Here is a 65,574-nt window from a genome sequence, read left to right as displayed (position 1 = left end):
TTCATGGCAAACCGCACACCAGCCAGAATGGCCATCATCAAAAAGTCTGTAAACAATAAATGCTGGAGAGGCTGTGGAGAGAAGGAGCCCTCCTACACTGTTGGTGGGGATGTAAACTGGTGCAGCCACTATGGAGAACAGTGTGGAGGTTCCTCAAAAACTGAAAATAGAGCTGCCATGCTGCTGCTGCTGCTGCTAAGTCGCTTCAGTCGTGTCCGACTCTGTGCGACCCCATAGACGGCAGCCCACCAGGCTCCCCCGTCCCTGGGAGTCTCCAGGCAAGAACACTGGAGTGGGTTGCCATTGCCTTCCCCAATGCATGAAAGTGAAAAGTGAAAGCGAAGTCACTCAGTCGTGTCTGACCCTTCGTGACCCCATGGACTCCGGCTCCTGGGCAGATACACACCAAACATGGCAACTCTAATTCAAGAAGATTCATGCACCCCAGTGTCCACAGGCGGCGCTAGTGGGAAAGCATCTGCCTGCAAATGCAGGAGACGCAAGAGACGAGGGTTCCGTTCCTGGGTCAGGAAGATGCCCTGGAGAAGGAAAAGGCAACTCGCGGCAGTGTTCCTGCCCGGAGAATCCCAGGGACAGAGGAGCCTGGCGGGCCACAGTCCACGGGGTCGACCTGACGGAGCACACACACCGCGTCCATAGCAGCACCATATGCGATAGCCCGAATGTGGAAGCAACCCAAGCGTCCGTCAGCAGAGCGCTGGCTTAAGAAGATGCGGCGGACGCATGCAATGGAGCATCACTCAGCCATAAAGAAGAGGGGAAAAATGCCAACGTGGGCGGACCTAGAAATATCTCACTAAGCGAACTCATACAGAGGAAGAGAAGTCATATACGCCATCACAGTGTGGACTCTGAAAATTACTGATAATACAGATGAGTCCATATACAAAACAGTGGCAGACTCGCAGACATTGAAAACAGGCTGTGGTTACTAAAGGGGAAAGGGAGCAGCAGGGAAGGGTAAATTAGGAGTGTGGGATTGACAGATACCAGCTACTACACATAAGAGAGACATCTATGTATCTACTGTATAGCAGAGAGAACCATATTCATCTTATAATGACCTATATATATACACATATATAAAGACGCTTCTCCTTGGAAGAAAAGTTATGACCAACCTAGATAGCATATTGAAAAGCAGAGACATTACTTTGCCAACAAAAGTCCATCTAGTCAAGGCTATGGTTTTTCCTGTGGTTACGTATGGATGTGAGAGTTGAACTGTGAAGAAGGCTGAGTGCCGAAGAATTGATGCTTTTGAACTGTGGTGTTGCAGAAGACTCTTGAGAGTCCCTTGGACTGCAAGGAGGTCCAACCAGTCCATTCTGAAGGAGATCAGCCCTGGGATTTCTTTGGAAGGAAGGATGCTAAAGCTGAAACTCCAGTACCCTGGCCACCTGATGCGAAGAGTTGATTCATTGGAAAAGACTCTGATGCTGGCAGGGATTGGGGGCAGGAGGAGAAGGGACGACAGAGGCTGAGATGGCTGGATGGCATCACGGACTCGATGGACGTGAGTCTGAGGGAACTCCAGGGGTTGGTGATGGACAGGGAGGCCTGGCGTGTCGGACACAACTCAGCGACTGAACTGAACTGAACTGAACTGAATGTTGTTATTTAGCTTCTAAGTTGCGCCCTGCTCTTTTGCGACCTCATGGACTGTAGCCTGCCAGGCTCCTCTGTCCATGGAAGTTTCCGGGCAAGAATATTGCGGCGGGTTGTCAGTTCCTTCTCCAGGGGATCTTTCCGATCCAGGGATCAAACCCAGGTCTCCTGCATTGCAAGCGGGTTTTTGTTTTTTTTTTTCCCCACTGAGCCACCAGGAACGCCGGTATTTTCTGCACACTCGAAACCAACACAATACTGTAAATCAATGAAAACCCTCCAAGTTTTAAAATTGACATATAAAAAGAGAGAGAGAGAGAAAGAAAGAAAAAGAGAAAGGAAGAAAGAAAGAAAGACATTTTGTCTGCAGGAGGGCAGAGGAGAGCAAAGTTAACCGGGTACCCGGCGAGGAAGCAGACTCGCGTCGCCGGGAAAGCGTGCGTGCTGCAGCTGCGGTTGACCCTGGCCTGGCCGAGGCGGGATGTGCAGCTTGTCCGCCTCCGCCCGGGAGCCTCGCATCCCTCCCGCGCATCCTTTCCCACCAGGCGCCGGCGTTTTTCACCCCGATGGGCATGATCGCTTCTGACCAGTGCGTTATCTGCAGAGATGACCAGCCTGACTAACCTTCCTCCAGGCCTGGCCCGTGTCTCCCGGGTCCTGCGTGGGATGCCCCCACGGGTCTGGGGAGGCCCGCAGCAGACCCGGACACGAGGGAGAAGGGACTTAGACGGTGACAGACTCCGTGGTGGGCGTCTGCCTGTCGCGGTTCCACCCCAGGCCACCCGCGCCACACCTGTCCCTCACACTCGCTGGCTCCTGTCCTGCCCTGGCCCTGCTGGCCCCTGTTCTCCACCAGGGCACCTCCGGGGCCCTCGCCCCCTTGGGCAGGCCCCTGGGGTGTTCTGACTGCCTGGCGGCGCCCGCAGCTTCACACCTACTTCTGGTGTGTGTGTGTGTGTGTGCACGTGCGTGCCAGCCGCTCAGCTTTACCTCACCTTACCTGGTGGCTCAGTCGGTAAAGAATCCACCTGCAATGCAGACCGGGGTTCCATCCTTGGATCCAGGAAGATCCCCTGGAGGAGGGCATGGCAGCCCCATTCTGTATTCTTGCCTGGACCATCCCACGGACAAAGGAGCCTGCCGGGCTACAGTCCATGGGCTTGCAAAGAGTCGGACACGACTGAGTGACTAACACCTCAACCTCACACCCCCAAAATTCAGAGGACCAGCCTTCTTCCACCGCGCTGCATCCCCGACCGGGGGAGGCTCTGGGATGTCTTAGAATACAGGCTGCCGCACAGGCTACCGCTGCGTGTCTGATGCTTCTGTGTGTTTATTAGACACACCGCCGGCTTGTGCGCTGGTTGCTCAGTTGTGTCCAACTCTTTGCAACCCCCTGGGCTGCTCTGTCCACAGGATTCTCAAGGCAAGAGTACTGGAGTAGGTTGCCATTTCCTTGTCCAACCACCAGCTTGCAGGATCTTAATCCCCAGACCAGGGATGGAACCTGAGCCCCCTGCTGTGGAAGCACAGAGTCTTAACCCGTGGATCCCCAGGGAAGTCTCGTGAAGCTACTCTTTAGGACACGTGTGCATTTATTGTCCATGGGCTTTCCCCTCTGGGGCCTCAAACTGTGGAAATAGAGGAAATCCCCCCTGCTGTGTTTTGAACAGCTTTACTGAGATATAAGTGATATACAGACAGCGCATATTTAATCTGTGCCATTTGCTGACTTTGGAAAAAAACAAACCCTGTAAAAGCATTACCCCCATCAAGGTAATGTACATTTCTGACACCTCCCAGGCTCTTCTGGTTCCCTCTTGTAACACCCTTTTATGCTCTCCTTTGAGAATGCTTTCTCTTTTATTTTTTTGGCCTCATGCAGGACCTTAGTTCCCTGACCAGGGTTTCACCCTTGGCAGTGAAAGTTCGCAGTCCCAACCACCGGACCACCAGAGAATTCCCTACACTGTCATTTTGAAGTGACTTTAGATTTACAGAAGAGCTGTAAAGGTGGTACATAGACCTTTTGCTTAAGCTTCCTGATGTTAACATCTTACATAACCACAGTTTTCTTGCTTAATCGCTAAGTTGTGTCCGACTCTTTTGTGACCCCATGGACTGCAGCCCTCCAGGCTCCCCTGTCCATGGGATTTCCCAGGCAAGAATACTCGAGTTGGCTGCCATTTCCTTCTCCAGGGGATCTTCCCAACCCAGGATCAAAGCCCAGTCTCTGGATTGCAGGTGGGTTCTTTACCACTGAGCCGGCAGGGAAGCCGTCGGGTGCAACAAGAAACCTGCTTTGTTTGGTATGCTGGGGAGGCATTTTGGAGGAAGAGATAGAAGATGGTCCCTGAAGGGTGAGAAGACGCTGTGGGGAGAGAGTCTCAGGCAGAAATAACAGCCCGTGCAAAGGTCCTGAGGCAGAGACAAGCTTAGATTTGGAGGAGCACACAGAACCAATACGTGTGTGCGTGTGTGTGTGGGGTGGCTGGTGGGAGCAAGGGAAGGGGTGTTCTGGAGGACGAGGTTGGAGAGAGGCAGGCCAGCTCTCCCAGGGTCTGAAGTCTGAGAGGCATCTTAGAGCTTAGCTCCAGGCAACAGAGCCACGAGTAGGGGTGGGGTTTAAGCAAACCTGGGTGTGGCTTTGTGGCTACGAATGGAGTTTGACGGGAAATGGTATGTGTGTCCAGATGCTAGAGATGTGTTTAGATCTAGCCGGTGCGGACAAAGTCAAGCCAGCTTGTTGACTGCATGAAAGCCACACAGCTAGGAAGACAGCATAACCTCGAGGCTCCCGGGATGCCCTCTGAGCGGGTATGTCTCACTTGGACAGGCAGGGATTTTCACTTTGCTTTTTCCTCTTTCCTCTTTTTTCTTTCTTTGTGTCTGTGTGTGTGCTTAGTTGCTCAATCACTTCTGACACTTTGCGAACTCTGTCCGTAGGGACTCGATATTCTCCGTAGGCAAGAATATTGGAGTGGGTAGCTGTTCCCTTCTCCAGGGGATCTTCCCAACCCGAGCATCGAACCCAGGTCTTCTGCATCGCAGGTGGATTCGTTACCATCTGAGCCTCCAGGGAAGTCCATGAATACTGGAGCGGGTAGCCTATCCCTTCTCCAGGGGACCTTCCTAACCCAGGAATCAAACTGGGTTTCCTGCACTGCAGGTGGATTCTATCCCAGCTGAGCTACTAGGGAAGCCCTAGTTCTTGGTATTTACACTCACTCTCTTTTGGGGGGATGGAGGGCAGGGAGTGCAACTCAATTCATGCTTAACAGGAAATCCTGCGCAGAACACAAAGCAGAGAGAAGAGAAACCAGAACCGATGTGGGGGAGGAATGGATGGGAACTCTGAGCCCACAACGTGGTCCTTGTCTTTGGCCTGAAGGATAATCTCTCAAAGGAAGCACTGTGGTGCTTTGGGATTGGAAAGAAAACTGACCTTCTTCAGTCCTGTGGTAACTGCAGAGTTTCCCAAAACTTGCTGGCATACTGAGTGCAGCACTTTAACAGCTTGGATTTGGAATAGCTCAACTGGAACTCCATCACTTCCACTAGCTTTTTTCGTAGAAATGCTTCCTAAAGCCCACTTGACTCCACACTCCAGGGTGTCTTCAGTTTAGAGTCACCCTTGTCACTTTCCACCTCAGTTTGGGTTGATTGCAGTGACTCTGTGACTGTTGCCTCCAGCCCTTGCCTCTCTGAACTAACCCCTGCGCTTCCCTCTCCCCAGCAGCCACACTGGGCTCCCTGCTGGTCTTTGAATGGGCTGCTGCACAGGCCCACCTCCCGCCTTTGCTCTCACTGTGCTCTCCTGGATGAACAGTGACCAACTTCATCTCTCATTCTAACCCTTGCTCAAATGCATATCCTCAGCTCCTCCTCCTCAGACCACCTTATAAACATCTCGGCCTGCCCCCCAACCCCCAGGCATTGTAGCTCTCCCAGACCTTCCCTGCAGGTTCTTGCTTTTCCAAATCACTTTTCCTCTTCGAGAAGGGATGAATTTACTCATTGAGAAGACTCTTGAGAGTCCCTTGGACTGCAAGATGATCAAGCCAGTCAATCCTAAAGGAAATCAACCTCTGAATATTCATTGGAAGGACTGAAGCTGAAGCTCCAATCTGTTGGCCACCTGACATAAAGAGCCAGGTCGTTGAAAAGACCCCGATGCTGGGAAAGATAGAGGGCAGGAGGAGAAGGGGGCGACAGAGCATGAGAAGGTTTCATGGCATCACCAACTCACTGGACACTTGTTTGAGCGAGCTCTGGGAGTTGGTGATGGACAGGGAGGCCTGGCGGGCTGCAGTCCCCGGGGTCATAAAGAGACTCACAAAGAGACTGCACAGCACTCCCTCCACAAAAAGAAAAGACCCTCGAGGGCAGCGGGTTCTGTTTTGGTTTCTGATGGACCTCAAGAGCCTTGAAGAGTGTCATACACAGAGGATCAACAAATCCTTATTGAATGGAGACATGAATTTGTCAGATTAAAAAAGGATTTGTTTCCCCTTCCCTCCCCGCATGGAGGGAACTTCCTCTCTGTGGTCGCAAGAGGGAGCCCAAGATACAAGTTAATTCTCTGCAGCCCCAGACACCTAGCGGAGGAGAAGGCAATGGCATCCTACTCCAGTCCTCTAGCCTGGAAAACCCCACGGACGGAGGAGCCTGGCGGGCTGCCGTCTATGGGGTCGCACAGAGTCGGACACGACTGAGCGACTTCACTTTCACTTTTTTCTTTCATGCATTGGAGAAGGACATGGCACCCCACTCCAGGGTTCTTGCCTGGAGACTCCCGGGGCCGGGGGCGCCTGGGGGCCTGCCGTCTGTGGGGTTGCACATCCCAGGGGGGCCTGGGGGGCTGCCGTCTGTGGGGTCGCACAGAGTCGGACATGACTGAAGCCACTTAGCAGCAGTAGCAGGGCTTGGAGAAGGCAATGGCAACCCACCCCAGTGTTCTTGCCTGGAGAATCCCGGGGACGGGGGAGCCTGTGAGGCCGCCGTCTGTGGGGTCGCACAGAGTCGGACGCGACTGAAGCGACTTAGCAGCCGCGGCAGCCAGACAATACGGCTTCCCGCATGGCTCAGCAGGTAAAGAACCTGCAATTCGGGAAACGCGAGTTTGATTCCTGGGTCAGGAAGATCTCCTGGGGGAGGAAGTGGCAACACACGCCAGGAATCTTGCCTGAAAAACCCAGGGGCAGAGGAGCCGCAGTCCCTGGGGTCACAGACGGCGAGACAGGACCGAGTGGCTGAACAGTCCGCTGCAGACACTCGTCGCCTCCTTATCATGTGCATATCGTGAGTAACGCTGCAGAGAGCACGGGGGTGCTCATCACTCTTCAAGATCAAGCTCTCCTTTCCTTTGGAAAAACACGCAGGGGTGCGATCGCTGGATCACAGGATAGTTCTCTCTCTCTCTCTCTCTCTCTCTTTTTTTTTTTTTAGGAAGAAGTGATTCTGGTTTTCATGCAAACGCAGATGTGTATGGAAAGGATACCAACCAGCTCAGCTGAGCCGCCTTCAGCCCTCTGGGGACATCCCTGTGTGGACACCTGGGCGTCACCCTCCCACCTGCATCCTGAGGGCTGGCAGTTGGGAACTGGTGGCAGAAGCTGCAGCCCTTCCCGCTCATATAGGAGCCCGACCTGGGTCTCACGGGACAGCCTCCTCCTGGGTCTGGGGACCGGAGGCGTCCTTCCTGTTCGGCTCCAGCCTTGCCAGGTGGGACCGCTCTGGGGGCCGGGGGTCAGCAGGCAGTGCCTCTCCCCATGAGAGCGCTCCTGTTCCTCTTCTCAGGAGATGCCTCTACCCAAAACCAGAGTCCTATTTTATCCCATAATTTCCCAGGAATAATAAAACATTCCATAGTAATCAGCTCTTGACTAGCTTTTCTTTTTTCTTTTATTATTATTTTTTGAGACATACACATTGCTCTTTAGTTCTTATTTATTTTATTTATTTTTGGCTGCGCTGCATCTTTGCAGCCGGCGTGTGGGCTTTCTCTAGCTGCAGGGAGTGGGGGCCACTCTCTCCTTGCGGAGCACCGGCTCTAGGGCACAGGGGCTTCAGTAGTTTGTGGCCCGCGGGCCCTAGGGCATGCAGGCGTCTGCGGTCCTGGCTCCCCGGCTCCAGGTGTGGGCTTAGTGGTTGTGGCACGCGGGCTTAGCTGCTCCATGGCAGGTGGAATCTTCCCAGATCAGGGATCGAACCTGTGTCCCCCGCATTGGCAGGCAGGCTCTCATCCACTGTGCCAGCAGGGGGGTCCTTGGCAAGATTTTCTCGGTGGGCCCTTCATCATTTTTTAAATAGGATCCACCTTTTTCTTGTAACAGAGTTTTCCTCGAAAGGCAGTGAGCTCCCAGAATGACAGCCATAACGTTGGCAAGTCGTTTTCTCGCATGTCGATCGGCCCAAGCTCCAGACACGAGCTGGGCTGGCATTCTCAGTGCCTTGGCAGCCAGGATTGCGCCCGTCTTCCGCTATCTGCGGGGCTTAGCCCCGATTCTGGGGGGGTTGTTATGTTTAACAGGGTGACGCTGCTGCTCGGTTGAGGTTAGATCAAAGGTGAGGAGGTTAAAAACGAGTAGCGGGGAGAAAGACAAGCAGCATAGGACATCGCTCATATGTGAAGCTTAAAATATGACACCAATCAACAGATCTACAGACGCAGACAGACTGACGGACACAGCAAAGGGACTGTGGTTGCAGCGGGGTGGGGCTGGGGGAGAGACGGGCTGGGGGTTTGGGGTCAGTGGAGGCAAACTGTTCCCTATAGACTGGATAAACAGCAAGGTCCTGCTGTAGGGCACAGGGACTTATGCTCAATCTCATGGGACAAACCATGATGGAAAAGAAGGTAAAAAAGATTGTAAAAAACCCACAATGAAGCAAAAAATTAGCAGAGAGGATAGATGTTTGCCTCCGGCAGGAAGAGGGGCTAGAGACCAGTCCTCCTCATCATTTAAAACTGGGGTTTCTATCCTTCTGAGCCTTGCTAACGCCCAGTCCACCTTCATCCCAGGATGCGGCCCTTGGTGGACGTTCATGGGGTCCTCTCTCCACGATGGAGCCTTCTGCTTGCTACCCCGCCTTTAAAGTCCTGTTCAGTGAGATGGCCGAAACCCCCATCCCGCTTCCGCTCTCCTCTCCGTGCTTCTGCTGTCTAGATGCCGCAGGCCGCCGATGCAGCACTGTGCGCCCGTGACAAATCCCGCTGGCGTGGTTTCCTTCTCTTTTTCGCAATTTGGAACCAAAAATTCTCTCCTGCCTTGGAAACGCTCCAGGGCCGGCAACCAGATGTTCCTTATGCTTTGTCCCTGCTCTTTTGTTTCGTTTTTTCTTTTGCAAGTGGGAAGTTTAACCCAAAACAACCTAGTCAGTCATTTTTGGAAACCAAACTTCTATCAGCATTTCTTTTGAGCTTACTTCCCAGTCTCAAATCCCTGTGTGTGTGTGTGTGAGTGAGAGCGTGTGTGTGGGTGAGAGTGTGTGTGTGTGACTGTGTGAGTGTGTGTGAGTGTCTGAGAGTGTGCGCATGTGTGTGTGAGTGTCTGAGAGTGTGTGTGAGTGTGTGTGTGTGAGTGTCTGTGTGTGTGTCCTCAGTAGCTCAGTTGTGTCCGACACTTTGTGACCCCACGGACTGTAGCCCGCCAGGCTCCTCTGTCCATGGGATTTCCCAGGCAAGAATACTGGAGTGGGTTGCCATTTCCTTCTCCAGGGGATCTTCCTAACACAGGGATCGAACCTGGGTCTCCTGCACTGGCACGTGGATTGTTTATCCTAGAGCCACCTGGGAATCCCTGGCATTTTAGCAGTCACCATCCTGCCCCAAGCAACTCATCTCTTTCCTGGAGGACAAGAGCTTCTTAAGTAGTCAGTCTACCCATCCAAGTTTTGTTTTCTTTAATAAACACAAAATGTACGTTGATATTATATATCATTGCTAAACAGAGAAGCTCAACAATAGGTGACCACAAAGGATCTTCCCGGGTTGAAAGCCAGCCCCACCCCTCCCTGATTCTCATCACTGAAACCAGAGCACACGCGATGCCTGCCACTCAGTGTTTGTATTTTCCTTCTTCCAGAAATGGATGTGTCATTTTCACTCTCTCATTCTCCTTCGCCCCTCTGGTAGCAGAAGGTCTTAGTGGATGCTGAAGCCCCCAGATTTGGAAGAATCATGGGAGAACAGGTCACCCCGTGGGAGGGACCCTGACTGCAGACCTGGAGACACCCCTAAGGAAGGGTCACATGAGTGAGAAAGAGACATCTTGTTGAGACACATTACTGAGGTTTTGAGGTCGATGTGTGAAAAAAAAGAAAAAAAAAATCGAGTGTTCCTAGCGATTGTTCAGCACCCCTGAGATCACGTGACTACCGGAGAGCTGTGATGTGTGTCTCCTTGACTAGGCTGGGAGCTCGAGTAATTTGCATGTTTCAAAAGATTCGGGTCTTTAAGAGACACCTGATTGGTTGAGCAACAAGCAATGAAAGAGAGGCACCAGGTACGCCTCCCTAGGGAGGTAACTCACCTAAGGTGCCATATTCTACGAGTTGTTGCTCTTGTTCACTTGCTCAGTCGTGTCTGACTCTTTACAACCCCATGGACTGCAGCCCGCCAGGCTCCTCTGTCCATGGGATTTCCTAGGCAAGAATTCTGGAGTGGGTTGCCTCGCCCTCCTCCAGGGGATCTTCCAGGGATGGAACCCGTGTCTCCTGCATTGGCAGGTGGGTTCTTTGCCATCTGAGCCACCAAGGAAGCCCGGTGCCTCGGTTGGAGGGGTCATAACACGCTCCTTTGCCACTTAGCCTCCCGTGTGTTTCTTCTTTAGTTTACTTGCCACACGAGGCAGAGCTCATCTGGCCGTTCCCAGGAAAGCATTCCCCCTTTCACAGTGGTGTGGTCTCTCTGGGAGGTGGCTACTCACAAGGGAAGAATCTGCTGTCCGGTCTCAGGTGCATTCACCTGTGACCATAGTAAGTATTTACAGCCAAGAAATTTGGGCAGAAATAACATGTATCCTTTCCAGGCCAGCCATTTTACAGGTGGCTGCACCCTCTCTGCTTTATCTTTCTCTTGCTTTTGGTTGGAGGCAGAGGGCACCACTGCCCATGAAGATGGTCAGGCCACAGATGGAAGCGACTGTAGTTCCTGAAAACTCCTAGGGAGGAAATTAGAACTTCACCCAGGAAAACCCACGTTGGTTATTTGCATAAGTGAGAAACAAACTTCCGTTGCGTTAAGACACTGGTGTCTCAGGGTTGACCTGCAGTTACAGTGGTGAGCGCTACTCTCCGTTTATTTGTTTGATATCACAGCACCATTAAACAATTGATGGTTAATTCTTTGAGTCTGTCCCCGGTTGGATGGGAGCTCTGGGCACAGGGACCCTATCTGCTTCATTTGCTCCTGTGTGCCAGATGCCGAGCATGTGGCAGGCAGTGTGTAAATAGTGGTCAGCTGGCTTCTGAAGAAAGGGAACTGATGAGCTCACATTTATGAAAGTTCATGGGGGAAGCGACATGGCCAAGGTCACGGTGGAGACAGAATCGGAGGAAAATCTTATTCCGTCTGACTTCTCAGCCCACACTCTGCACGTCTTTCAATATTTCAAGGAACAAGTTTCCAATACACACCTACTCAGGGTGGCCAAAGTCCAAAACGCCGAGGAAGCCAAGTGCTGGGGAGAAATGTGGAGTGGGAGAAGCTCTCATCCTTCACTGGTGGGAAATGCAAAATGGGACAGCCGCTTCGATGAAAGACTGGCAGTTTCTTACAAAACTAACCCTGCTTCCCATGTGATCCAGCAATTGTGCTCCTTGGTATTCACCTAAATGGACTGAAAACTTATGTCTGCACAAAAAAGCTGAACACAGACGCGTACTGTCGTTCAGTCGCTCAGTCGAGTCCGACTCTTTGCGACCCCATGGACCGCAGCACACCAGGCCTCCCTGCCCATCACCCACTCCCGGAGCTTGCTCAAACTCACGTCCACCGAGTTGGTGATGCCCTCCAGCCACCTCATCGTCTGTCTTCCCCTTCTCCTCAGGCCCTCAATCTTTCCCAGCATCAGGGTCTTTTCCAATGAGTCGGCTCTTTGCATCAGGTGGCCAAAGAATGGGAGCTTCAACTTCCAATGTGTAGAGCAGCTGCTCTTTTCATAACTGCCCAAAGTTGGAAGCAACCAAGATGCTGATCAGTTGGAGAACAGATGAATAAACAGAGGTCCATGCACAGTATAGTACTCTGTGCTAAAAAGAGGAGCTAGCAAGCTCGTGAAAAAAGAGGGAGGAACTATATTAAAAAAAACACTTTTAATTTTATTTTCATTTTGTATTGGGGTATAGCCAGACAACTATGTGGTGATAGTTTCAGGTGAATGGCAAAGGGGCTCGCTATCCTTATACGGGTGTCCATTCTCCCCCCGGCTTCCCTCCCCTCCAGGCTCCCACCTAACGCTGAGCAGAGTTCCCTGGGCTCCACAGTAGGTCCCTGTTGGTCATCCATTGCTAAGATAGCAGAGTGTGCATGTAGACACTGAGAAACTTTAAGTGCTTGTTACCCAGTGGAAGCAGTCACTCTGAATAGGCTAGACAGCGTACGATTTCAACTCCACGACATTCTGGAGAAGGGAAAACTATCGATACGGTAAAAGGATCCGGGTTAGGGAGGGGGAGGGGATGAACATAGGGAGCAGAGGCATTTTCGGAGAGTGAAGCTACCGTATACGGGTCTGTAGTGTGGATTCATGGTGTTACGCGTTTGTCCAGACCCATAAAAGCCCTGATGCCCTGATGTAAACCACGGGCTTCGGGGGGTTCTGATGTCAGTGTGAATTCATCAGCTGTAACACATGCACCACCCTGGTGTCAGCCTGCTGGTAATGGGGGACGCTGTGCCTGTTGGGGGTGGGGCAGGAGGTGTATGGAAACCTTGGCATCTTCTGATCATCCACCCCCTTTTTTCCATACTGTGCAGCTTGTGGGGTCTTAGTTCTACAACAAGGGATCGAACCCAGGCCCCTCGGCAGTGAGAGTGCAGGGTCCTAACCACTGGACCTCCAGGGAATCCCTCTTCTGCTCGGTTTCGCTGTGAGCCTAAAACCAGTCTAGGAAATAAAATTTACTTACGAAAAAACCCAAGTTACCCACAGGTGGTGGATGGTGTTTCAGAGAACGTTGTTGCTTAGTTGCTAAGTCGTATCCTAGACTCTCTGTGAGCCCAGGAACTGTCAGGTTCCTCTGTGCATGGGAATTCCCAGGCAAGAATACTGGAGTGGGTTGCCATTTCCTTCGCCAGGGGCTCTACCCAACCCAGGGACTGAACCCACGTCTCCTGCATTGGCAGGTGGATTCTTCACCGCTGAGCCACCAGGGAAGTCCTCTCAGCTAAGTGAGCAGCAGTTTACTTGCAAAGCAGCTGAAACATCTGCTACGAAATGGTCCCTCCCCGTGGACAGGGCTGGCAGCGAGGAGAAACGAAACCTCAAGGAAAGGAGTTACTTCCCTTCTTGAGAGAAAACTGTTGCCGGCCAAAAGCTTGGCCTTCTCGGCCCAGCGAAGCCAAATGAACAAAGGTGGAGACAGTTTGGAGGAAACAGAAAGGTGGTTTTTATTCTCAGCTGGCAGAGAGGGGAATGCAGTAGGCTTGTGCCTCAAGAACTGTGCCCCCCCCCCTACCCCCACGAGGCGTCTAGGGGCTTATATAAGACAAGGGCTTGCAGGGGTCGGTGATGAGGAGCGAAGATGATAGGGTCTTGATCTCTTCCTCTTGCATTGCTTCAAAGACAGTCATCGACGGGTGTCAGGAACCCAGTAATGGAGTCTGGCAGCTTGGAGGCTCTGCCGTCTTCTTTCTGATATGCAACTACAAGGGGCAGGGTGTTGCAAGGGTAAGCACCAGCTAGGGGATGTATTTAGCACAGAGTCCAAGGAAAGCAGCTGTGAAGTGTAGCTCCTGCAGAATTAGGGGGCAGAGATGCCAACTTAGTCACAGACACTCAGAGTTAGGAGCAAAGTCAAAAAAAAACCCAAAAACCCAACACAACTAGGAATGTTCAGGCCTGCTGCTCACTGTTCTCTTTATCTTTGTTCTCAGGAAAGGGAAAAGAGAAAAAAAAAATCACTTCTCTTCCTTTTCACTGCAACAGAACCAACAGGGAAACTGAAACAGACTTGGGTTAAGCTTCTGGGCATCACACCCTACGTGTCTGTCTGTGGAGTCGGGTTCCGCTGCCTGTACAGCTGGTGTCCAGTTGGGTTGTGTCGGCTCCTCCTTTCGCCCGGGCCCAGAAGGGACGCGCGTGCCTGGCCTGGTTCCCTGCCCCCACCCCTCCTCCTCCAAGAGCCCCACCGTGGGGACAAGCATGCGTCCTGGGCTGGTTTCTCCCTGGGCTCTGGGAAGCCGCCCCGGCAAGGACTTCCAGGTGCTCCTGACTGATGGCGAGCAATCAGGGATGGGCTCGACTGACCCCTGGGGCTTGTGATCACATGGAAATGTGCCCGGCTGATGTTCCCAGGGCTTGTGGTCAAGTGTGAGCATGTCCGGCTGGCCCTGGTCCTCTCTGGGGCTTAGATGGGCGGTTTTAAGCATTTTTTCAAAATTAATGAATTTATTTAGTTTTGGCTGTGATAGGCTTTCACCGTTGCCATGGGCTTTCTCTAGTTGTGGCAAGCAAGGGCTTCTCTCACTGCAGAGCACAGGCTCCAGACACACAGGCTTCAGTAATTGTGGCTTAGTAGCTTCTGCAGCGTGTGGAATCTTCTCGGACCAGGGATCAAACCCGGGTCCCCTGCATTGGCAGGTGGGTTCTTAACCACTAGGGAAGTCCACAGGCTCTAGGCACACAAGCTTCAGTAGTTGTGGGACACAGGCTTAGCTGCCCTGCAGCATGTGGAATCTTCCCCGGACCAGGGATCAGACTCGCATCTCCTGCACTGGCTGGCGGATTCTTAACCACTGGACCACCCCAGAAGTCCTGTTTTAAGCTTTTTAATCCAGGGAGTGACTTATATGGGAGGTGCCCCTGGGGTTCTTGGGGACATAGTGACACACAGAGGCCCTCCAGACTCATTGATGGAGACAGAGAGTGCCGGGGTCCAGCCCCGGTGGATCCAGGGTGATTCGAAGGTGGGGGGATGGAGTCAGCGTCTTTGGAAAAATACATATTTAATCACAGATATAGAGAGATTAGTAGGAAGATTAGTGGAGAAAAGGAGGCTGAATAACTTGGATTACGTGGAATAGCATCCATGCTCCAGATGGGAATTCAGCCAGAAAAACGGGAGCAAGAAAGAAGCGACATGGGGGAATCAGTCTTTCCGGAAACTGATCCGATTTCTTTATTTTGGGTTTGCTTATATACCTTTTGTTACACATAGGGATGAATATAGAGTCGTGCGGGGGTCAGCAGTCCTGACCTTTGTCAAAATCAGGTGCTTCACATAAATGTATAAAAAAAAAGGTCTTAGGAATATTACATCATCTTCTGGCCATGAGTGAGACCTGCTGACATTTTATGATCCTTTCTTTCTGATAACCAAAAACCTTATTTCTTCCAAGGGTGTTTTTTCTTAAACCAGGCACCACCCTCCAAATAAAGTTACATTCCTATAGGGTGAGGGTGTAGTGAGTTACAATCAAGAAAGGAATTTATTTAACCCAAGGTTAACATGATTAATCTTAAAGGTTAATACTTATTTCTCCTATATGTTAGTTATATTCATTATAAGGGTAGGGAACATGGAGATTTAGCAGCAAACATCAGCGCAACAAATGAAAATCCTTTCACCAATGCTCCCCTTAAGATCTATTTAGTCTTAAGATATGATAAAGTTACATTTTTACATAGCAAGGACACAGTGATTTATAACAAAGTACAGTGATCTATTACAAAAGAGAAAATCCATTAACTCAAAAAGTCTAGTATTGCTAACATCAAAAACTGCTATATTTCCTTTTCTGTATTCCAAATACATTGATTAATATATTCCCAGGTGCCTAAGGATATGGAGGCCTGGCGGCAATCATTGACTCAACAACAAGAAAAAGTCCTATGCTAATTAAGACTCTCAAAATACTCCAAAACTCTCTGCGCTGTTTACAGTTGAGAGGTAGTAAACAATCACATGCCTAGTGGCAGCAGTATGGATAATCCTGTCACACAAGCTAGTCTGTCAGCAGAGAGGTTTGACCTGAGACATCCTTGTCCCACCCAGAGCAGGGAATTAGCAGCAATTATTGACACAACAAATGAAGAAACCCTTCACCAATATAATTCCTAACCAACTATACTAATAATTTCTAACTCCCCAAAATAATTTGCCTTTAGTAAGTCTAAAACATCTCGTGCCTCTCAGGTTGGGAGGCTGTAAGCAATCACATGTGGCCGGACAAACCTATACAGGTGGGCTAGATAACCTTCAGAGGAGTCCGTAAGCTGAAACACTCTTGTCACGCCCAAGAATTTTTATTGCCTTGGAGCTGCACGTTTACTCCTTCTCCGAGAGAAATGGTTATGGGGGAGAGCCCCCCGTAAAGTCAGAGGTGTAGGTGAGAGCATAAAACAGACTCTGGTTTTGGGGTTAGATGCTCAGGAACAGGGGGTTTCCTGAGGCTTGATCACGCCTTTGCGTATGCCAAGCCTCGTTCCTCATGACCTTTGCCATGGGCGGAATTCCTCACGCTGGCCCCCGGCAAGAGAGAAAAAAAAGGAGACAGAGAATTTGCATGAAGTCAGACTAAGCGAAGCAGAAGAGATGAAGAGGCACAGACAGGGACAGACGTGCTGAGTGAAGGAGACCCCAGCTTACCTCGGATACCGAGGGTGGGCTTACAGATGCTCCTCCTGGAGTGGTGGCTGCTACTCACAGGAGGCTGTTGATCAACTGACATGAAGCCAGTCTCGACTGGGAAGTGCACATGTGTGTGTGCACGCTCAGTCGCGTCCGACTCTTTGCGACCCCATGGGCTGTAGCCCGCCAGACTCCTCTCTCCATGGATTTTCCAGGCAAGAATACTGGAGTGGGTTCCCATGCCCTCCTCCAGGGGATCTTCCCGACCCAAGGATCAAACCCATGTCCCCCGCAGCTCCTGCATTTGCAGGCGGGTTCTTTAACACTGAGCCACCTGGGAAGCCCAATCAGGATGCGCTTCGGCGATAAAATACTCCCTGGACTTTGAATACATAATATGAGAAAGAGTGTGAGCTATCTTGTTGGTCATTTCTTATGCTGAAAAGACACCATTTTAAAATAGACTGGGTTATGTTGGTGTTTGACAGAGAAGGACAAAATTCTGTAAAGCAATAATCCTTCAATTAAAAAATAGATTGGGTTAAATGAAACATAAGTATAATTAATTTCTGTCAGTTTCTTTCTTTTTTTTTTTTAGTGTAGATGTGTAAAAGTGCCTCAGTGGCTACTATTTGTGGTTTATGCTGTGTCTTTGCTGGACCGTGCTGATTTAGAAAGCTGACTGGCCACTTTAACAACCCACAGTCTTTGCAAAGGAGATTCAGAAGAAAACGGGCATTCCCCCTTAAGCAGACTCTGATAGAATCTCCAGAGAGCATGTGGCCAAGCGGCATTACTCAGAGACCTGGTGTGACCTATTCTTTCCGTCCCCAGAGAGATGAGCTAACTTTCCAAGTCTTGCTTAGCAGACGGTGGCTTTTCTGACTTCCCTTGAAATTTGTGATTTCAGTCACTGAAGACATTTTTCAGACAAGATGGTTTTTCTGACCATGACCTCTCACGTTATTGGATCCTAATGATTTCTGGACTCTGACTTTATGGTCATGGGGGGCTGGAACAGTGCAGAAGACAAAAACAATAAGCTGGACAAAAGGTGAAATATACCCAAATTGAAGTCCGCAGAAGAGAAAAATGGAACACCCTTGGGGGAAAGTCTCAGAGACTTGTGGGACACAGAAAGAAGCTTCTATGTGGATTAATTGGCAGTCTGAAGGTGAAGAAGAGAGAGAACCAAGGAAGAGCAATATTTGAGGAAATCGTGACCTAGAAATTGTCCAATCTTGTCTAATTTAAATTTTTTGTGTGACTTCATCTTTTTTTAAAATTTATTTTTAAAATTTATTTATTTTTAGTTGAAGGATAATTGCTTTGCAGTATTGTGCTGCCATACATCGACATGAAACAGCCACAGGTATACATGTGTCCCCTCCCTCTTGGACCTCCCTCCCACCTCCCGCCCCATCCCACTGCTCTAGGTTGTCACAGAGCCCTGGTCTGTGCCCCCTTTGTCATACTCCAATTTGAATTGTATCTGGCTTCTAAGTATCCAATGTGATCCATATTTGTTTTGCAAGTTGGATCAGCCTTCAACTCACTGCTTCCAGAAGCTCAGAGAAACCCAAGATAAGTACAAATAAAAGTGTTCAGTACTTCAGAGTGAATTCATCCAAACTACAAAGGAAAAATAACATCAATCTTATGAAAAACACATTGCTGAGGAAAAAGAGAGACTATAACTTATATCCTATGTATTTATTTGTCTATTTATTTATCAAGTCAAGTGTTAGTTGCCCAGTTGTGTCCGACTCTTTGCAACCCCATGGACCATAGCCCATCAGGCTCCTCTGTCCATGGGATTCTCCAGGCAAGAATACTGGAGTGGGTTGCTATTTCCTTCTCCAGGGGATCTTTCCAACCCGGGGGTTGAATCTGGGTCTCCTGCATCTCCTGCATTGGCAGGCGGATTCTTTACTACCGCCCCACCTGCGAAGCCCCAGCAGATAGAAACTGCTCTATAAACAGCAACACAACAGCAACAAAACAGAGAGGTTTTTTGTTGTTGTTAGACATACTGAGGGCCAAAATTATTTAATGATACCTTGAAATAGAAAGACAAAGCTGGAAGACACACACTCCTAGGTGTCAAGCCTCACTATGGGGCTAGTGTCTGGTCCATGTGTTACTGGGCACAGATACACACACTAATCATTAGAGCAGAGCACTCTCCTGCGATACAACACGGGATATCCCACAACTCAGTTGAGGAAAGGATGGTCCTTCCAATAAACTGTGCTGTATTAATCAGATTTCCATATGAAAAATGCATGTGAATTATGAGCACACATCCCCCACCCACCCACCCACACACAGAGCATTATGTCCCAAGGACTGAAGATATAAATCCAAAAAGTACATCCCTAGCTCTGGGAGGAACATACAGAAAACTTCTTCACCCTTTGCAGCAGCAATAAACATAAAATAAAATTGGATAAATGGGCTCTAATAAGATTCAGAAATAATCTTTTTCAAAATGCAGCAACAAGACAGTGACCCTCAGCTAGACGAGGAACAAATATTCAAAAGGAACGCATCTGACAAAGGACTCGAGCATAATAAGAAAAAGAGAAAGCTTCCTACTGTTTAGTTAAAAAAAAAAAAAAACAACAGTCAACTCAACTTTCTAAATGAGGAAATGAGAAAAATGACTCAGACAGACATTTCACAAAATTGGATGAATATTCAAATGACCAAAAGCCATAGGAAAATGTTTCCAAATGCATTAGTTACCTGAGACATGCAAAGTAATACCACAGAGGTACCACCACCCCTCACATGGGGGGCAAAAATAAGAAGGTGGGAAAGCAGAGGGGCAGGTGAGGATGTGAGGTAACCAGAATGCTCAGAGTGTGAACTGATGCCATCACTTCGAAACATATTCAGAAGTACCTACTAGAATTGAATAAATGCACAGGACAACACATGGCAATTACACCCCGAGGCTTATTCCAACAGAAACACACATATACGCTCATCACTGGACATGAATTAAGACAGTCAAAGCAACACTTTCCATCCTAATGTAAACTGGAAGCTACGCAAATGCCCCTTTACACTAGGGGGGATGTGCACATGGTGGTGATTCACACAGTAAAATACCCCACAGCACCCAGAGTGTCAGACAAATCTTAAAATATTCGGTTGAGCAGAGGAAGCCACACACACACACACACACACACACACACACACACACACACAAAGAGGCTGCAGAGACTATTCACCCTGAGATAAAGAACCAAAACACGCAAATTTAACCCATGCTGTTAGAAGTCAGCAAAGTCATTACCTTTGGAGAGAAGTTACTGGCAAACCCAAGAGTGCTCAATCTGAGGATTCGTCAAGCTGTGCATTTGATATGTGCACTTTTAATCTATTACACTTTAGTAAAATTCAACACACACACATATGCTGAGACACAGAAGAGGAAAATTGCTGAACTTCAAAGGCAAAATCTTAAAAGCACTGAGAGAAAAAGGACAGATTATTTTCAAAGGAGCAATGAGAAGATCTGCAGTTCATTTGCAACAGAAATGATTAATGCCAGATTTAATCACTAAAAAATAAATGCCAACCTAGAACTCTACAGCAGGAGAAAACTTCAAAATTGGAGGTGAGATGAAGACATTAATTTCAGGCAATGAAAAACTGAATTCTTCACCAACAGATGGGCACCAAAAGAAGGAAGCGTGTTATTCACTTCAGTTGTGTCCAACTCTTTCAAGCCCTATAGACCATAGCCTGTCAGGCTCCTCTGTCACTGGGATTCTCCAGGCAAAAATACTGGAGTGGGTAGCCATGCCCTTCTCCAGGGGATCTTCCCAACCTGGTGATTGAAACTGTGTCTTCTGCATTGTAGGTGGTTTCAGGTAAAAGGAAAATAATCCCAGTGGAAAGACATGCAGGAGGGAACAAAGGACAATGGAAAGGTAATACTTGAATAAAGACAGGAATTTCAAAAGATGGTTACATAATTAATGAATAGAACATTCAGTTCAGTTCAGTCACTCAGTCGTGTCCAACTCTTTGCAGCCCCATGGACTGCAGCACTCCAGGCCTCCCTGTCCATCACCAACTCCTGGAGTTTACTCAAACTCATGTCCACTGAGTCAGTGATGCCACCCAACCATCTCATCCTATGTCGTTCCCTTCTCCTCCTGCCCTCAATCTTTCCAAGCATCAGGGTGTTTTCCAATGGGTCAGTTCTTTGCATCAGGTGGCCAAAGTATTGGAGTTTCAGTTTCAACATCAGTCCTTCCAATGAACACCCAGGACTGATCTCCTTTAGGATGGACTGGTTGGATCTCCTTGCAACCAGGGACTCTCAAGAGTTCTGTCCAACACCACAGTTTAAAAGCATCAATTCTTCAGCACTCAGCTTTCTTTATAGCCCAACTCTCACACCCATACATGACTCTCGGAAAAACCATAGCCTTGACTAGAAGGACCTTTGTTGGCAAAATATCTTTTCTGGGTGAGATCCAACATTCTCCTGTCAATGGTTGTTCAGCAGTGAGTTGTAATTTGTGGAGTTCTCGGAGGAGATGAGCACATGTCCTTTTACTCTGCCATCTTGTAGTCAAAGGAATAGAACATTAGTCCATGCTTACGCCGTATCTGACTTCAAAAATCATTTTCAAATCTCTATTGGGTCATAAAGTTAAAAACAACAGTGAACACGCATATGTATATACATACACATGCAAATATGTATATATGTGGTCACCCTGTATTTACAAAAATGCAAGAGAAACTTGGACATGCGATTTTAGATGTTGGCTGCTTTAGGTGGTGAAGGAATGAAGCCTGCTGCAGGACACCATGGATATAGACAGGATTTTGTCAGTTTTCCTTTTGGATGGGAATGTCACAGTGTTTCTTTCCTGTTCTTATTTTTTTTTCCATTGCAGTGGCTTCTCTTGCTGTGGAGCACAGGCTCTAGGGCGTGTGGGCTTCAGTAGTTGTGGTTCATGGACTTAGTTGCCCGCGGGATCTTCCTGGACCAAGGAGGGAACCCATGTCCCTTGCATTGCAAGCCAGGTTCATTACCCACTGGACCACCAGGGAAGTCCTCCCTGTCCTGTTTAACTTTCTTTAAGGTGGCCTTTGGAAATCGCCCAGCAGTGTGATGGGAAATATGTAACAGTTTCATCTATGAAAGAAAGCAACAGATTTGTAGCACTCGCCAGTTTCTGGGGAGTAAATACAGTGTGGCTCATTGCAAACTTCAGCCTTTGACAAAATTCAACATCCATTTATGATAAAAAACTCTCCAGAAAGCATCAATAGAAGGAACACACCTCAACATAATAAAAGCTATATATGACAAACCCAGAGCAAACATTATCCTCAATGGTGAAAAATTGAAAGCATTTCCCCTAAAGTCAGGAACAAGGCAAGGGTGCCCACTTTCACCGCTACTATTCAACATAGTTTTGGAAGTTTTGGCCACAGCAATCAGAGCAGAAAAAGAAATAAAAGGAATCCAAATTGGAAAAGAAGTAAAACTCTCACTGTTTGCAGATGACATGATTCTCTACATAGAAAACCCTAAAGACTCCACCAGAAAATTACTAGAACTAATCAATGAATATAGTAAAGTTGCAGGATATAAAGTCAACACACAGAAATCCCTTGCATTCCTATACACTAATAATGAGAAAATAGAAAGAGAAATTAAGGAAACAATTCCATTCACCATTGCAATGAAAAAAATAAATTATTTAGGAATATATCTACCTAAAGAAACTAAAGACCTATATATAGAAAACTAGAAAACACTGATGAAAGAAATCAAAGAGAACACTAATAGATGGAGAAATAGACCGTGTTCATGGATTGGAAGAATCAATATAGTGAAAATGAGTATACTACCCAAAGCAATCTATAGATTCAATGCAATTCCTATCAAGCTACCAACGGTATTTTCACAGAACTAGAACAAATAATTTCACAATTTGTATGGAATACAAAAAACCTCGAATAGCCAAAGCAATCTTGAGAAAGAAGAATGGAACTTGAGGAATCAACCTGCCTGACTTCAAGCTCTATTACAAAGCCACAGTCATCAAGACAGTATGGTACTGGCACAAAGACAGACATATAGATCAATGGAGCAAAATAGAAAGCCCAGAGATAAATCCACACACATATGGACACCTTATCTTTGACAAAGGAGGCAAGAATATACAATGGAGAGAAGACAATCTCTTTAACAAGTGGTGCTGGGAAAACTGGTCAACCACTTGCAAGAGAATGAAACTAGATCACTTTCTAACACCATACACAAAAATAAACTCAAAATGGATTAAAGATCTAAATGTAAGACCAGAAACCATAAAACTCCTAGAGGAGAACATAGACAAAACACTCTCCAACATACATCACAGCAGGATCCTCTATGACCCACCGCCCAGAATATTGGAAATAAAAGCAAAAATAAACAAATGGGACCTAATTAAAATTAAAAGTTTCTGCACAATAAAGGAAACAATAAGCAAGGTGAAAAGACAGCCTTCAGAATGGGAGAAAAGAATAGCAAATGAAGCAACTGACAAACAACTAATCTCAAAAATATACATGTAACTCCTGCAGCTCAATTCCAGGAAAACAAATGATCCAATAAAAAAATGGGCCAAAGAACTAAACAGACGTTTCTCCAAAGAAGACATACAGATGGCTAACAAACACATGAAAAGATGCTCAACATCACTCATTATCAGAGAAATGCAAATCAAAACCACAATGAGGTACCATTTCACACCAGTCTGAATGGCTGCTATCCAAAAGTCTACAAGCAATAAATGCTGGAGAGGATGTGGAGAAAAGGGAACCCTCTTACACTGTTGGTGGGAATGCAAACTAGTACAGCCACTATGGAGAACAGTGTGGAGATTCCTTAAAAAACTGGAAATAGAACTGCCTCATGACCCAGCAATCCCACTACTGGGCATACACACCAAGGAAACCAGAATTGAAAGAGACACATGTACCACAATGTTCATCGCAGCACTGTTTGTAATAGCCAGGACATGGAAGCAACCTAGATGTCCATCAGCAGATGAATGGATAAGAAAGCTGTGGTACATATACACAATGGAGTATTACTCAGCCATTAAAAAGAATACATTTGAATCAGTTCTAATGAGGTGGATAAAACTGGAGCCTATTATACAGAGTGAAGTAAGCCAGAAAGAAAAACACCAATACAGTATACTAATGCATATATATGGAATTTAGAAAGATGGTAATGATAACCCTGTATGTGAGACAGCAAAAGAGACACAGATGTATAGAACAGACTTTTGGACTCTGTGAGAGAGGGTGAGGGTGGGATGATTTGGGAGAATGGCATTAAAACATGTATAATATCATATATGAAACAAATTGCCAGTCCAGGTTCGATGCAGGATACAGGATCCTCGCGGCTGTTGCACTGGGATGACCCAGAGGGATGGTATGGGGAGGGAAGAGGGAGGGGGATTCAGGATGGGGAACACGTGTATACCCATGGTGGATTCATGTTGATGTATGGCAAAACCAATACAATATTGTAAAGTAATTAGCCTCCAATTAAAATTTTTTTAAAAAACCACTAAAATATATATATATATATATATATATATATATATATATATATATATATATATATTTTAAAAAGTGAGATCACTGAGCCTGCAGTGGGGGAGGGATGTTCACAGTCAGGCGTCAGGAACCGGCTTGAGCTGGTTGCTCCACAGACCACTGAGTGCAGCTGTCAAGTGAGATTGTATGACTCCAGGGGCCTAGGGCTGCAGGGCTGCCTTTAAGGAAGTAAAGTTCAGGACGGGTTAGGAGGAAAAGAGAGCAAGCCAGAGGGCAGGAGGGTGAGAGGCAGAGACAGAGAGATCAAGACACAGAGACAATGAGAGACAGAGGGAGAGACAGAAAGACAGGGAGAGACAGATGCCAACAGAGACAGAAATACAGAGAGAGAGACAGAGGGAAAGGGAGAAATTTTATTCAGTCAACAAATAAGAGAATTTTAGATAAAGCCCTCAAGAAATAGTTTTCATATGTATCTTACATTGCTCATTATACAGAATTGCAAGATACATTCAACAACTCACTGAGTTTCACCAAGGAAATTGTTATCTCTGTGATATTGAGTCAAAATTCTGCTTGGAACACTCCTGTGAGTCTCTGTGTGTCGCTTGTTTTGGTTGCCCTGGGTCATGGTTGCGGTGCAGGCTCTCTCTAATTGTGGTGCGGGATTCTCCCTGTGGTGACTGCTCCTGTTATGGAACCTGGGCTCTAGGCGTGCTTGGGTTTCAGGAGTTGCAGCAGGCAGGCTCAAGCTGTGCTGCACGGGCTTAGTTGCCCTGTGGCATGTGGGATCTTCCCACACTAGGGACCAAACTAGGGACCAAATGTCCCAGGCATTGGCAAGCAGATCCTTAACCACTGGACCACCACAGAAGCTCCATAATTTTTTTTTAAACAAGAATAATGTACTTATGTATTAGTAGGTAAAGGAGTATTATATATCACCATCATCATAAGACCTGGTAGTTGAGGAAAGAAGAAAAGCAAAAAAGTTTTTAAAAGCTTTGATATGAGTTTAGCACTTGTAAAACCAAATCTTGGCCAGTTTGGATAGGAGGCTTGGGGCCAAGATGTGTAGTTCATGTCAGGAAGTAGTTAGGGGATGAGGGCTGCCTAATATAGCATCAGGTTTCCTGTAGAACAGTTTCAGAAAGCCCTGTTCTTTTCTGAGCTCAGTCCGGGGCAGAACAGAGAGACCCACACAGAGCAGAAAGAAAACTGCTTGGTCCTACATGCTCGCTGAGATACAGAACTGTTGGCCTGTGTTCTGGTCCAACACACCACAGACAGCGCATTTTTCAGCTTGCTTTGTTTCTGCCTGTGATGTGTTGTTGTTGAGTTGCTCAGTCGTGTCCAACTCTTCGCGACCCCATGGACTGTAGCCTGCCAGGCTCCTCTGTCCATGGGATTCTCCAGGCCAGAATACTGGAGTGGGTTGCCGTGCCCTCCTCCAGGGGAACTTCCCAACCTAGGGACCGAACCTAGGTCTCCTGCATTGCAGACAGAATCTTTACTGTCTGAGCCAGCAGGGAAGCCCTGAAGGGAAAACAGAGGTGTGGGCTAGTCTGGAAAACTTGAGGTGAGCTTTGCAGCAGAGTCTCCTGGGAGCAGGGATCATGCCCTTGGACACTTCGGCACTGTTGACTCACATTCTATACTGTAGGCCCATGGATCCACAGTGGACACGCCCATATTTAATGGTTGCAGTTAACTGTCCACAAGTTATCTGTTAATAAAGCTGATAAAAGCCACTAGTGACCGTGAGTGAGGGAGACACACACGCACACAGAGGTCAAATGGGTGGTTACACGGGGCTGTGTTGGTGTTCGTCCTAGTTAGCCAGGGTGACCCCGGTTGACTCTAGCCTTGACTGTACTAGCCTCACACTTTAGCCTTTAGCTGCTACCCTCGATCAGGACATGAAACTAAAACTTGATTCATCGTTGTCAAGGTGACAGCCATGTTCAGCATTCAGCCTGGCTCCAGGGAATCTCGTCTTTTCATTTTTGGCCATATGACCTTTGCTGAGTTTTCATTTCTTTGAGGCATTTAAGACAACCTTTAAAATATGCTATAAAACAGTTTTATTTTTCAAGGTAGTTATTATTATTTTTTAAATCATTTATTCATTTTTGGCTGTGCTAGGTCTCTGATACTGTGTGGGTTTTTCTCTAGTTGCAGCAACAGGGGGCTACTCTCTAGTTGCCATGCACTCTTTGTGGTGGCTTCTCTTGTTCCAGAATACAGACTCTAGGGCACAGGCTCAACAGTAACGGCACACGGGCTTAGCTGCTCTGCAGTATGTGGGATCATCCCGGCCTAGGGATTGAACCCATGTCTCTTGCATTCGCAGGTGGATTCTTTACCACTGAGCTATCAATAAAACAGTTATTATTTTAAGACAGTTATTATTTTATGCAGTGTGGTCCATAGATTTAGTCTGATATTTGACAGAAAATCTAGCACAGTTATTCTTTACTTATTAAGAACTCCAGGGGTAGGCAGTCACAGGGCTTTTTCAGCAATTCCAGGAGTTTCTACAAACCTTAGATCTTGTGTTCTTTCACCTCAGTATGTTCAGTATCTCTGCAATTGTAGTCAAGCTTGTTGCCTCATGGTTGCAAGATGGGTGTTGAAGCTCCAGATATCACATCATCATCATATAGCTGCCCATGGACAGGATTAAAGGAGCCAAATGTCTTATGAGACCCTCTGTTAACAAGAGAGAAATGTGATTCCAGAAACCCTGATATATTCCACATTAAATGTCATTGACCATCCACGGTCCAGTCACTGCAAATGGGATTGTTGGATTGCCTTAGCCCCATACCGCATCCTCTCCACTCCCCTTCCCCATCCAGGGTTGGAACAGAGCCCCTCGGATAGAACTAGGTTTCTGTAAATAGGAAGACTGAGCACCGGCTGCTGTGTAGCCCGCCATCACCGTCTGGCAGAGCTCCTCCCGGGAGAAGCAGCTGTTCCCTGGCCTCGGGGACAGAGGACAGGGATTCCACAACGGGGTTCCTGTCCTGCAGGCTCCATGTGCACACACGCCCTCCCACCCCCAGCCCTGCTCTCATTTCAGCTCCCAGCTGGGGGCCCCACCGGGTCCCAAGCCCAGGCCCAGGTCCCAAGGTCTGTCTCCCCATCACTCAGCTCTGGGATTTTGTGTGTGCTCCCCGGCCAGCCCCGCCTCCCCTGGTTCCAGCGCGCCCGGGGAAAGGGGCAGAGAACCCATGGGATAAGGTATTTTTAATGCACTTGACACCTCCAGGGAATGTAACATACATCACAATATTAAACACTCAGAGGAGGATTTCGGGGTTTTCCATTTTCAATACGAGGAGCCGTTGGCATAAAGTGATGTAACTCCTTGCCCAAGAACAGAGTCGGGACTGACAGTCTAGTCGGTGTTCTGCTCACGGGCAGAGAATGGGGCTTCCCCCTCGGGGTGCACCCGGAGAGCAGTTGAGCCTCGTGGGAGCCCAGAGGGAGGAACAGCTGGGAGCCGGCCCTGCAGCCCCTTAGCGGGAAGTGTGTGACAGGCGGGGAGGGTGCTCTTCCCCTTTGTGAGGCTGTTGGTTGGAAACCGCCCCATAAAGGCCCGGGGTACATCCCTTCTCCCGCGCGGGCTGCAGGCTCCGTCCCTCAGTACCGACTCCAGGGCGCGCTGGGACAGGGCTGGGCCATGGCGTCCGGACCCTCCACTCTCCTGAGCCTGGGTGAGTCTGGGGGTGCCGGGCCGGATTCCAGGGGCAGAGGGGCTCTGCTCAGCCCTGACTCCAGCCCAGAAGACCCCGGAGTCCTGGGGGGGCAACGTGGTTCCTTCTCCATCCCCAGGCCTGAGCCCTCAGCTTTGGCCCAGACCCAAGTGATGGGGAAGGTTTGGTCCTGGACACCGGCCGGGTGTGGGGAGCGTGCAGACTGAGCCGGGCTGGCCTGGAGGAGAGGGTAGGGTTGTCTGAGATTACTTTAGAGCAAGGAGAGGGCTTGCACTCAGATGTAATATTGGGGGGCTCGGGGGGGGGGAGTTTGGGAAATCATGGGAAGACACCCGCCCACCCCATGGCTCCTCGAGGGCCCTGGGACTGCAGCCCATGAGGATACCGTCAGGCGGGCGTCTTCTTATTAGAGCTTCTCTTCCAGCGCTCTGTCTGGCCCAGACGGCCCGCACCCAGCAGGGTGAGTCTCCCCCAAACCCCATCTCCCCAAGACGGACCTCGATGAGAGCGGAGCGGACCCGGGGGCCTGGGGGCCCTGGGTTGTGCCCTGAGCTGCTAACAGCCCCAGTGCGGGACCCTGGCCCGGGTCTCCCCTGTCCCCCCTCTGCCCTTGATGACCCTGCGGGGATGACCCGACTCTCAGGACCGGGCTGAACCCACCAGCTCGCACCCTCACGAGTCCAGACCACCCCTGCAGCCCCATGCAGAGAACAGCGCTCACCCCGGGCAGGGGCAGATGCCCAGGACCAGGCCAGCTGTCTCCTCCAGCCTCCCCTGCACACTCCCCCGTGAGGCTGCCCGGCTCCTCCAGCCTCCCCTGCACACTCCCCCGTGAAGCAGCCACCGCTCCCTGGGTTTTCTTTCACTTTCTGAATCTCACCACCCAGCCCGGCCCTCCCCACCATGACTCCTGAGCCCTGCCCCTCAGTCCAGGGACCATCCTCCACGTCTGCTCTCAGCTCAGGAACCCCCTCCCTCTGACCCCCAGGGGGCAGCTCGGCCTCCCGCTGCCCCCCTCCCTGAGATTCCCATACTCACCCCGAGAGAGCACACGTCACCGCCCATACCCGTGGGTTTGCACAACTGTCTGTAAACGTCTGTCGTCCCTCTGGACTGTCAACCCCAAGGGGGCAGGCGTCGGGGTGTTTCCCGTATTTGTGGATCCAGAGGCACATGGAGGCCTCAGTAAATGGATGGACGGGACCTAGATGTGGTGGAAAGAAAGAGGGAGGGAATGAGGGGGTGAGGGGTAAGGGAGGGGGAGCTCTCCCAGTCTGTGTTGCTGAGTCTCAAAGGCAGCTGCCTGTCCTGGGTGTGAAAGTGTGAGGTGAGGGGAGCAGTCTGCAGAACGGGAAAGTGAAGGGTGTGTGTGTGTGTGTATGTAGGCAGGTGGGTGCGTGTATATGTATGTGTGTATTTGGGCAGGTGTGTGTACAGGTGTGTGTGTGTGGTGTGTATATGTGTTTGTGTATATGCGGGTACCTGTGTGTGTGTATGTGGGCAGGTGTGTGTGTGCAGGTGTATATGTGGGTGTGTCTCTATATATGTGTGCACATGTGTATCGTGTATGTGTATATGTGGGTGCATGTGTGTGTGTATGTGGGCAGGTGTGTGTGTGCAGGTGTGTGTGCAGGTGTATATGCGGGTGTGTGTCTGTATATGTGTGCACACATGTGTATGTGTGTGTATATGTGGGTGCATGGGTGTGTGTGCTCATGTGTGCACATGTGTGTGCGTGTATGTAGGCAGGTGTGTATGTGTATATGTGTGTGTGTATTTGGGCGGGTGTGTATGTAGGTGTGTGTGTGGTGTGTATGTGTAAATGTGGGTGCATGTGTGTGTATGAGTGTGTGTGTATGTGTGCAGGTGTGTGTGTGCAGGTGTGTCTGTATATTTGTGTGCACATGTGTATGTGCATGGGTGCATGTGTGTGCAGGGGTGTGTGTGCATGTGTATATGTGGGTCGGTGTGTGCACGTGTGCACGTGTGTGTGTATGTGCATGAGTGTGTGTGTGTGTCTGTGGAAGAGCGGGAGCACAGGTCTGGTCCCGCATTCCCTGGCGGGTGAGGGTCGCTGTGTCCAGGGTGAGTCTGCAGAGACCATCCCTGGGTTTTCTCAGTATTCTCTTCCTCCATCCCAGTGTATTTCCGTGTCCTTGTCACTGAGGCTTCTGGAAACCCCACGTGTCTCAACTAGGCAGGGGCGCAGTGGGGGTGCTGGTGGGGGGTCGGGGGGGCGTCGAGGAGGGCTTGCAGCCCTGGAGCAGGAAGTTGGCTTCAGAGTCCATGAAGTCCCCACAGAGGCAGCGGCCAGCAGAGGGCGCTCCTCATTCACTCACGTTGCTGTCTTTATCTGGAGGTTAGCTGTGGTTTCAGGACGTGCACGCACGTGTCAAGTTGATGCTGTGGGGGTGGTGGAATTTGTGGAATTTAATTTTGTGTCTCCTCGGCTGGCCTATGGTCACTTACATGGTCAGCATTCTGGGTGTGTCTGCAAGGATGTTTTGGGATGGTATCAACGTTTAAATCATTGGGTTTTGAGCAAAGCAGACTGTCCTCCACAATGTGGGTGGGCCTCACACACCCTCTGATGGCCAAAGACAGACCCCCGCTGCATGAGGGGCTGCGCCCGCAGACTCTAACCCTGAGCTGCAGCTCCAGCTCTCCCGCCCCCCAGCTGAAGCCCACCCGTCAGACCCTGGGCTCGCCCAGGTGCTGCAGAGTGCACACAAGGACCCTCAGCCCCTGGAGTCTGTGGGGCCAGATCTGTGCCCCATGTCCTCCACACACACACCCCTGAACACCCCCCACCCCTGCACACACCCATACCCATATACCCCCCCACACGCACAATGCATACACTCATCCCTGCACACACACACACCCATACCCCCCCAATGCACACACATACCTGCACATACACCCCCCACACCCACACACATGCACACACATACCCACACACACACCTGCACACACACACACACGCACACACATACCTGCACACACACACCCCACACCTACACACATGCACACACATACCTACACACACACACCCCCCACACCTACACACATGCACACACATACCTGCACACCCCCACACCCCCACACCCACACACATGCACACACCCACACCCATACACACCCCACACACACATACCTGCACACACACACCCACACACATGCACACACACACCTGCACACCCCCACACCTGCACACACCCACACCCATACACACCCCACACCCACATACCCGCACACACACACCCACACACCCACACACATGCACACACATACCTGCACACATGCATAACACATACTTGCACACACACACACACCCCTGCACACCCCCACACCTGCACACAGCCACACCCATACACACCCCCACACATGCACACACATGCCTGCATACACCCACACACACACCCCCACACCTGAACACATGCATACACCCATATCTGCACACACACACACACACACACCCCAACACACACCCACAGCCCCCACACATTCATATCCACACCCCAACCTCCCACGTATATACACACACTCATACACACACACCCACCCACATCCCCCTACACACCCACACATGCACACATAGACCCTCCCCCACCCCACATGCACACACATATATACCTGCACACACACACACATACACCCCCACACATACCTGCACACATTTCCCCACACACCCACAGCCCCCACACATTCATACCCACATCCCAATCCCCCACATACATACACACACTCATGCACATACACCCACCCACATCCCCCCCACACACCTGCACACACACACATACACCCTCCCCACACACATGCACACACATATATACCTGCACACACACACATACCTACCCATACACACCCCCACACAGGTACACACACACCCCCACACCCATATATACCTGCACGCACACACACACACCCATACACACCCCCCCACACATACACACACCCACACACACCCACACACACATATACCCGCACACACACATACACCCATACACATCCCCACACACATACACACACCCCCCACACACCCACACACACATATACCCGCACACACACATACGCCCATACACACCCCCACACATGTACACACACACCCCCACACAGCCACACCCATATATACCTGCACACACACACATACATACCCATACACACCCCCACACACATATACCCGCACACACACACACACCCCCATACACATCCCCACACACATACACACACCCCACACACACCCACACACCCCACACACACCCACACACACATACACCTGCACACACATACACCCATACACACCCCCACACAGGTACACACACCCCACACACACCCACACACACATATACCTGCACACACACATACACCCATACACACCCCCCACATACACACTCCCTACACACACCCACACACATATGTACCTGCACACACACACATACACCCACACACACACCCACATATGCACACACATATATACACCCCCCCACACACACATACCTGCACATACACCTGCCCCTCCCACACAATCTCTCCCAGCACAGGCAGCGGCCCTTCCCTTCAGACCCAGCACAGGTCACTCCCCCCGACTCAGAGCCCTGCTTTCCTCATCCCAGGAACGACCTGGGCATCCCCTGCTGTGTCCCCCTGCCCCTCTCTCTGGTGTGGCCGTGGGCAGGGAGGGAGCTGCCCCCAGCTTCTCTGTCACCTCCGTGTCATCCTGAGCAAGCTGTGACCGAGCCTCAGGGTCCTTACATCAGTGGGGAGGCTAACCGCAGTGGGTGGGATTCAGCTGCCCCTGGGACGGGCAGGGGGTGGGGCTGTCCTCTGCAGGGGCGATGGGGGCGTCCCAAACTGGATGGGGCCAGGGCTGCACAACGCGGCAAGTTTCCAACAAGAAAAAGAAGCGAGAGAGTGAATTGCACTGGGTGGTGATTCTCCACTAAGATGAGAGAATTGTGTGGTGTGGTGGTCTCCACTAAGATGAGTCAGTTGTGTGGGTGTGGTGGTCTCCACTAAGATGAGAGAATTGTGCGGTGTGGTGACCTCCACTAAGATGAGAGAATTGTGCGGTGTGGTGACCTCCACTAAGATGAGAGAATTGTGCGGTGTGGTGACCTCCACTAAGATGAGAGAATTGTGCGGTGTGGTGGTCTCCACTAAGATGAGTCAGTTGTGTGGGTGTGGTGGTCTCCACTAAGGTGAGTCGGTTGTGCGGTGTGGTGGTCTCCACTAAGATGAGAGAATTGTGTGGTGTGGTGGTCTCCACTAAGGTGAGTCGGTTGTGCGGTGTGGTGGTCTCCACTAAGATGAGAGAATTGTGCGGTGTGGTGACCTCCACTAAGGTGAGTCGGTTGTGTGGTGTGGTGACCTCCACTAAGGTGAGAGAATTGTGTGGTGTGGTGACCTCCACTAAGGTGAGTCGGTTGTGTGGTGTGGTGGTCTCCACTAAGGTGAGTCGGTTGTGTGGTGTGGTGGTCTCCACTAAGGTGAGTCGGTTGTGTGGTGTGGTGGTCTCCACTAAGGTGAGTCAGTTGTGTGGTGTGGTGACCTCCACTAAGGTGAGTCGGTTGTGTGGTGTGGTGACCTCCACTAAGGTGAGTCGGTTGTGTGGTGTGGTGGTCTCCACTAAGGTGAGTCGGTTGTGTGGTGTGGTGGTCTCCACTAAGGTGAGTCGGTTGTGTGGTGTGGTGGTCTCCACTAAGGTGAGTCAGTTGTGTGGTGTGGTGGTCTCCACTAAGGTGAGTCGGTTGTGTGGTGTGGTGGTCTCCACTAAGATGAGAGAATTGTGTGGTGTGGTGGTCTCCACTAAGGTGAGTCAGTTGTGTGGGTGTGGTGGTCTCCACTAAGATGAGTCGGTTGTGTGGTGTGGTGGTCTCCACTAAGATGAGAGAATTGTGTGGTGTGGTGGTCTCCACTAAGGTGAGTCAGTTGTGTGGTGTGGTGGTCTCCACTAAGGTGAGTCGGTTGTGTGGTGTGGTGGTCTCCACTAAGATGAGAGAATTGTGTGGTGTGGTGGTCTCCACTAAGGTGAGTCGGTTGTGTGGTGTGGTGGTCTCCACTAAGGTGAGTCGGTTGTGTGGTGTGGTGGTCTCCACTAAGGTGAGTCGGTTGTGTGGTGTGGTGGTCTCCACTAAGGTGAGAGAACTGCGCCGTGTGCTGGTCTCCTCAGGACAGACCCTGGGGCCCTGCTCTCCCCTCCTAGGGACCCTGCCCAGACCCTCCATCTCAGCTGAGCCGGGCTCCGTGGTGCCCTGGGGGCGGCCGGTGAGCATCGTGTGCCGGGGCCCTGCCGGGGTTACGAGCTTCCGCCTGGAGAAGGGTAATAGGAAGGCCTATGAGGATGTGGGTGTCACGTCCCGAGGTGAACAGGAGACCGAGGCCAGATTCCACATCACCACTCTGAGTGAAGACGCCGTTGGGCCTTATCGCTGCATCTATCAAATAGAGTCCTCCTGGTCGGCGCTCAGCGAGGCCCTGAGCCTGGAGGGGACCGCGGAGGCCGTCTCTGCCCTTCCTGCAGGTGTGCCTGGGCCCCGCTGTGCCCTCCGCCCACTGGCCCCCACCCCCGCCCCCGGAGCCCTCTGCTTCTGTCCTCTCTGCCCATGCCTCCCCTGCCTCCCTGCCTGGCTCAGCTCCCTGAGCCTGGTCTCACCAGGCAAGTCACAAGGTCCAGGGGACCCCTGACCAGAGCTGGATGGTGCTTCAGGGGACTTTAGGGGCGAGGCCATGCCTGTCCTGTGTGTGGTCAGCCCCCAGGGTGTCCTGGAGTCAGGGTCGGTCCAGAACACTCTGACCCCCCCACCCCCAGAGAAGGTCACCATGAAAAGTCTGGGCAGTGATGTGGGACACAGCTCTGGGAGGTGCTGAGGGAGGTGACCCCAGCATGATGGAGCGGGGGGGCTCCACCTTGTCTGGCCCCAGCCCCCTTTTCTCAGGAATCTTGGTGTTGTCCCGGGTTGAGAGAAGGCCATGAGTGGCCTGCGGTCGGATGCTCAGGATGGAGAGGTGCCAGGCTGAGAGGGACAGACCCTGGGCAGCTCCTACACAGCACCAGTCCTTCTCCTGTCCCCCCACCATTACAGGACCCCCTGGAGGCGTCGGCTCCCCCACCACTCAGTGCTGCTTCTCCGCTGGTGAGTAGCTGACCCCTGCCTGGAGGGGTGTCGGGGCACGGGGTGGGTTGGGGGCTCTGTGCTGGGATCAGGGCACAGCCCTCTCCCAGACCTGGCTCAGGGACTGTGAGAGCGCAGCACGGGACTGGCAGGCTCAGGGCACCGGGGTGTCTCTGACACTCATAAGGACCCTGGGAACAGCACCCACCTGGATACATGACCCTGCACCGGGCGCCCGATGGCAGTAATGCCAGGACGGCCCATAGTGGGCGGCACTTCCTGGACCTCTCAGAGCCTCCGCCCTTCTTCCTATGCAGAAAAGAGCTTACAGGTTCTTGTCCAAAGGGGCAGGGATTGGAAGGGAGGAACCAGCCCAGGGCAGCCAGACTGGACCCCAGACTCGGGGGTTTGGCCGTCGCTCCGCACCGCCCCCTTGCGGTCAGGGTCCACGGCGGGCCCGGCTCCGCGCTGAGAGACGGACGGCGGTGGGGTGGGGGGATGGGCTGGGAGCCAAAGGGAAGGGACAGCTGATGGTTACACCTGAGCAGCCTGGAAAGCAGAGCTGCCCTCTCGGAAGGCCCTGAACCGGCCAGGGGTAGGAGTCCAGCTCAGCCCCCTTCCATCTCGCTCCCTCACTCCTATTTCATGCTGTGGAGACTCATGTCCACAGAAGACCCCATCACCGAGACTGCCTGGATCCAGTCCCGCCCTCCCCAGCTCTGCGCCCCGGAGCAAATCAAATCACCCAATCCTTCCACGTTCCTCGTCGCTAGTGTACAAAACCAGTAATAAATGCACCGACCCCGCAGCACTGCCTGAGCCTGGAGAAGCATTGATCTTATTCATAGGAGGAAATATTTTCTTTCCTCCTCGTGGAGTGTGCTCTTTGGGGAAAGAGGACGAGAACAGGCTTTGGTGTTGGTATTATTCCAGCTCTGCCAATGCGCTGTGGACCCAGGGCTTCAGCGCTCAGACCTGGCTTTGTAAAGCGGGGGAGAGCAAGTCCCAAGCCACAGGACTGGTGTGCATGTGAGAGCTTTCTTTATATCTGAGTGTGAACACCATAAGCACCCAGCATGTGTGTGTGTGTGGGGGGGCAGTATGCAGCAGGTGCTCCATAAAGGCATACTGCTGATAATCTGATTCCACCCTCCTAGCTCCCTCAGGCCTGTCGACAGAGCAGGTTTATATTCTCATTGGGGTCTCTGTGGCCTTTCTCCTTTGTCTCTCCCTCCTGGTCCTTCTCCTCCTCCATCGTCAGCTCCGGAGAAAACGAGGTAGGTCTCAGGGACAGGGTGGGGTGACCAGGCAGAGTGTTTGGGGGTGCTGGAAAGAAGCCTTCTCTTCTTAATTCACACCTGACTCTCCTCAGGGCCTCCCAGAAGCAAAGACGAGGAGAAGAGACTCCAGGGGAGGTGAGGACCCTGGGGATGACCTCCCAGCCCCGTCCTCTGCCCCCAGGCAGCCCTCAGGGCTCACATGTTCTTTCTCCTCAGGCTCAGCCCAGCTGTGGATGTCCGAGATGGGACCGCAGGTAAAGACAAGGAGGGGGGACAAGTCTGGGAGGGGAAGCAGGGGTTCAGCCACACTTCAGGGAAGCAGTGTTGGAGTGAAGCATGCCAGGACGTTCCAGGTGGGGTGGAGACAAAATATGAATCTGTGAGGTCAGGCATGTTTGTCTTTTAAGCTCCACCTCAGAGAACTGAGCCCTGGTCCTCCTCGCATTCAGATGTGGCCAGCGTTGACAGATTTCCTGACATGGATGGAGAGGTGGGCGCCTTGGTAAGTGTTTGCATTCATCAGCTAATGCTCTGAACCAAAGCCCCTGCAATTTAGCAGCTTAACAGAATCATCTGTTTCTTGGGCCAGGAACTTGGAATCGGATCGGCTGGGTAGTTCTGGCTCACGGTCTGTTCTGAGGTTGCCATCAAGATGCTGAGCAGGGCTGCACTCATCAGAGGCTCGACCGGGGCTGGAAGAGCCACTTCCATGATGCTCAGTCCCCTGGCAGCAAGCAGGCTCTCACATCCTCACCACATGGGCTTTTCATGGTGGTCAGACTCCCCCAGAGGGAGGGACCCCAAGAGAGAGGGATAGAAGCCACAGTGTCTTCTGTGTCCTCACTGTGGAGGTGACATGCCCTCACTCTGCCACCCAAACTCACCCTGCGTCTTTATCCTCAGACCCCTGCTGCAGGAGGCCCCCAGGAGGTGACCTATGCCCGGCTGAACCACAAGCTCCTCACCCAGAGAGCGGCCAGAGCTGTGTCCCCGCCGTCCTCAGAGCCCATGGCTGAGTCCAGCACGTATGCAACCATTGCCAGACATTGACCGCATGCCCACCTGGCCTCTGCACTAAAGATGCAGGAAGTCACGCTTGCAAAAGCCCGAAGTGGATGTTGGGTTTCCCTGTGGAATCATTCCTTTCTGGAAAGACATCTAGTCCATCCTCCTGCAGTCAAGAGCTGAAGTCCTGAGACCCCCTATATTACCTTCTAGAAGATTCATTAACTGTGTGATCCCTCCCACAACCAACTAGCTCCTTGGGGAGAAGGTGTAGCACTTGTTTCAAGAGGCCCAGCTATGGTGTCTGTTGGCTGTTTCCAGAGACCCAGCTCTAGTTCTTGGCTGTTTCTAGAGACCCAGCTTTGGCACTTGGCTGTTTCAAGAGACCCAACTATGGTGCTTGGCTGTTTCCAGAGACCCAGCTATGTTCCTACAGTTGCCCAGTGGATTCCTGAGGTGTCCTGTGAATCTTCCACTGCCCCTGGAGAACCATTTTGTCTTCTGAGCTGACTCTGCAAACCATCCTAGAGTGCGGGTGGTGACCTTGAATCTGGGCTGCACGCATGCAGCTCATAGCTGACACCCAGTTTGCTGGGTCACACTCCACCTTGTTTATCAGTCAGTGTCCTCACAGGTCCAAGAGCGTCAGCCCCGCATGTGGCGCTGGGAACACAGGTTCTAGGTCCCAGTCTCTGCCCCACCGTCCCCCAAAACTCAGTGAGGGAAACAAGACAAAAACCAGACAATCAGTGTTTTCTGACCCCAGAGTGTCTGCGGGGACTTGTGTCTGGGTGAAGGCGCAGAGCTGCCCCACCTGCACACAGCTCCCATCCCCCGCAGGCACAGGTCCATGAAGGCACGCACACACAGACAGACTTACACACGTGCACACACTGTACACACGCATGCACGCATGCAGACACCCACACGCGTGGGCACGGTGGCCTGGCCGAGGGAGTTGGTGAGGCCATGACTGCACAGGGAGGGCCCCTCGGGCTTTAGGTCCACCCCGAGGAGCCGGCAGGCCCCCGTCTCCCATCCCACCCCAGTTCATCCCCACTGGACGCCATGCATTCCCCAGGCACGAGAGGGCCCAGCAGCTGTAGGACACTGTCCTTGACCTGACTGTCACCCCTCACTGGGCTAAAGCCCGTCAGATTTGGGATTGGAGGCCATTCATCCTGACAAGCGTACACCTGCTGCTGTAACAAGTTGCCACTCACATAGCAGCACCAAACAGCGCAGCTTATTTCCCTACAGCTCAGGAAGCCAGAAGTCAGATCAGTTACCCGGGGCTGAAACCCGGGGTGGGCAGGGCTGTGTTCCTTCTGGAGGCTCCACGGGAGGCTCCATTCCTTTACCCTGTGCAGCGTCTGGGCCCATCCGCACTCCCTGGCTCGCGGCCCCTTCCTCCACCTTCGGATCCTCCCTCTGACTAGGACTCCAGCTTCTGCGGTCACGTCTCGCCTCCTCACTCTCTGACCCGCCTGCTTCTCTTATAAGAACCCTGGTGATTACACTGGGTCCACCTAGAATATCCAAGCTCATCTCCCCTTTGCAAGAGTCTTAACTCAGCCACACCTGCAAAGACCCCTTTTGCACCTAAGGTAACACAGCAGCTGGTTCCTGTCTCCCTGACTGGGTGTCCATCTGCAGCACCACCTCCGTTCGTGGGCTCCTCTGGGCTTGAATGCCTCACTCTGAATTCTGCGCACCTCCTTGCAGGGCTGTTTCCTTCTGTCTCCACTAGCTGGCGAAATAACGAATTGTTCAGAGTCTATTTCCTGTGTCCTAGAACCTCTGTGTCAGAGGAGGTCGGGTAGGAAGCAGTGGAGACTAGAAACACCCCCATCGTGTGACCCCCAGGTGTCCACAGGGACAGGTGGCCCCTGTGCGACAGGACTGTGGCTGCCCACAGCACCGTGTCCTCCCTTCCTGGGCTCCCAGCGAGATGATCTCCCAGCCTCCTTGCAGTTATGTGTGTCCTGGGATGGCGTTCACAGTGAGCAGGATGCATGGAGCTGCTTCCAGGCCTGGGCCCAAACCCTCCCTCACAAGACCCCTCTGTTGGTCATTCTGCCGGTGGATGCGGATACCCTGGGGGACCCTGGCGGCACACACTGAGCGTGGAGCTCTGTACCTCTTGTAGTAGTCCCGTGTCACATTTCCGTAGAGTTGATGCTTTAATGTGTGTGATACAGGCATATTCTGGTGCGAACATTAATAAAGGGAAAGCTTTAAAATGCAGTTGGGAACCCTAAAGGGGCGCTGTCTTGCCTCCCCCTCTGTTGCAGCTTACTTTACATTTCTGGGCAGGAAGGCAGTTACCTTACTAGACAGCTGCGGAAGGACGATTTTTCGCCTTACCCACCAACAGCCCAGCCAATGAGAAGCGGCCACAGCTCAGCCAATGAGAAACAGCCACATCCCAGCCAATGAGAAACCATCACTGCCTTTTGAAGGCTTGCTTTTCTTCAAGGGGCTTTGATTCAAAGCAGCCACCGAGCTTCCTCCTTTTTCTCTGTTAAGTAATATTCCTCTCATTTGTTCTCTGAATTAGACTGTGGTTTGCCATAGTTCGAACGTCCTGAATTGCAATCCCTGTGCCGTTCCTAAATAAACTCATACTAATGGTTAAAACAACAACCGAAAACTGCACACTGAATTTTAAGGTTGACACAGGACATCTCTTTTCCTGGATGAGCTGATAATAAGCCTGAGCCAACTGTACAGGTCTCCTGCCTCTCTCATTGTGCCCCTCCCCCAATATTTGAGCAAGAATCCCCTTCCCCTGGCGCACATATCAAACACAAACCAGTCAATCCAGGGTCCACACCCCTAACCACCTGCTTTATGGGGGTCCACAATCCGGGCCATTATCCACTTGCCCTTGTCACCCCAGGTCCGGGTATAGGCTAGCCAGGGACACCCCCTCCACCCCAGAACCAGCCAGGAGAGCGATTCCACTGAGCGGTGTGCGTGGTCACCACCCTGCTTAAGGGGGTCAGACTGTCGTTCCCACTTGGATTAAAACAGAAACTTTATCCCAAAATCCCGCTAGAGGGCGGCAGCATCCAGTTATCAATATTTTCGTTTTTCGTTCTTAATAGAAGCATAAGACGGAGAAGGCAATGGCAACCCACTCCAGTACTCTTGCCTGGAAAATCCCATGGGCGGAGGAGCCAGGCGGGCTGCAGTCCATGGGGTTTGCAAAGAGTCGGACACGATTGAGCGACTTCACTTTCACTTTTCCCTTCCATGCGTTGGAGAAGGAAATGGCAACCCACTCCAGGGTTCTTGCCTGGAGAATCCCAAGGACGGGGGAGCCTGGTGGGCTGCCATCTATGGGGTCGCACAGTGTCGGACACGACTGAAGTGACTCAGCAGCAGCAGCAGCGGAAACATAGGAAACCTGCATGCCTCTTACAGGCCTGGTATTTTTAAATGTCTTTATACACCTTAAGCATATTTTAATAATTCATCCTAGATTCAGCCAGGTCCTGCTGATGCTGCTAAGTCGCTTCAGTCGTGTCCGACTCTGTGCGACCGCATAGACGGCAGCCCACCAGGCTCCCCCGTCCCTGGGATTCTCCAGGCAAGAACACTGGAGTGGGTTGCCATTTCCTTCTCCAATGTACGCATGTATGCTAAGTCGCTTCAGTCGTGTTTGACTCTGTGCGACCCTATGGACAGCAGCCCACCAGGCTCCCCTGCCCACGGGATTCTCCAGGCAAGAACACTGGAGTGGGTTGCCATGTCCTTCCCCTCAGCCAGCTCCTACGATGGCTATTTCAGTTCTGCACAAACATTGGCACATTTAACCCTGGCAGGAACCCTCCACAGAATGCCCTACCCTCTTCTCCTCTTTTCTGCAAGAACCAGGGACTGAAGCGTTAGATGGCTTGCCCAAGGTCGGCCAGCTCTGAGTGTCGGGGCCACAGACCCACGAGGACACCTGACGCCCTGCCCTGACCTCAGGGCGGGCTGTGTCTCACCAGCCGGGAGGTTACTGTCCTGGCTTGAGGAGGGTGCCCAGCCCCCAAATCATTATTAGTCCTGATGTTTCCTTTCTTATTTACACTCGCGGTTAGTTCCTGCCGAGACCTGCGTCCTAACTCGGTCGTCTTCGTCTTCGTTTCCTCCGGTTCCATTCTTCCACTCGGTTTCTCTGTTTTATTCTCCCTCTGCCTCTCTCTGTGTTCCTCTCCGTCTCTGTCTGTTATTTTCCCACTATTACCATATTATTCAGGACTCTCTGGGACGTTCAGGTCATCACACGGTTGTATGGGGATTTCTGAGAGGAGGCCATCATGGGAACAGACTCTCTGGGTTCAGGAGGTGGAGAGTCCACCCCAGGACCTGCTGCAAACCCTGGAGAGTGGCTGACAGTATCAGCGTGGGTGTGTGACAGCGGCAGTGTGCGTGTGGACAGCGTCAGCGTGCGTGTGTGACAGCGTCAGTGTGGGTGTGAAGCCCGAGACCGGGAGGGCGGCGGTGTCAGGCCCGGCCTGGGGCTGGGGAGGCGGGAACCAGGGTCTCTGAGTCTGAGGGCTGGAGATGCCGGACGTCCAGCACAAGAATAGTCAGGGAATTCATCCCCTGCCCCTTCTTCGCTTCACCCCCGGGGGATGGGGTGGAGCCGTCCACATTGTGAGGGTGGACCCCTTCCCTCAGCTCATCTCTTCCAGAGTCTCCTTCGCAGACACGCCCAGAAATACTGTTTTACCAGCACAGGAGGTTCCTTAGCCCAGGCAGGTTGACACATAAGTTAATGATCACAGTTAGAATGGTGCATTTCCCCTAAAACCTGGCCTGACCCTGACCCCAGGCAGACACGCGGACAGGTGGGCGCTTAGCAGAGGGAAGCGTGGAGGGCTGGCATTCCTGGAGGCGTTCCTGAACATTCTATGCCCCCGCCCGGTTCACGGATGGTTGACATGGTGCTGTCTGCCCCACTGAAAAACATTTTTATGAGTCCAGCCCACAGCGGGGAGCAGACAGGTTTAGAAGTAAACACAAAGGTAAAAGAAAAACCTTTCCCACCCGGGGAGCAGGTGGGAAGAGAAGACGGGCCCAGGGAGAGGACAGGAAGCAGGAAGTCACGGCTCGGCTCGTCTTCCTGACCCGTGGCCGCCCGAGCCCGCGGATGGACTCAGGGCCCTGCGGTGCAGGGACCTTCCCGCGCGGAGGGCGGCCCCTCCTGCTCCGAGGCTCTCAGGCGCCACCTGGAGGACGAGCCGGGCAGTGCTGCGTGGTCAGGCGGCGAGGCTCCTCCTCACGCTCCGACCCTGCCCGCTCCGGTGGGCTCACGGGGGTGAGTGACGGGGGTCACAGCGGGCCCCGTCGTGGTGGGAGGAGAGACGTCGCCTGAGTGTGAGGGGGCAGGGACAGATGCTGAGACGCTGAGCTCCTGGGGACGAAGAGCTCACCTCGATGACCTGAAGGGTCCCCGGGCCCCCCAGGGAGCCGAGCGAGGATGGACCCCCTCGACCGCCGCCCGCAGACGTCAGCCTCCAGCAGCCTGTGAGCGAGGCCCGCACGGCCGGTCAGCTCGGAGCCAGCGCCAGCGGGGGCCCGGAGTCTTCCTTGGAGTGCGAATGACTGCTCCCTCTCCCCTGGGTGCCGTTCTGGTGGAGCGTGGACAGGGAAACACTGAGGCGGAATAAATGCCACGGGGTGTGTTTATACTGCTTGGCAGAGGCTAAGTATCAAACTCTGGCAGGGCGTGTGTGTGTGTGTGTGTGTGTGTGTGTGTGTGCGCGAGCGCGCGCGCGGCCAGTAAGCGGGGGCTGCTCCGGGGACCAGATCAGTGCCAGACAAGTAAAGACGTTTCAGGGACTTCCCCGCTGGTCTGGCGGGTAGGACTCAGCACTCCCGATGCAGCGGGCCGCGTTCCACCCCTGGTCAGGGAACCAGACCCCACATGGCGCGACTAGGAGTTCACGTGGGACAGTCAAAGGTCCCGCAAGCTGAAGAAGACAAAAATCCCAAGTGTCCCAAAGAAGACCGAAGATCCCTCGTGTTGCAGCTAAGACTTGGCGCAACCAGATATACAAATACTAAAAAAGCCATTTCTCTGATTCTTGTTGGTGTTTGGCAGAAACCAATGCAGTACTGTAAAGCAATTATCCTTCAACTGAAAACGAATAAATTTAATTAAAAAAAGCCATTTCATTTCTTCTACTGAGCTGCACTGCCGATAATCTACACACACATGCACACAAATACACGCACACACATGCACATGGGCTTGGACACGTATGCACACTCACCCAAAACTAATGCATGCCAATGATGATACAGTCATTTATATGCAGTACTATCTAACGTCTCCACATTTTAATTTCCTAAGGAAGGCCATCCCCCTAAGGCCTCTAACGGCATTTTGGTTTTACAGAGCAGAGTCCCATCAGTGGGAAACCACTGATTCCAGAAAGGTGGTATGTTGATTCATAATATGATACAACGATAAAATAGTCAAAATGAATGATTTCTCTGAATTATAAAAAGTAACGAATCATAGAAAATTGTATAAAAATTCCTTTTCCAGAGGGGTTTGTGTTTTGTTCTAATGGTTCCGAGCGCTCACTGACAGAATCTCTTATCAAAACCTGGAGCCTCCTGATAAAGAACTAGTGATTAGGGGAGGGGTAAAATAGGAGACTGGGATTAGCAGACACACACTACTCTATAAAATAGATATCTGGGGCTTCCCTGGCGGTCCAGGGGTTAAGAATCCGCTTGCCAGTGCAGGGGACTTGCGTTGCATCCCTGGTCTGGGAGGATTCCACGTGCGGCAAGGCAACTAAGCCGGCGAGCCACTAGAGGGCGCCCTGCTCACCACGGCTAGAGACAGCGCTCACCGCGGCTAGAGAAAGCCCGCACCGCGGCTAGAGAAAGCGCTCACCACGACTGGAGAAAGCTCTCGCCACCGCTAGAGAACGCGCTCGTCACGGCTACAGAAAGCCCGCACCAAGGCTAGAGAAAGCCGGCACCACAGTGACGACCCAGTGCAGCCACGGATCGGTAGATGAGATTGTAGAAAACAGAGAGGCAACAAGGACCCCCCGCAGAGCACAGGGGTCTATATTCAGTATCTGGAGGTAATGTGTGACGGAGGAGAACCTGAAAAAATACACGTCCGAGTCACTGTTCAGGTGTTCACTTCACTTTGTAACAGCTGAAACTGACAAGACATTGCAAGTCAACTTCAATTAAAAAATAGTGTTAGAGTTAGTGATTAATGGCTAGTTTAGAATCAAATTACTCAAAACCAGAATGACTTCATGATAAGACACCCAGTTTGAATAATAGAAGGGCTTCCCTGGTGGCTCAGATAGTAAATAATCCGCCTGCCAACGCAGGAGACATGGGTTCGATCTCTGGGTTTGGAGGATCCCCTGGAGAAGGGAATGGCAACCCACCCCAGGATTCTTGCCTGGAGAATCCCGTGGAGGAGAATCCCTGGAGATTCTCACCAGAGGAGCCTGGCGGGCTACAGTCCATGGGGCCACAAGGAGTCGGACTGAAGCGACTTAGCATGCATGCGTCGCACTTTCTTGAACGTATGTATCATTGTTTTCGTTCCCAACAAGAAGAATAATTGAGAGGCCACGTTTACTGCTTTGTCACTTAAAAATCCATCCACAGCACCCTTGCATGCGTGCTCCTTCCATGACAACGCTCATAGGTTTGTGGCAGGTTCCACTGGGCCCTGCCCTCTGCCAATAATGCCCCCCCCCCCACCACTGACTTTCCTACCTGGGGTGACATGGTTTAAAAATGAGTGACGGGTCTGGTCGGCAGTAAACGGTGGGCAGGGCTGCCTTGTCTGAGTGTCTGCACATGGGTGAGTTTCAACACAGGATGTGTGGCCGATCTCATCCTGATTTGTGGGAGGAAATGAGGAGGATGGCTGTTTTCATGCAGAAGGGGAAGTGCTTTTCAGAGGAGAGTAACTGACCACAGAGCCTGGCTTCCTGCAGCCCGCTGGGGGCCCTCGGTGGCAGCCACACTGCCCCTTTCCTGGGTTCCCTTTTGGCACAGAGCTCGGGGCTCTGCACTTCCTGTTTCTTGCAGGAGCTGGTGAGCTGGGCTGGGGGCATGAGGTGGGGGTCTGGGCAGATGTAGGGGCTTGGGTCAAGACGCCTAAGGCACGAGGACCTTGATGCTGGGAAGGATTTCAGACACCAACAGCCCGGCTGTCTTCTCCTTGAACAGAAGCAACCTGGGGCTGAGGGCCTCACGGGCTTGAATGCAGCAAGGCTTGGGAGCAGCCACAGGTCTGGACAGACTGACCCCTCGGACGGGACACCGCTGCCCTTCATCTCTATCAGACCTCGCCTTGCTGACCCCAGCATCCTGAGGAGGTCCCTTCCTGAACACCCAGCTCTGTGAGCCTGGCTTTGGTGCCCTGGGCTCAACCAGCCCCTCTCCGGGGCTGTGACTCTGAGAAACCCCAGGTCTCTCCCTCCCTCCATGTCGGACCCCCCTCCCCAGTCTCCTCCTCCCAAGGCCGGCCCCTCCCCTGGGTGTCGTGAAGGTAGGACTCGGGGTGGGGGGGCGCCCAGACCACTCCTGCCTCAGCATAGGTCCCGTGTCCTGTGAGCCCCGTGGGATGCAGGCAAGAATCTATCCACCGTTGCAGACCCGTCGGGTTCTCTGCACACTCGCAGGTCCAAGAAGCCCCGCCCACCCGCGTTGGACCAACGGAATTTTTTCCTTAGTGCACCCACACCTGTAGACTGAAGGCTTTCCGTTTAGAAGTGATCTGAGCCAGCTGGGAGGGAGGGTGAGTGTGGATAGCGCAGCCAGCCCAGGGTCACAGGATAAGGGGTGTGCACCTACCCTGGAGGGCGTGAGGGAGGCTGGACCGACAGCCTGTCTGGGTGCCTCCTGATGGAACAACGTGACGTTTACAGGAGAGTTTTCTTTCTCCTTTTGCGCTGGGAAATCTAAGTGTTTGAGCGAGGAAATGAGTGCTTTGTGTACTGTCAGCCTGTTAGGACCAGAAGCAGTGCAGGCAGGGAAGTTTCTCCACCAATACGCTACATTGTGGTCTGGTTATTTATGCAATTGTCTATATATCTATGTAACCATGTATCTGTGTATTTACCTACATATTTATGTATGTATCTATGTATCTTATTTGTAGCTTTGGCTCAGAGGGTAAAGCGTCTGCCTGCAACGCAGGAGACCTGGGTTCGATCCCTGGGTCAGGAAGATCCCCTGGAGAAGGAAATGACAACCCACTCCAGTATTCTTGCCTGGAGAATCCCATGGACAGAGAAGCCTGGCAGACTGCAGTCCATGGGGTCACAAAGAGTCGGACATGACTGAGCGACTTCATTTCATCCATGTAGCTATTTACCTATGTGTCTGTGTAACTATCTGTATATCTAAGCATCTGTCTATGTAGCATCCAGCTACTTCTCAATCAGTCGACCTATTTATCTACCTATCATGTTTCTATCTATGATGAGTTAATACTATGCCTGCCTCATCCAGGCTCAGGTTGAGTCTGGTTATGACAGATCCCACTGGAAACACTTATCTGTGTAATTGTTTTGTTCATTAAGTTTTTCTATGACACCAGACCTTCCTTGAGGGCAGGGAATACATGGGTTTTGGTCAATTTTATCTCCTCATTTCCTGGGATGGCCACGGGTTGACATGCTTAAATATTTCTTTAGTGAAATAAGATTCCTGAATGATGAGTGGATGAACAAATGGGCAAGTCCAAGCAGTCGTGGAGCGGTTAAGGTGGGTGATCTCGAGCAGTCAGAAAAGAGATGATGTCATTGGAAAAAAGCAAACCCAAAACCCCTCATGGCATTTTCTAGTACCCTGGAGTCACGGCCTAAGACGAGGATGGAAGTGTAGGTGGTTTATCTGAGAAGCAAGAAGGCAGAGTGGGGCAGGGAGAGTGCGACGGAAAGGAATCCCTGGTAGAGAAGCCTGAGGTCCGTGCAGGAGGCGATGGCACGGGACCCCACCAGGACCTCGGAGAGTGTAGAGAACGCCCTGCAGGCCTTCCCTCCAAAGGTGGTGACACGTGGCAATGTACTCATGGGCTTCTGTTCCTCACTGCTTGGAATTGTCCCAGGGATGGCTACATTCTTCAAGGTCAGGGCTGAAAGTGGTTCTGACACCTACAGAGCCATCAACCACATCGAAAATGAAAGAGCAGGTCACCAGAGGGATCTGAACCAGAGGCTAAAAACACATGCTTGAAAATCTCTGTTCAACGGATTGAATCCAGTCTGTGAACTTGACTTCACCCTTTCCGAAAGCCTCTGCGTCTTTGCCTTCTGGACCAGAAGACAATTCCTCTTTCAATCCCTGCTTCCTCTTTTCCCTCCCAGCCAGCGTTTCAGTTCCAAGGTCAGACGGTCTTCTCCCCCTTTGAGGAGAACAGAGCAGAGCGATGGTTACTAACCTCCTAGATCAGACCACAACTCTAGGTCACTTCAGGCCTTACCAGTCGGAACTGCTGAAAGTCTAGCCCCGAGGCTTAACGCGCTGGGAGTGGCCCGGGCCCCTGCCCCGGAAGGCCAACGGGAAGATGGGCGGTAACCAAAGGGCTGCCTGTCGGGGTGTCATCTGGTTCCATCGGCCCTGAAGGAAACATCCCGAATCCTGGCCACAGAGAAAGAGCTCATTCCTGTTGTTTTCATGACAGTTTAACACTTTTAGATTTTTATTTTGTACTGTTACAGGCTCCCCAAATTAGACATATCTTTACAACTCTTGCATTTACACGGAATTTTCACTCTCCTCTAGGTGCCAGGAAACCAGGCCAGTTGTCCCCTCCCTGCCAAAACAAACAAAAACAAAAAAGGTGGAATACTAGGAGACTCAGGCCCATCACCAGCTGTTTTTGTTTGCTTGTTTTCACCGAATTTCTGGCAGTGCAGGCCCTGTCCTCACATGAATTCTATGTGTTCTTCTCTGACGGGGACATTGAGGGGCAAACAGAGTGGGAGAGGCAGGATGAGACGGTTCTTGCAAGACCGCGGACACCAGGGAGAACCTGCACGTGAGGACCCCGGGGAGCTGGGCCACCAGGGGAAGATGGAGGGGGGGAGGGGGGAGGGGAAGGGAAGGGGGAGGGGGCCTGGGAGGGGAGAGGGGGAGGAGGGGGTGGGGAGAGGGGAGGGGTAGGGGAAGGGAAGGGGGAAGGGGGCTGAATGGTGCGTGGTGCTCGGGGAGCAGAGGGAAGAGGACTGGAGAGTCCTCGAGACGCGTGGTGAGAGTCACTCAGCCATCAAAAAGTCACACTTGTAGTCACTATAGAATTACTTTCTATGAACCAACCACTTTCAGATCCACAGAGAAATCCCAGCTTCCCCTGAGTAGGAACAACAGAAACAGCAGCAGAGGAAGCTTCCACGGGATGAATGTGATACACACTGTGCAGAACGGAGCCCGTGTGAGTGTCTATCTTTCAAACGTTCCTGAGTGGCACACAAATCAGACCCGTGGACAGCATCCTTGGACATGACAAATATGGCAGTTCTTCTTCAGCTAATTTATAAATGAGCCCCAGTCCTCAAAATGCACCAACAAGCAGTTTTCCAAAAACTAGACAAATTGATTCTAATCTTTATATGGAAAAATACCAACTAGGAAACACCCAGAGAGAAGCAGTATGCAGGCAGAGGGGATGAGCTCAACCAGAAGTGAAAGCACAGCACGCAGGGACTCCTCTGCTGGCTGAGTGGTTAGACTTCACCTTCCCGTGCCCCGGGTTCCATCCTTTGTTGAGGAGTTAAGATGCCATATGCCCAACAGGCAAAAAGCCGAGACAGAAAAAAGAAACAATCTTGCAACAAATTCAACAAAGACTTTAAAAACGGTTTACATTAAATTTTTTAAAAAAATTTTTTTTTAAATAGCACATACACCACAGAGCCTCTGAGTCATGAGGCAGTAAGAAAGCCTAGGTGCATCTCCTTACTCTGGGAAAAGAAAGGAAAGAACCAGCCGTATTCCGCAGGCATTCAAAGCAGTGGGGTATTATACACAGTGTGGTTGACATGCAAACGGACGCTTCTGGGAGAGGGCAACACATGGCTACAGCTCCAGGTCTGCTGCTGCTGCTAAGTCGCTTCAGTCGTGTCCGACTCTGTGCGACCTCATAGACGGCAGCCCACCAGGCTCCGCCGTCCTTGAGATTTTCCAGGCAAGAGTACTGGAGTGGGTTGCCATTGCCTTCTCAGTAGCTGCTAAAATTATTAACTGAATGTTTAATGGGGAACGTGGTATGTTCACACTCTCAGAGCATCAATATCTCCCCGTACCGCAGTGACTGATCATAAAGGGCAAACCACAGCTTCACTCTGGGGAACCCCGGGGCATGCCGAGTTTGCCTGCAATCACCGATAAGCAGAAGCAAGGACAGCGGGCTTGGCTGGCACTCCGCCCCCGTGCACAGCCCGCATCTGACTCCGGTGCTGTGTGCACCTCCTTTCTCGGCGGCTCCCCCTTCCTCAGCGGCCAGGCACCGCTCTCATCACCCCTGTGAGGGGAGGAGCCCCGGGTCTCTGGTCGTGAGACTGATGGAAACTTCACTGAGTCCAGACAGGCGGCCCTGAGCCGGAGACTCGAGATGAACACGAGCCGTTCAAGACCAGGAGGGGCTCAGACCTTGGGCAGGAGCTGCTGATCTGACTGTCCAGCCCTAAGCCTGGCATCGGGCTCTCATCTCCTGATGGCGCATTTGGACCATGCCTGGAGCACACGTCTGGGTTTATGATGGGCAGAAATTGTTCGCTGAACAAAAAGGATTCTTACATCTTCTGTGGGATGGCCTTGGAGACTGACCTGTAGGGGAAGAGCTGCTCTGCTTCCGGTGAACATTTCAGCATTGAAACACATGCTGGGGGTGACGGGCACCTGCCCAAGTCATCCTCGTGGTCAGCGTGGCCTCCCAGGCTCTGCCGTCCTCTGCTCAGTCCAGGGCGGGCAGGAGAGTCGCTGTGATTTCAGCACCCGTCACCCTGCTCAGCCCCCCTCCACGCGGAAGGAGAGCGAGTCATAGGTCCATTATCATCATTCAGTTACTTGAGAGTGAGCCTTGAGTTTCCCTTTCAGATCCCCTAACACGCCTTCTCGGTGGTGGAGGTGGGGAGACAGTCCTGGATCATCCGGGGAACAGGGGTCACCACCAAGGTCTTTATGCGTGAGACAAGGAGGCAGGGAACACACAGCCAGGGCACATGTGACTTGAAAGCGGACGCTGGAGAGCTGTGACTGCCGGCTTTGAAGATGGGAAGGGTGAGGCCAGGGAGAGGCTCGTTTGTAGAAGCTTGAGAAGGTGAGGGGAGAGATTTCCCCCAAGCGATAGGGAGGAACGCAGCCTGACGACACCACGGTTTTAATGCCGGGGTTTCCAGTTTGGACTTCTGACCTCCAGAACAGAAGGTAATTACTGTGTCGGTTTAACGCGGTGACTTCCAGCAGCTGCTCTGCAGCCAGAGGAAGCAAACACACTGAGTATCCGAGGGGATTTCGGTGGCCGTCGCTGTTTGCTTGTTTGCCAGTCGGAACTCTGCAAGCTAAGCGTCTGACTCTGTCATGCCCAGAGACGTATCTCTAAGCCAGGCACATGGCCAACACTGAGAAATAGGTGCAGAGGCTTGGGGGGAGAAAGGCCATCAGATCAAGAAGACTTAGGGCAGCTTAGAGTCACGGGAGGCCCCAGAAGTGGTCTGAAATGTCTGTCGAACCCACTGCCCGCTCCAGCCTCAGCCTACAGAAACCAGGGCCTGGCTCCGGGGAGGGTTGGTCCCCTTTTGCGGCGACGCTGATGTGACCATCGCATGACAGGAAGCACCAGCCCCGGAGAGGACACGCCCTGTGGTCTGTCTGTCCGGAGGGCACCCAGGTCTCCTCCATCCTCACAGCCTGGACCGCAGGGAGGAGACGCCATGGCCCCCGCGCTCCCCGCCCTGCTCTGCCTCGGTGAGATGGGAGGGGCGGGGGGAGCCCTGCTCTGGAGGGACACCCCCCCCACCAGCCAGCCTGCTCCATCAGGGGACCCCAGGGCCCAGGAGGCTCCCGGGGAGGAGAGGCTCTGCTCAGGGCTGAGGGCACACCTCTCACAGGGCGCTCTCTTCCAGGGCTGAGTGTGGGCCTGAGGACCCAGGTGCAGGCCAGTGAGTCTGTCCCAGGGCCAAGCTCCTTCCTCTTGTGGGGACAAGGGTGTCCCCCAGACCTCGGGCAGGGGGAGGTCAGCTCGGGGCTACAGAGGGGGCGTCTGGGAGGTCTGGGCTGAGAGCCGAGGCCTGTGGGGGGGGGGGCGTCGCCTGGTGAGCCCGTCTCTGGTTTCTTTCCAGGGACCCTCCCCAAACCCACCATCTGGGCTGAGCCGGGCTCTCTGGTCCCCTGGGGGAGCCCCGTGACCATCTGGTGTCAGGGGACTCCAGGGGCCCTGGAGTTCCATCTGGATAAAGAGGGAAGCCTGGTTCCCTGGCACAGACATAAACCCCTGGAGCCCGGGGACAAGGCCAGGTTCTCCATCTACCACATGGGGCAGGACCACGCAGGGAGCTATCGGTGCTACTACACAGCCCCCACTGGCTGGTCAGAGCGCAGTGACCCCCTGGAGCTGGTGGTGACAGGTGAGGGACACTCAGGGGCCTCGGGCTCTGCCCTCGGGAGGGGGTCTGCTCTCAGGCGCTGTCTCTCTCTCAGCCCAGCCCTGGGGGTGGGGCGAGGGGGGAGCCCCAGGGAACCAGCTGCCTCCTTCTCTCCTAGGATCCTCCAGCAAACCCAGCCTCTCAGCCCTCCCGAGCCCTGTGGTGACCTCGGGAGGGAACGTGACCCTCCAGTGTGCCTCCTATCATGGGTTTAACAGATTCCTCCTGACCAAGGAAGGAGAAGACGAGGCCTCTTGGACCCTGGATGGAGAGCGAACGCCCTACAGGCAGACCCAGGCCCTGTTTCCCGTGGGCCCCGTGACCCCCGGACACGGGTGGACGTTCAGATGCTACGGCTTTTACAGGGACACCCCCCGGGTGTGGTCGGCCCCCAGCGACCCCCTGGAGCTCCTGGTCCCAGGTGAGGAAGTCCCGTCCTGACCCCATGCATTTGTGCAGACAAGACAATGTACTGGGGTCTCTGCTCCCAGGGGAGCCCCTGTGAGAGGGTGGGGGGAGGAGCGTGGGGCTCACAGGGCAGACACACAGAGTGAGAGACGGCGGGGCCTGGGGCCGGGAGGGGAGAGGGGCATCCACGGGGGAAGCGGTCCCTACAACCCAGTGTGTATCTCTCCTAGGGCTGTCTGGGAAGCCCTCCCTCCTGACCCTGCAGGGCCCCGTCGTCACCTCTGGACAAAACCTGACCCTCCAGTGTCGCTCTGACAGCGGCTACACCAGATTCACTCTGTCCAAGGAGGGGGGACAGGACCTCCCCCAGCGCCCTGCCCAGAGGCCCCAGGGAGGGCTCTCTCAGGCTGACTTCCCCCTGGGTCCTGTGGGCACCATCCACGGGGGCCGGTACAGATGCTACGGTGGACACAGCCTCTCCTCTGAGTGGTCGGCCCCCAGCGAGCCCCTGGAGCTGCTGGTGGCAGGTGAGCGGCCAGCGGGTCAGTCGGGGACCAGACTCTGCACAGGCCCCACCGGGGAGCCCCAGGGGTGATGCTGGGACCAGGGGGACGGGTCCCAGGGAGGGACAGAGAGAGGGGGTTGGGGAGGGGAGAGACTCAGAGAAACAGAGACAGCACTGAGGGGCCAGAGAGGCCCGCGGAGTCTCGCTCAGAACCCGCCCGGTGCCCGCACCCCCTTCCCCTCTGCAGGACGGCTCAGAGACAGCCCCTCCCTCTCCGTGCGGCCTGGCCCCTCGGTGACTCCGGGAGAGACCGTGACCCTGCTGTGTCAGTCAGGAGACAGGACGGACACTTTCCTTCTGTCCAAGGAGGGGGCAGCCCATCGCCCCCTGCGTCTGCGCTCCCAGGACCAAGACGGGCGGTACCAGGCCGAGTTCTCCTTGAGCCCTGTGACCTCAGCCCACGGGGGCACCTACAGGTGCTACCGCTCACTCAGCACAGACCCCTACCTGCTGTCCCAGCCCAGTGAGCCCCTGGCCCTCGTGGTCTCAGGTGAGGCCCAGCCTGTCCGTCTGACTCAGCAGCTCGGGGCTCTGTGCCCTGGCAGGGCAGGGCGGTCGTGGAGGAGGGAGCGCTGAGGGAGGGGCCCCCTGAGGGAGGGGCTTCGGAGCCCGCCCCCAGCCCCTTCCTCCCGCACTGAGGGCCCTGAGAAGCAGGTGGGCAGTGGGAGGGTCTTGGGGAGGCCAGAGGGGCAGGGCAGAGGGGATTGAGGTGGGGACCCCGGGTCAGCCCGGCGCACCCCTTCCTGGGCTCATTCCCAAGGCCCCATTCTCCCAGCCACAGACCCAGATCCGAACCTGGGGAGTCTTGGGGCTCTGTGCTCAGGGGAGACAGCCCACCCCAAGGCGCTTTGAGATTCTCTGGGAGGACAAGGCCCCTCAGATCAAGGGCTGGGGGAGTCGGGCAGAGATGGCGCGGGAACCACAGGCTGCAGGGGCCTGAGGCTGCTGGATGGGGGGGGATTAGCCTGGGGAGGAGCAGGCCCGTCCCACCCCATCCTGCCCCTGGAGGCTGCAGGGATCGCCCCCTCCCCCAGGCAGAGTCAAGCCGGCAGACGCAGGGGGCTGAGCGAGCGCCTGTGGGGGGGCGGTGGTGGGTCCCTAGGAGCCATGGTTGGGTCCCACCCCAGGACCCCTCAGACCACCACTCAGGGGCAGGTCCACCTTGTGCTTTCTGAGCTCCGGCAGCTAAGGGTCCTGAGCAGGAACATCTGAGACAGTAAGATACAGAGGCCCCGGGAGGCTCTCGAGGAGGATACAGCCCACCCACAGCCTCCCTTCAGGACCCTCAGGCCCCGCTGACACCCTCCCCCATCACTGCAGTCAGACCTGCAAGTGGGAATGAGTATACTGTCCCCGTCAGGGGCTGGGCTTGGGGCCACATCCTCTCCTGGGAGGCGGGTGCCCTGGGCTCACTCCTCGGTTCCGGGTGACAGGGCCGGGCTGACCTGTGCACCCTCACCCCAGGCCACACAGTGCAGAATCTCACCCGCATGGGCCTTGCAGCCTCCGTCCTGCTGCTCCTCGGGGTCCTGCTCTGCCAGACTCGGCATGACCGCAGAGGAGCCAGAGACGCGGCCCGGAGCTGAGCACGGGGACCCGGCACTGCCTGGAGCACTGCAGCCTGGGATGCGAGCTTCCAGCCCCGGAGCTTCAGGAAGAGCCTCTGACCCCGGGGGGGAGAGATGCGCTGCGGAGCAGGAGGAGGGGGTCTGGGGGCTCGGCCTCTGCTCACCGGGGCCCCTCCCTCCCAGGGAGGACGCCCTGACTCCTATCTCTGCTCACCCGCTGCCCCAGGCACATCCCACATGGCAGGGGCGGGTCCTCACCCTGCAGGCCTGCAGGCTCTGTCCACTCTCATGAAGGATGTGAGCCTCGTTTTTAATGCCCACCGTCTCTGGTGTGAGCAATGACCTCCATCCCTTCTCAGAAACAGAATGTCGTTTAAATAACCGAGTAAATGTGTGGAAGTGGGGCCCCACTGGGAACAGATGGATCCAGAACTCTTCCTGAGCCCCTCTCTGTACCCCTCACGCCCTGCTCTCCTCGGCAGACGACACCCGGTGTCGTCTCTGCAGACACCGTCGCTGCGAGGAGACGCCCTGACGTTTGAAGCGACAGCTAGGTGCCGTGCTGGTAAACGGCTAAGGAATACAACGTTTTATAAGGAGCCCAGGTGTGCGAACTGTGTGTCTCCTTTGGTGCAAACGCTCTCCGTGGCCAACCTCAAGGAGCCTGGGTGAACGCACTGAAGGCCGGGTGGGAAGGAAGGAGCAGGCTGGCTTTCCCACAGGAGGGAGTCTGGTCCAGCCAGCCCCCACCGATGGCCCCACGCGCACAGATGTGTCCTTTGCATTACACAGCACAGTTAGATCATTTCCATGTCAGGTTCAAGCCCCACTTTCCACGAATTCAGATGCCGAAACCTTAGTCCATTCAGACGAGAGGGAAAGAGAAAACAGTGCAAGCACCAATTGGGGGAGAAAACAGAGCACTTTGGCTCCAATACCTTACAGCTTGGAGTGCAAATCGCCTCAGTAATTTGGGGAGGAAATAACAACCGTCAGCTAAAAGGGAGAGACACACAGCCCCCACCCAGAGTTATGTAACCGAGGGGGAAATTGTGCAGAACCACCGGTACACACGCAGGAGAGCAAGGACAGAGGGCCGCTCATATCAGACAGATCTCAGAAAACAACTCTCAAACAGGAACGCTTTGGCGTATACATGCCATGGACTTTAAAAGTTAATTTTTCAAGCGTTTCATTGGTCTGTCTGGCTGTGCCAGGTCCCAGTTGCAGCTGTGAGGTCTTGCTGCCTCATGTGGGGTCTTCCGCTGCAGACCCTAGCTGTGGTGGGCAGGCTCCAGGGAGCGCGAGCTTCCGTAGTCACAGCACACGGGTTTAAATTGCCCCTCGGCACGTGGGATCTTAGTTCCCTGACCAGGGATGGAATCCACGTTGCCTGCATTGGAAGGTGGGTTCTTAACCACCTTCTGCCAGGGAAGCCCTGCAACGGACTTCTGTGTGAGAGAAAAGTTGAACCACCACAGTAATACAGACCAGCTTTCAGGCATGTTAGTCAGTGAGTGAAGAAAACTGTAAGTGTGTGCACGAGGATCTCCGTTGCATAAAAGTCAGGGTGACGGATGAGGGCGTGGCGACCACTCCAGTACTCTCGTCTGGGAAATCCCATGGACAGCGGGGCCTGGCCCATTATGGGCCATAGGGTTGCAGAGTCAGACACGGCTGAAGCAACTTCACACGGGCAAAAGGAGACAAAACGTGTTACTTGGGGAGGCAGAACTTTGCCAAATCTTAGGGCTAGAGGATGGAAAGCTCCCACGTGACCTCCTGGTCCTCACACACTGGGGAGGGGTGGAGGCGCTGTCAGAGGGAAGCTCAGGGGCTGCTGGAATGCAGTCCTGTCCCTCCTGACCCTTGGGTACTGACTCCTGTCTGCGGCTCCTTACTGGGGAGCATCCCTTTGCTCCATCACCCTCCCTAGCTTCTCACCCCTGAGTGAGGCGGGGCTGAAGCAGGCTGGGGAAAGCCAACCCCTGCGTAGGGGCCGATTCACAGCGAAGTGGCCGTCCACCAGTCGCGGCAAACACTCCACACACTCTCAGCGTGTTTCCACACACCATGGCCTCAGCTGCCCAGTCAGCATCACTGACTCCAGGCAGACGATGAGCCGCTGCCCAGGGGGAGACAGGGCCTTGGACGACATGTGGTGCAGCAGAGCAGGTGATGACTCAGGCCTGGGAAGGAGGGGCGCTCTGAGCTCTGGCAGCACCAAGCACCCTGAGCCCCCTGAACAGGACAGCCACCTCGGTCCCTGAAGCGCTGGCACTGCCAGCGCCCCAACAGAAAGTGTCACTGGAGGTAGTGCGAACAGGGCAGGGCCCCCGAGCCCATTCCCCCGCTCTCTGCTTCTGTCCTCAGGCTGGACAGGGGCCCGTGTCCACCCCCACCACCACAGATCCCATCAAACCATGTCCCCTAGAAGTACTGTAGGGACCAGGACCGGGTCGTGTTGCTGAGTCTCCCAGCATCCCCGGGGAAATACCCCACGGCAATGTGTGATCTCCTCCAGATGCCAAAGTGACCTGCAGTTGTGTGGAGTGTTCAAGGCTGGGGATAATCTGGTCCCCCTCGTAAGCTTCAGGAAGACATGACTACTATCACCCACATGTTCACTTGAGGCTTTCTGCTGCTGAGGTTCGGAGAACAGGCAGCAGGCTCAGAGCTGCAGAGTGGGGCAGGTCCAGGAAGGAGCCCAGTCTGCTGACCTCAGAGCCCTGTCTTGCCAGCACAATATTCTTCCACCTTGTGCTAGTGTCCAAGGGCCGGGGGGACATTGCCACAATCTGGGAGGATTCGATCACAGTTCAGGAGAAGCCCACCATGAGGGTGTCCCTTGGCAGTCCTAGGGGACAGTACTGACTTGCCTCTTTCCAGGGTCTGTTGGCCAAGGCACCCCCTGGTTTGGGGCAGAACCTTTCCTCATTCTCCTCCACTCTACGCGGCTGCAGCTCCTGGTGTCTCTCTGTTGACTCTGGCAGGCCTCTCTGCATGCCTCTTCAATTCATTGGATTGGAGCACCTAAAATCACATGAGGACACCCCCCCTGCAGTATGATCTCAACATGATGATGCCATTTCCCAAAAGCCGCATCCCCAGGAAGTGAGGCTGCAGATTTCAACATACTCATTTAGGTGAAAATTAACAGCCTCTGAAAGAGAAATATACACAGGAATGACTTTATTGAAGGAGGTGCAAGAATTACACACTGTAGGTTTTTTCATCTGATGAGGAACATCTGAAAAGAGCTGGATTGATGGGAAGACACTCCAGGATGGTAGGGTGGAAGATTAATGTTGTAAAGAGGACAATACTCTCAAGGCATCCTGCAGAATTAATTCAATCCCTATCGGAATCCCAAAGGGTATTTCTGCAGAAAAAAGAAGGTCATTTCTCCTGAGGTCAAGGTCATTGAGAAAGACCCACAGTAGCCAAGCAATCTTGAAAAATAAGAACAAAGTTGGAAACCGCACCCTTTCTGATTTCAACACTTGCTACAAAGTTCCAGGAGCCAAAACAGAGTGGTGCTGGCTTGAGAGGAGACACATGGATGCTTGGAATGCCGACATATAAACCCATACACATGACCAGCTGATTTCTGACGAGACTTCTTCTAAGCCATATAATGACAAGCAAGTCTTCCTGACTCATCCCGTTTAACTGTGCATATGTTTTGTTGTAGGGTTTGTGGATGGCTTGCGTGAGAAAACCCCGTAAGCCTCTTAGAGACCGACCCTCTCATCCCTTGCCGGTCGACTTGGTACTGGTGCTGTATCACCATCTGTCACCATCACCATCCTCCCAGAGTCCAGTCCCTACAATGGTGACCGTCTCAGTAACAGCTGTGTGTTCACACCTCCCTTCCCTGAAAATGAGCCTCAGGGGTATAATCCTGGCACACTTGCAGGGAGCATGAGGCCCTGTGTGACCAGGGCGCAGCATCTGGATGGCTCCACTTCTTAGGGAAACCCACTCCTCCTTCCCGGCCCCTCGCCTCTCCTGTGCTCCCGCTAGCAGTCTGGGTCTCTCCTTCTCCAGGAAGCCCCCACTTGCCATCACTAGCTTCCTGGACCTCCACCAGTTACTGGGTCTCGCTGCCTGTGGTTCCCCTTCTCTACAACCGACCGAAACCAGAGCCACCTTATTCGCTGTCTAAATGTGCACACTGTCGGTTATCATCATCAGAACCCCCTGAGTCCAGGGAAGGAACTGGTCACTTTCACCAAAGAATCTCATGTCTGGATATAGTAACTGCTCAGTAAACACTGGCTGACGGCCTGGAGGGTGGAAGGAAGGAAGACAGGAAGGGAGGGAAGGAGGGAGGAACTTTGCATTTTCAGTCTCAGAAAAGGGAAGTGACTCAAGGTCACACCGTTTCCATGAAAAGCAGAATCAGAATTGGAACCAAGGCAGTGCGCTGGGCAGCACCGTGGATCTGTCTCTTCTTCCACGGTGCTTGGACAGAACAGGCGCAGGGACTCCCCTTCCTCCAGCCTCCAACTACCCTCCAACCCTTTTTCCAGTGGCAACCTTGGAACCAACCAGCTGTCCTTGGCCCCCGGGACCCAGCCAATGCCATTTGCAGAGCTTGGCTCCTTGTCTCTGCTACCCGTGAGCTCCCATAGTCCTGAGAATTGTTCCCACAGACGGAGGCGCCCCAGACACCTGGTCCACGTGCAGCCTCTGCCTCCTGCCCCAACCTCTCTCTGGGCTTCTCCAACCACTAGGACCACGTGGCTCTGGAGGGTGGGCCATCTCCCTGAGAATCGAGGGAGAAATGGGGGATCAGGGCGAGGGAGCACCGAGCTCCATGGAAGCTGCAGATCCTGCACTGTGACCGCACGCTCTTCCAGGACCTCCGTCCAAGGCAGGACAAGGGGGTCAGACCTCAGACGCCATGGGGCCGCCCTGCTCGTGGAGAAGAACCCGAGCCCAGCCTTCATGGATCCACAGACCCCGGGTCCTTCACCAACTGACTCCACCTCCGTGAATTCTTGCAGCCACGTCCTGGACAAGCGGGTGAAACTCATCATGATGGTGGGAGCCCACCTGACCAGCCCCACCAGCCCCACAGCTGGTCCCCCACAGGGCTGGACGGCTTTCTCTTGCACAGGTTCAGCCTCCAAAGCACCGCTAGGAGTCTCTGGAGACCAGCGGCCTTTGAGAAGCCCCTTTGGGGTCAGGGTATCTGCCAGGAAGCTTCTCTCTGCAACCAAGAGGCAGCTTGTTCACCACTATGGAACCATCTTCCAAGCCTTGGACCAAATGGAAACAATAAAGCCTTTTCCAAAAAAAAAAAAAAAAAAATGGAACCAGTGTTGAGCTAGGCCCCGCCCTGCACCTCAGCATCCTGTCCAGGGACCATGTTACTCTCCGGGTTTTGGGGTGGGGTCTGGTGAGACTCCCACATGGTCTGGAAGGCTCCTGAGCCTGCTGTCTGCTGGGCTCCACTGGGCAGGGCGAGCAGAGTGAGCAGGGTGGGGCTCTTCCTCTTTCTGGAAGGAACCTGAGACGTGCGCCACCAAGCCTGGACCTCCACGCCCAGTGCATCTGTCCGTCCTGCGGGCTCTGAGGTCTCTGTAAGTCGAGGAACCCAAGACACGCCCCACCAAGCCTGGACCTCCACGCCCAGTGCGTCTGTCCGTCCTGCGGGCTCTGAGGTCTCTGTAAGTCACCTGCTCTGCTGGGAACCATGAGAGGCAGCGCCACGACCCTGTCCTTCACCGCCCTTCTCTGCCTTGGTGAGCTTCTGGGAAGGGAGGGGTGGGAACCCCTCTCCTCCCACATCTGGTCCCTGAGAGGCCCCAGGACGTGGGAGGCTCGGTGGGGACACACTTTCTTGGGGGAGAGGGGACTGTCCTCGGCCCGGATCTGACCCCAGCCCTCAGGGTGCAGAGCAGACCTGGAGTGTCCAGGACGTGTGGTGGGGCTGGGCGCTCACAGGGAACTCTCTTCCAGGGCTGCGCTGGGGCCCGAGGGACCAGGGACAAGCAGGTGAGCCCCCAGAGCTCCTGCTTCCGCCCACCACCCCTGGTCCCTGGGGAGCACGGCGGGCCGGGGCCGCGGGTGGCCCGTCAGGGAGGGGCCTGGGTGACAGCTGGGGAACCTGGGGGAGAAGGCGCCCTGACTCTTCGGGTCTGATTCCTTTCTAGAGGTTCTCCCCAAACCCTCCATCCAGGCTGACCCAGGCACCACGGTCGCCCAGGGGAGCCCAGTGACCATCTGGTGTCAGGGGTCTCTGCTGGCGGATGTCTACCGTCTATATAAGGAGAGGAGCTCTGTACACTGGGAGGCTAAGACCCCACAGGGCTCCAGGAACAGGGCCAGGTTCCACTTTGCATCCTTGAGCTCAAGTGCGGCCGGGCAGTATCAGTGTGCATATCAGAGCAGGAACGGCTGGTCAGTGACGAGTGACCCCCTGCCCCTGGTGGTGACAGGTAAGAGGGTGGGGCAGGTCCCTCTGGATCCCTCCCACTGTGAGAGCCTCCTCACGGGCAGAGGAGCAGAGTGTGTGCTCAGGGGCCCCTGCCCTCCCAGCTCACACCCGGGGTCACTGGGCTGGAGGTCCCCCTTTAACACAGCCCCTCGCCCCCAGGAGTGTACAAGGCGCCCTTCCTGTCCGCCCAGCCCAGCCCTGTGGTGGCTGCAGGAGGCAGTGTGTCCCTCACGTGCAGTTCACAGAATGCAGGGGGCACGCTGCACCTGCTGAAGGAGGGAGGCGCTGAGCTGCTCCGATACAGAACACGGAGGAACTATGACAACCAGGGGCGGGAACAGGCTGTGTTCCTTGTGGGCCCCGTGAACGCCTCCCACGGGGGGACCTACAGATGCTATGATGCTCCCAACTCCCAGCCCTATCTGTGGTCGCACCCCAGTGACCCTCTGCATCTCCAGGTCACAGGTGAGGCCCCAAGCCCCTCTATTTCCTAGACAGACCCCTGACCTAAACATGTGCCCAGGAGCCCTGGGGGAGGCGGGGGCAGGGACACTGGGCTCCTGGGGCAGGACGCGGGCGGGAGCCTCAGGAGGGAGCAGGGCAAGCTCTCTCTGCAGCCCCGGGAGCAGGGAGGGCGTGCAGCCGCGTGCCTCTGTGCCCCGTCTGCAGGCCTGTCCAGGGCCCCCTCCCTCTCCGCCCAGCCCGGCTCGCTCGTGCTCCCCGGAGACAACCTGACCCTCCAGTGTCGCTCAGAGGCCGGCTCTGGCAGCTTCGCTCTGACCAAGAATGAGGGGCTCAGCCCTCCCCTCCATCTAGAAGGGCAGCAGAGCCCCGACTTCTCCCTGGGCCGCGTGAGCCGTGCCCATGGGGGCCGGTACAGATGCTACAGTGGACACAACCTCTCCTACGCGTGGTCGGCCCCCAGCGCCCCCCTGGACATCCTGATCGTGGGTGAGGCGCCCCTGTCCTGGCCCAGGTCCCGACTGTCTGCTCAGGGCGCTGGACCAGGGTCGGCCCTGGTGGTGAAGGGTCCGGGGAGAGGGTCCTGGAGCAGAGGCCCAGGTGGGGCAGGGGTCTAGCAGGGGCAGCGTGAAAACAGGAGTGAGAGGCACGGAGATTAAGGAGACCCACACAGACGGGCTGAGAGGAGCTGGGAGGGCTCACAGGGAGGCCCCCTGCTCAGGGTCCGGGGTGTGGGGAGGGGCTCTCTACTCCTCACCCCCGTGCTCCCCCCAGGAATGCACAGGAAACCCTCCCTCTCCGCCCGCCCGGGGGCCTCAGTGCCCCAGGGAGAGAACGTGACCCTGCAGTGTCGCTCTGAGGTCCAGGCAGACACCTTCCATCTGTCCAAGGAGGGGTCGCTCGCTGCTCCCCAGCACCTTCGTCTGCAGGATCCGGCTCCACCCGTTCAGGCCAACTTCACCCTGCGTGCTGTGACCTCAGCCCACAGTGGGACCTACAGGTGCTACAGCTCACACAGCACCGCCCCCCACCTGCTGTCGCTCCCCAGCGACCCCCTGGAGCTCCTGGTCTCAGGTGAGGCCCAGCCCTGGTCCTCCGCGTCCTCCAGGTCAGGCCAGGGCCCTGCCCCATGGGAGCTCTGGGCTGTGTGGGGTGGGGGGTCACAGAAGGCGGGGATCAACTCTGAACGGGCTGGAAAGAGCCAGAGGCCCCCTTCCCTGCCCGTCCTCGCCCTCATCCCGGGTGTCCAGACCTGCTCCTGGTGATGGAGCAGAGCTACACAGGCCCCGGGGCCGACCACACGACTCAAGGCCAGAGCCCCCGGTCCCCACCCTCCTCTGGTCTCCAGTCCTCGTGGCCCCTCGTCCAGAGAGCAGCACAGGAGAGGGGCTGGCAGAGCCCGCAGCCCCCAAGGGAGCAAGTGGACAGGCCCTGGCTCAGCTGGTGTCCCAGGGGATTGCGGGGCTCCCGGGAATGAGACCTGGATGAAGGGTGGGGGTCATGCAGAGGGGGATGCTGGGGCCCAGCCTTGGGGAGGGCAGCCCCTGTCCTGACCCCCAGGAGCTCTGAGGATCAGCTCCTTTCTCCCAGGAGGGAGGCCCCCAGAGCGGTCAGTGAGGGAGCGGGTGATGGGTCCATGGTGACCAGAGCTGTCACACCCTAGGGACCCCTAGGCCTTGTGGCCTCAGGCGAGGGGCTGGACGCTGTCCTGTCTGAGCTCAGAGTCCTGTCCTCAGAAATGCCTGAGACAGTCAAAATGAGGGTGCATGGGGATGGGGGCTCCACAGGGAAAGACAGAACCAAGAGAAGGGTCTCCCCAACTCCTCACACACACCACTCACTTTATGCTTCTCAGGAGCAGCTGACAGTATCAGCCCACCACAAAACAAGTCAGACTCCAAGAGCGGTGAGTAAGACCAAGTCTGTTACAGGGCTGGGCTCAGGGCCAAGTCCTCTCCCGGGAGGCGGGTACCCTGGGTGCACACCCCGGTTCTGGGTGATGGGCCAGGCTGACCCGTGTGCCCTCACCCCAGACTACACGGTGCAGAATCTCACCCGCATGGGCCTCGCGGCCTCTGTCCTGCTGCTCCTCGGGGTCCTGCTCTGCCAGGCTCGGCATGACCCTGGAGGAGCCCGAGACGCGGCCCAGAGCTGAGCAATGGGACCCCACACTGCCCGGAGCGCTGGAGCCTGGGACATGAGCTTCTGGCCTGGGAGCTTCGGGAAGAGCCTCTGCAGAGCATGCTGGGTGCACTATATGCAGAGACCCCAGGGGAGAGACACTCTGCGGGGCAGGAGGAGGCCCAGGTGTCCCCGGGGGGCTCAGCCTCTGTTCATGGGGGCCCACTCCCTCCTAGGGAGAACGTCCCGACTCCCAGCTCTTCTCACCTGCGGCCCGAGGCGCATCTCACATGGCAGGGGCAGGTCCTCATGCTTCACGCCTGCAGGCTCTGTCCAGTCTCATGAAGGGCGTGAGCCTCATTGTTCATGCCTGCCATCTCTGGTGTGCGCAATGACCTCCATCCCTTCTCAGAAACAGAACGTCGTTTAAGTAACTGAATAAATGGGTGGAAGTGGGGCCCCATTTGGATCCTAAACTCTTCCCGGAATCCCCCTCTGGAGCCCTCAAGCCCCTCTCTTCTCATCAGATGGCACCCGGTGTCATTTCTCCAGACACCGTCAGTGTGAACGAACACCTTATTGTCTGAAGTGAAGGAGTTGTGCTGGTAAATGATGTTAACAATAGATCCATTCTGTAAAAAGCCCAGATGTGTGGTTTTTGTCTGTTTCTTCAGCGTAAACAGTCTCTTCGTGGCTAACCTGAAGGTGCTCAGGTGAATGTGCTGAAGGCAGGCTGGGAAGTAAGGGGCAGACTGACTTTCTCAAAGAAGTGAGTCTGGTCCAGCCAGCCCTCACTGATGACCCCCACGTGTACAGATGTGTCCTTTATATTAAACACCATGGTTAGATCATTTCCACTTTAGGTTTTGCCCCAGTTTCCATGAAACCAGATGCCAAAATATCCAGTTCATCTATAAGAGAAGGAAAGATGAAACGAGGGAAGAGAAAACAATTGTGGGAGAAAATGCTGAGTATGCTGAATCCTGGCGCATCACTAGGAGGTGTACTAATTACTCCAGTCAGTGTGGAGAGTCAATGACAATTATCAGCTGAAAGGAAGAGCTGGTCCACAGTTATATAACCTAGAGGAAAATGTCTGCATAACCACGAGTGTATGAGCAGGAGTATATGGACGGATAGATGGGTTGCTCACACTAGAAAAAATTATAGAAATCAGTCCCACCAAAAATGAATGATTTTATATATATATATGACAAAATTTTATATGACAGAAAAATCCACAAAGTTAAACTGCTAGAGTAACACAGTTCAATTTTCAAGCATGACGGTGAATAAGTGAAATAAAACTATAGTAGCGTATTCCATCACATCAAATTCAAAAGGTGACAAGGGACCCAAATAAACAAAGTAAGAAATGAGAGAAGAGAAATAACAATTGATACCACAGAAATACAAAAATTCATAAGAGAATATTAAGAAAAACCAACTGGGCAACCTGGAAGACATGGACAAGTCTCTAGAGACATACAGCCTGCCAAAACTCAGTCAAGCAGACATGGGTAATATGAAAAGGCTGGTCACTAGAAGTGAAATAGAATCTATCATATTACAAATAAAAACTCCTTGCAAACCAACGTCCAGAACTGGATAGCTTCATAGAGGAATTCTACCAAACAAAGAAGAATTTATACTGATACTTCTTAAACTCTTTCAGAAGTTGAAGAGGAGAACACACCCCCAAAGTTATGCTATGAAGCCACTGTCACCTTGAAACCAAAACCAGAAAAAGCTAAGACTAAAAAAGAAAAATTACAGGCCAAGGCTACCCATTGCAGTATTCTGGCCTGGAGAACTATATAGACTATATAGTCCATGGGATTGCAAAGAGCCAGACACAGCTGAGTGAGTTTCACTTCACTTCTGTCATTGATGAATATAGATGCAAAAATCCTCAACAAAATATTAGCAAGCTGAATCCAAAAACACATTAAAAGGATCATACACTGTGATCAAGTTGGATTCATTGCAGGGTCACAAGAATGATTTAACATGCACAAATCAATGTGATATACCACCACAACAAAAGAGAAAAACCACATGATCGTCTCAACAGATGCAGAAAAAGTTGATAAAATTCAACATCCATCCATGATAAAAACTCTTTCCAAAGCAGGTATAGAGGGAGAAATTATTTATGACAAACCCACAACCAATGTAATACTCAACGGTGAAAACCTGAAAATATTCCCACTA

General features: G+C 53.3%; 2 protein-coding genes across 17 annotated transcripts; both read left to right on the top strand.

Annotated features, from left to right (window-relative positions):
* Positions 1-27,620: 27,620 nt before the first annotated feature.
* LAIR1 (leukocyte associated immunoglobulin like receptor 1) lies at positions 27,621-39,792 on the top strand. Of its 11 annotated transcripts, none has more exons than XM_060398201.1 (9): positions 27,621-27,746; positions 28,171-28,206; positions 33,952-34,269; positions 34,832-34,882; positions 36,019-36,138; positions 36,234-36,276; positions 36,358-36,395; positions 36,591-36,643; positions 37,045-39,792. In XM_060398201.1, exons 1-9 carry the CDS (start codon positions 27,713-27,715, stop codon positions 37,189-37,191), a joined length of 840 nt encoding a protein of 279 aa, XP_060254184.1. In that variant the 5' UTR covers positions 27,621-27,712; the 3' UTR covers positions 37,192-39,792. The 11 variants fall into 11 exon arrangements, 9 of the variants coding, with proteins under 9 accessions (XP_060254184.1, XP_027834621.2, XP_060254182.1 ...); XM_027978820.2 differs by having other exon boundaries at positions 36,549-36,643; XM_060398199.1 differs by lacking the exons at positions 27,621-27,746; positions 28,171-28,206 and adding exons at positions 32,860-32,947; positions 32,984-33,559 and having other exon boundaries at positions 33,597-34,269; positions 36,549-36,643.
* Positions 39,793-50,239: 10,447 nt separating this feature from the next.
* On the top strand, positions 50,240-64,006 carry LOC114118069 (leukocyte immunoglobulin-like receptor subfamily A member 6). Of its 6 annotated transcripts, XM_042232535.2 has the most exons (8): positions 58,753-60,082; positions 60,300-60,335; positions 60,494-60,778; positions 60,937-61,242; positions 61,447-61,728; positions 62,014-62,313; positions 63,095-63,145; positions 63,273-64,006. In XM_042232535.2, exons 1-8 carry the CDS (start codon positions 60,034-60,036, stop codon positions 63,392-63,394), a joined length of 1,431 nt encoding a protein of 476 aa, XP_042088469.1. In that variant the 5' UTR covers positions 58,753-60,033; the 3' UTR covers positions 63,395-64,006. The 6 variants fall into 6 exon arrangements, with proteins under 6 accessions (XP_060254185.1, XP_042088467.1, XP_042088470.1 ...); XM_042232533.1 differs by lacking the exons at positions 58,753-60,082; positions 60,300-60,335; positions 60,494-60,778; ... (2 more) ...; positions 62,014-62,313; positions 63,095-63,145 and adding exons at positions 51,044-51,111; positions 51,270-51,305; positions 51,486-51,770; ... (1 more) ...; positions 52,427-52,723; positions 52,949-53,251; XM_042232536.2 differs by lacking the exons at positions 58,753-60,082; positions 60,300-60,335; positions 60,494-60,778; ... (2 more) ...; positions 62,014-62,313; positions 63,095-63,145 and adding exons at positions 51,044-51,111; positions 51,270-51,305; positions 51,486-51,770; ... (1 more) ...; positions 52,427-52,723; positions 53,068-53,251 and having other exon boundaries at positions 63,273-63,371.
* Positions 64,007-65,574: the final 1,568 nt, after the last annotated feature.

The sequence above is a fragment of the Ovis aries genome, chromosome 14 (assembly GCF_016772045.2).
Source record: "Ovis aries strain OAR_USU_Benz2616 breed Rambouillet chromosome 14, ARS-UI_Ramb_v3.0, whole genome shotgun sequence".
NCBI classification, from domain to species: Eukaryota; Metazoa; Chordata; class Mammalia; order Artiodactyla; family Bovidae; genus Ovis; species Ovis aries.
The sequence above is the reverse complement of the archived record's forward strand: the minus strand, read 5'-3'. Positions and strand labels throughout refer to the sequence as shown.

Coding starts and splice junctions, on each gene's coding strand:
- LOC114118069 (XM_060398202.1), top strand. CDS start 50,970: ATGACAGGAAGCACCAGCCCCGGAGAGGACACGCCCTGTGGTCTGTCT. Junction 52,724..52,948: donor CCTGGAGCTGCTGGTGGCAG/GTGAGCGGCCAG, acceptor TCCCCTCTGCAG/GACGGCTCAGAGACAGCCCC. Junction 53,252..54,225: donor CCTGGCCCTCGTGGTCTCAG/GTGAGGCCCAGC, acceptor CCCTCACCCCAG/GCCACACAGTGCAGAATCTC.
- LAIR1 (XM_060398199.1), top strand. CDS start 32,984: ATGAGAGAATTGTGTGGTGTGGTGGTCTCCACTAAGGTGAGTCGGTTG. Junction 33,560..33,596: donor GTGTGGTGGTCTCCACTAAG/GTGAGTCAGTTG, acceptor GTCTCCACTAAG/ATGAGTCGGTTGTGTGGTGT. Junction 36,139..36,233: donor TCAGCTCCGGAGAAAACGAG/GTAGGTCTCAGG, acceptor GACTCTCCTCAG/GGCCTCCCAGAAGCAAAGAC.